Raw genomic sequence first — 68,609 nt, forward strand, 5'->3', positions numbered from 1 at the left:
ATCCTGATGAATATACAAAAAGAAGAATCCAAAAAGAAGGAAAGTCACATTGAAGAAAATGTTCCTAGACCTTCTCCTCGATCAAACTGTTCGATGAACATCAATCCACTGAAGGAAACAAAACTTATCATATATGGAGGATATTCCAAACAAGTAGCATCTAATAAGAGTAACTGCTCTGAGAAGGAAAGTTCTACAGTAAGAAGGGCGTCTCTGAAGTTATCTCTAACGTACTATGGTTCATACAAAATACTGGAAAGAATCGGTCCAGTAGTGTATCGTTTGGAATTGCCAGAGAAAACTAAAATTCATCTTGTTTTTCATGTTTCTGTTCGAAGAAGGCACTTATCCTCAATATTACGATTGATGATGAAATACCAATTGTCGAAGATGAGGGAGACCCGGTGTTAACTGTGATCGAGAACATCCTTGAGGGCAAGGATGTTGTCAAGGGAGGAGGAATGATAGAGAAAGATATTCTCTATAATTAATATTAGGAGTTTCTATATTTTGGAAGATAATCTATAGTTATTTAATATTAGGAGTTTCTACATTTTAGCGTTCATAAGTAATTTAAGAGTTTCTATATTTTAGAGTTTCTAAGTAATTTAGGTGTTTCTATATTTTAGAGTTTCTAAGTAATTTAAGAGTTTTTATATTTCTATATTTCTAAATATTGAGTCCTAGTTGAAGTCTAATTAGGAAACCTAGTTAGAGTCTAATTTGTCTGGTTGTAGCCTATATATATGGTTGAGTTCATAATAGTTAGGATATGAATATGAATATGAATATTGAAGTTATTAATAAAGTTTTATATTAGTATTACGGTATTCTTTGGCTGGCCTATAGAAGGACTTAGGTTCTTATCATAGTCAAATGCTAGTCCTGGCTAGCCAAATGCTAGTCCCGGCTAGCCAGATGCTGATTGAGAGAATGAGAGTAGTAGCTACTTTGGCCTTGTCTTATTTACTATATATTTTGAGTGTTTTCCCTTCATTCTGACGAGCAGGTGAAAGACGTTCTCTTTGAACCAGTGCGGAAAACTCAAGATGCGATATTCTTTGTTAAGACTGCTAATGACATGTGGATGCCATGTGGACCGAAGCAACGAGGAGTTGTTCAGACAACTAGCAAGAGCTTGCTGCAAAAGGACTTGATGCACAGGTATAGCCTTGGAAGTATTAATCGAACCAAACTTCTGAAGAAAATAAAGCTATGACTTAAAGTAACAATTCAAATCACACAACTCAACAGTAATACTAAGGAAATTAACATTCATCAAAAAAAATTCTTGTCTTTTCAACATATTCTGGACTCTATTTATAGACTCTACTATGACTACCCACTTCCTATCAAGACTCAACCACTACACCACCATTACATACACTACCCACTAATACATCCATTACTGCCACCAATACCCCCACTACTAACACTTACTGAAGTCTAGAAAATAATTAGTTAAGATAACAACATAATCAACTACTTGCTAAAAACCTGGAAACCACTAATAAGATGCACTAATTTTTGACATTCCCCCTTAGTGCATTCTTACGATCAATTATACCAAGAATAGTTCTGAACTCTTCAAACTTAGCTCTTGGAAGTGCTTTAGTAAAGACATCTGCCACTTGATCTTCACTTCGAATATTATGGAGTTTAATTTCTCCATCAAGTACTTTCTCACGGACAAAATGATATTGAATCTCAATGTGTTTGCTGCGAGCATGAAATATAGGATTGGCTGCTAGCTTCACTGCACTTTGATTGTCACATTTAATAGATACGGAATAATCCATCTTCGAGTTAATATCTTCCATCAATCGCTTCAGCCATATACATTCTTGTGTAGCCATAGTTGCCGCTATATATTCAGCTTCAGTACTAGAAAGTGCAACAGTACGCTGCTTTTTGCTGCACCATGAAATTGCGGCGGACCTGTATAGAAACAATAACCAGTAGTTGAACGTCTGTCGTTCACATCACCAGCCCAATCTGCATCAACAAATCCACTTAAGTAGAATTTGGTACAATTTTTGTACATTAGCCCGAACTCCAGAGTTCCTTTCACATAACGTAAAATTCTCTTTGCTGCATTCCAGTGAGAAACACAAGGTTTCTCCATAAATTGAGAAACGATTCCTACAGAATATGCAATGTCAGGTCTTGTTATAGTTAAATAAATCAGACTACCGACAAGTTGTCGAAATAGTGTAGCATCACTTAGTGGCTTCCCTTCATCTTTCTTTAACTTGAGACATGGCTCCATAGGAGTCATTACTGCATTTGACTCCCCCATACCAAAACGATCCAGCAGATTGCGAGCATAACCCTTTTGAGAAACAAACTAGCCATCTGATCTTTCCACTTCAAGGCCAAGAAAACAACCAAGTTCGCCCAGATTCTTCATTTCAAATCGAATAGATAAATCCTCTCTCAGACGTGTAATTTCAGCAAAATCATCTCCAGTGATTATCATATCATCCACATATAATAAAAGAATTGTACACAATGTGGAATTCATTTTCACAAATAAACTAGAATCTGAATATGAAATTTTGAATCCACAAAAGGTAAGATATTGAGCAATCTTACCGTACCAAGCTCGTGGAGCTTGCTTTAGACCATACAAGGCCTTCTTGAGTCGACAAACATAATGGGGAGATTTCTTTGATATGAAACCTTGGGGTTGCTCCATAAATATTTCACGATCCAACTCACCGTAAAGAAATGCATTCTTTACATCAAACTGCCATAAACTCCACGAATTGCATGCAGCCAAAGAGATTATGGTTCTAACTGTCACCATCTTGGCGACTGGGCTGAAGGTCTCTTCATAATCTAACCCATAATTCTGTGAGAACCCTCGTGCAACCAGGCGTGTTTTGTACCTGTCCACAGTTCCATCTGCCTTCTTCTTCAATTTATAAACCCATCTACATGTCACTAACTCAGCGTCTTTTGGTTTTGGTACGAGCTCCCATGTGTTGTTCTTGTCCAAGGCTGAGATCTCATCTTGCATTGCGTCTTCCCATTCTGAAATTCCTTTTGCCTCATCATAGCATGAGGGCTCGTGACCAACCATAGCTCCTGAAAGAAAACAAAAAGTAATAGTACAAGGGTTTAATTGAACCTCATAATTATTTAAATAACCAGGTTGTTTTCTTTCCCTCATAGATGTCCTTCTCATTGACCTATCTTGGTGTGTTTTTTCAGTAGACTCACTCCCCCTTTCTTCTATGATGGAGCCATCAGTAGCATCAAGTTGTATACTTGTCGAGCTTTCTCCTTTTACAGCTGAAGATTAATTACTATCACCTCCCAATTCAGTAGGAGTGTTTGAAGAGGAGTAATATGTTGATACCTCATCAAACACCACATCTCGTGATGTAACAACCTTCATTGTTTCTGGATCCATACATTTCCAACCTTTCCTGTGTGGGTCATAGCCAACAAAAACACATTTTCTTGCTCTTGGATCTAGTTTAGTTCTATTGCTTTTAGGCACATGGACATAGCAAATAGAACCAAATACACGAAAATAGTTCACATTTGGTTTTCTATTAAATAATACTTCAAATGGAGATTTTTCTTTACCTGGCCAAGGTGGGAGGCGATTTATTACATGACAAGCACATTGTATAGCTTCTGCCCAAAGCTCTCTAGGAAGATATTTATCATGTAACCAAGATAAACTCATTGAGATGAGATGTGCTAACTTCCGTTCAGCTACCCCATTCTGTTGTGAGGTCTTTGGACAAGTCATTTGTCTACGAATACCATCATCTCTGCAATAATTAAGAAATTCTTCGGACATATATTCACCTCCATTGTCGGTTCTTAAGCACTTAACTTTAGACCCAAATTCCTTCTCTGGATTGTTTCTGAACTCCACAAATTTAGAGAATGCCTCATATTTACTCTTCATAAAATACACCCACGTATATCTTGAGCAGTCATCAACAATGATCATTAAGTAGTGAAAACCACGATTACTTGGTGTTTTTGTTGGCCCCATCACATCTGAATGCACTAATTCAAACAACGTAGATGATCGATTAGATGAGTTATTAAAAGGAAGGCGATGAGATTTACCGTATTGACATCCTTGGCAAATTACGTCTTGATATATCTTCTCTAAGTTAGGAACACCATCCAATAATCTTCTGGAAGAAATTTGTTGTAACAGTTGATAACCAATATGGCCTAATCTGGCATGCCATAAAGATGCACCATCATTAAGACTTGTATTTTCAACAAAAGCTTCACTTGCTGTCATGACAAATAATGACTCCTTCTTCTTTCCAGTGAGAAGAATATCAGCAACCAAGGTCTGCAAATTGTCAAGAACTTTCACATCATCTGGACCAAACAGAACATACTTTCCAAACTTAGTTATTTGTGAGACTGACAGGAGGTTCTTCTTCAATCCTGGCACATGATAGACATCAAAGCAGTCACCACACGTATTTTTAGCTATGAACTTCAGTTGGCCTTCATTGACCACTGGATGTATAGAGTTATCTGCTGTAATAATCGCCCGGTCTCCATTATGTTTACGGATAGAAGAAAGCAGTGATTGATTCCCGGTTGCGTGATGTGAGCAGCCAGAATCAATAATCCATTCTTTATCATAATCGATAGATATATTAGCTTCACTTAGGTTTTTATCACTTTGTCTTGCTGCAACCTCAACAGAAAAACATTGTTCCCACTTTGGTTGATCATTTTTTTCATCATGTACAGCATTTGCATTTTCATCCTCGAGCTCTACGCGACAATTTTGTTGGGTATGACCTCGTCTTCCACATCTATAACACTCAATGCAGTGTTCATATTGTACACGACAATTTCGCTTAGTATGACCCACCTTTCCACACCTGTGACACTTGATTAATTTTCTTTTATGATCAGACTCCATCTTTGCACCTGAACTTGACGAAGAATTTGAAACGGCTTTATACTTTGACTGATTTTTGGTGAAAAGTACGTCATCTGTGTCGGGTTTATTTAACATTTGCTTAATCAAGGCTTCCTGATTAGATAACAAGTTCTCCAATTCAATAATAGATGGTTGAGTTACCCAACCTTGAATTGAAGAGATAAAAGGCATGAACTCCGTCCGTAAACCACGAACAAGGTAGCGACGCAGCCGTGCCTCGCTAATAGGTTCCTCCACATCTAGCTCTGAAATTTCTGCACATACATTTTTTATCTTCAAAAAATATTCTGAAATAGATGTACCTCCTTGAGTTAATGCCGCAAGCTCATTTTCTAGGAATTGCAATCTTGTTGTATTCTTTTGAGTAAACAACCTTTGAAGAGTCTCCCACACTTGTTTAGGTGAATCCACATCACGAACATGGTCAATAAGTTCTTTACTTATTGATGTTCTTAGAGCAAAAAGAGCTTTTCCGCACTTTATCTTCCACTTTCGTCGCAACTCGACATTCTCTTGAGTGTCATCAGGAATTAACGAATCGGTACCACAAACAAGATCCCATAAGTCTTGACCTTGTAAATAAGCTTCCATACACAGTCGCTAATACTTGTAGTTATTACCTATAAGTTTCTCCACACATACTTGAGAGATACCATTACCACCATTCATTGCAAAAGCAAAACCAGAAAACAAAGAAAATAACCAAACTTTTCTTGTTGGACTTTTATCAAACAGGTTGTACTCAACTTAAAAACCAGAACTTTTGAATACTAACACTCTCTCCAACCTAGCTCTGTTACCATGAAGAAAATAAAGCTATGACTTGAAGTAACAATTCAAATCACACAACTCAACAGTAATACTAAGGAAATTAACATTCATCAAAAAAATTTCTTGTCTTTTCAACATATTCTGGACTCTATTTATAGACTCTACTATGACTACCCACTTCCTATCAAGACTCAACCACTACACCACCATTACATACACTACCCACTAATACATCCATTACTGCCACCAATACCCCCACTACTAACACTTACTGAAGTCTAGAAAATAATTAGTTAAGATAACAACATAATCAACTACTTGCTAAAAACCTGGAAACCACTAATAAGATGCACTAATTTTTGACAACTTCCTTCAGATGTTGCAGATTGTAAACCCAAAACACGTCCCTAAAGCCTAATTCAAATAACTAATCTTAATCTTACATCAAATCCAGATACTAACCTACCTCGGTTCTAGAGATATTAAAATGCTACTATATGATTCCAACAAATAATTGCACATTATTTAACCATGTAGGCTAGCTTAGTTGTGGGAGAAATACCTAAAGGCCTTGTGCTCGTCCCGATCACCTAAATGCTAAATCCTAGGGAGCCTGTGATCGCCCAAAGCCCGAATAGCCTTTACCTTAAAATTCTTAAGAAATGAGTGCACTTCTCAGTGCTAATTACTAGTTAATTCTTTGTGTGTAGATCCTTCCACCACCAATCATGAGAAGAGATTTTGATAAAGTGCTTGCAAGACAAAGGCCAAGAGTGAGCAAATCTGACATCAATGTGCACGAAAGATTTACTAAAGAGTTTGGAGAGGAAGGCAGATACAATCGAAATGATACCCGAAGTCGAGACTGGAGCGGTTCCAAGAAGAGATAGTTATGTGTATTCTAGCTATCATTATGGGATTGAATGAAGCATGCATCACACATCTTTGTGGGCAGCTTCTTCAAATGTGACATATACATGTACGAGAAATAGAGAAGTTGTAATTGAATTTCATAATTATCCTTACTTTTTTTTTTTGTTAATAAAATACATTGAATAAACTCAAAGTAGCACACTATTACAATACTTATGAATTAAAAAAGATGGGACAACTCTCCACAACTTAGATGTATTCTTCTTTCTTGCCCATTTAGCTAGCTTGTCTGCATTATCATTTAGCTGTCTATTTGTGTAGTTGAAATAGACCCTATCCAATCTTCTTGTAGCTTCCTTGATCTTCTTGATATGAATATTAGAGTATCAGTGGATGGTATGCTTCTGATTATTAAGGTGATTGATGAGGTTAATATTATCACTTTCGATAATAATATTCTTATGATTGTTATGTATTGCCCATAGGAGTCCATGTAAAATAGCAACAGCTTCACCTTCTTCACTGTTTCTCGCTTTCTCCGAGGATGCAAAGGCTCCAAGAAATCTGGAATCAGCATTATGAGCAATGAGGCCAATCCCAATTTGCTCAGTAACAGTGTAGGGGTCTGCAGGGGGTTGCCATTTAGCTGCTTTAGAAGAGTTATTTCTATTTTTTTCTACTAACTTTTCTGGAAAGCTCTTAATGTTGGTTATGACAGAGTTGGTCTCCAAAATGGTCTGTTGGAAGCAATTATCACATCTCATTTTCCATATAAACCAAAGAATCGTCGCAAAGTGGGAGCCATTAGAGGTTGTGATTCTCAGAGGAGAGTTCTGCCAAGAGAAGATCCAATCTATTATCGAACTAATGTTTTCTGTGATAACATTAAAGTAGAACCATATGTTCTTCGCCATAGGACAATGTAATAGTGCATGTTCCATAGTTTTCTGGGTAGGACATTTTGTACATAGAAAGTCATTACCTATGTATTTACCAATACGATTTTTAACTGGTAAAGCTTTAGTGCAAATTTTCCAGATGAAAAGTTGTATACGTGGAATGGTGGGGATCGACCAAATGAAGTTCCAGTTATAGGGGGTAGAAGGGGTGGTGAGGATGCTATTTCTCAGATGATTATACATGGACTTAACTGTGAATTTCCCTGACGTTGAGAGTTTCCATCTAACATAATCATTCCCGTTGCTATCTATGGGGATAGTTTTAATTAGTTTCCTCGTAGACATATCAAACGTTTCTGCCAGAATGTTATCATTCCATTCATCATTCGAAATGAGCTGTGAGACCTTGACAAGGCTCGAGTTATTATCATTATGAAGAGGAAGTTGAAGATCTGGGATCCAATTGTCGTTCCAGATATTGACCTCTGTACCTGAGTGAATTTCCCAACACGTCAGATCATGAACTTGATTGTAAACTTTATTGATATTCTTCCAAATCCAGGAGTGGTGATTTTTACTACGGCCAGGAGTATCAGTATGAGGGAAATATTTGGCTTTTAACAATTGCACCCAAGCGGCTTTCGGCTCCGTGCGTAATCTCCAGGCTAGCTTACTGAGGAAAGCGTTATTATCCAGCTCCGGCAAGTGTATACCCAGTCCACCTTCTTTTTTAGGCCTACATATAGATGTCCAGGCCTTAGTACAGATCCCTTTAGACTTACCCCACCAAAATGACTTTTGAACGGTCATAATGCGTTTGCTAACACTTTTCGGGAGTGCGAAGCATTGCATCTGGTATCGAGGTACGGCCGCCGCCACGGAAGAAATGACCACCGTTCGACCTGCCTGAGAAAGGAAAGAGTGATTCCATTTATTAAGTTTATTATTAATCTGCTCAATGAGCTCGTTGAAAACTTTCGTTTTGCTTGCTCCTATGAATAATTGTGCTCCCAAGTATTTCTCTGAAGTAGAAGCATATTTGACTTTCAGGGATTTCGTAATCATCCTTTTGAACTTCGGATGAGAGTTCTTTGAGAAGAAGATATTCGATTTACTATAGTTAATAATTTGACCTGAAGCATCACAGAAGGTTCGGAGAAGGTTTTTTAGATTGTAAATATTATCCAAGGAGTTTTTGCCAAAAATGATGCAATCATCTGCAAATAATAGGTGAGAGATTTCCAGCTCTGAATTGCTAATCGGGTAACCTAGAAAAGAGTTCGTTCCCACTTTGGAGGAGATGAACCTACTGAGACCTTCCATTGCCACTGTGAAGAGAAACGGGGAGAGGGGATCACCTTGTCTAATTCCCCTGGAAGGGAGAAATTTCTGGCTTGGCCTACCATTAATGAGGACTGCCATTGAGGAAGTCGAGATGCAAGAGCTGATCATGCTAATCCAGTGTTTTGCATATCCTAACTTTCTCATAAGCTCTTCTAAGAAATGCCACTCAACTCTGTCGAAGCTTTCGACATATCTAATTTGAGGCCGAAAAAACCTTTATTTCCTTTCATCTTTTTGTACGAGTGGATGATCTCTTGAGCCATGATAATATTGTCAGAAATCTGTCTACCTGGGACATAAGCAGATTGAAAGGGAGATATGATATTAGTAAGCGTGTGTTTGAATCTTTCTGCTAGGATTTTTGTAATTATCTAATAAGTAGTGTTCAATAGGCTAATCGGACGATAGTCTGCCGGCGTTTGAGGAGAAGTAGTTTTAGGAATAAGGCAAATGTTCGTATGATTAGCATTCGGGGGAAGGACTGCTGTATTAAAGAAGTTGGTAACCATGCTGTAGATATCCTGGCCGATTGTGTCCCAATTAGCCTGAAAGAAAAAAGGGGGAAGCCGTCTGGACCTGGAGCTGCTTCTTTCTTTAACCACCTTGTAGCTTCATCCACCTCTGTTTCTTCCGGGATTCTAGTAAGCTCCTGGTTTTGACTATCAGAGATGGAAGGCTGGAAAAGCTCCAGAGTTTGGGTGTTAATATTGGTGTTGCTGGTAGTGCTAATATTCAGAAGGTGAGAAGAGAAAATGTTCTGAATATCATTAAAGTTTTCCTGCCAGTTACCCATATCGTCCTTAATAGCGAGGATACTATTATTACGGTTTCTCTGAATGGCTTGAGAATGGAAGTATTTAGTGTTTTGTCTCCTTACTTGGGAGTTAGATTTCCTCCAAATCAGAAAGCCACAATCTAGGTCTTACTATACCGACTTGTGGTGGGGCGTGGTGTCTTCTTGCTGGGAATGACTGCATCTGGAGAAACAAACAAGACTGTAATCTGTTATGTCCTGCTACAGAGTTGTAAACACTACAATTTGTTCAAAGCGTTTTCTACAAGTATTAACTTCTCTTCATTATCTAGTTTTTGTTGATGAACGTTTTAATCCTTCGCCATCTAGTAAAAAATTTGTGATCCACGTACTAATAGGGAACGGGTTAACTCTAACAGTTCCTAATTTGTGACTAACTAGAAAAAATTTAATAACAAGACAACACAACCCGTCTCTTGAGACTCTCACTCAGCGAGTGTGACCGGTACTGTTTTTTTTTTTTTTTTTTTTTTGTTGAACGACCGGTACCGATGTACAGGCCCATCTTCATCTAAGGGGGCCATTATAGTAATGTTAAAGGTTTTTCTACGCATAAAACCAGGAGCGTTGGAAAATATGCAAGACCCGTCACACTGTTACGTGTTGCAGGCAACTAGCATCTTTTGGGTCTCTCGTACCCAGACACCTACCATCTCTGTCTCTCTCTCTCATAGTTTGGAGTAGTAGCTAGGTCAAACAAAGTCCATCAACAAGACTGACTACAAGAGAGAGGGAGGGAGAGAGAATCATTTATGGACACGAGATGATGATGATGATGATGATGGACGGTGAGATGCTCGAAATTAAAGCTGAGGTAGCGTGAGGGATCAGGTTTACTGAGAAGAGAGGTCCGTACCTCCATATTTATAAAGAGAATGACGTCATGATTTGGACTAACATATAATAATAACACCACCTGTCACTCTCTCTCTTTTAAATGAAGCGGCGGCTTCTTCTCCCTCAGGCGGCTGTTGACCCCACTTTCTCTCTCTTCTCTTAATTCACTTCCTTTTGGATTAATTTAATTTAATTCTAACTTGGTCCTATAAAAATGACTAATTTATGAAATCTGCCTTCCCAACTACTACCATCTTCCACTATGATGCCCTTTTCTATCATTCTATCTGACTCCCATTTATATTTTCTTTCACTCGCTATCCTTGTTTGCAAAGAAAGGCGACCCATGCCTATATCTTCCAAAGTGGTGACTTTGTTTGCAAAGAAAGGCGACCCATCCTATATCTTCCAAAGTGGTGACTTTGAGCGCCGACGCAGTAAAGGGTTTGATATTTGAATGTCGTATTGTAGTTTGGAATCCCTACTACTAGGAATTATTTATAATAAGTTAAAAGGTTCAAATCTTGATACGAGTGCTGCTCCAAAATGATTTTTAACATGTCTTGTACTGGCCCCTGATTTAATTCGGTTTCGGGCCTCTTAATCATTTGGGTCAATCCCTTGTTTGCAAATGCATATCCCTCCTCGTTCTTTGTCTTTTTTTCTTCTCGGCCCAACTGACCATCTACTTCAACATCTTTAAATTTTTATATTTTTTCTCTCTTTTTCTTTTGAAAATTTGTGCCCCCCCTCCCCCCCTTTCTCTTTTTGTCAAAGATAGTGGACAGGTTTTTGTCTCTCCCCTTTGCGTGATATCAAACAAAGGAGGGAGAACACATCCTTTTGCCGTAAAGAGAGACATAGAAAGGGAGAAGTAGACAAAATAGAAAAAATGATGAAGCAGATGATGGTAGTAGGTGGTCAGTGATGTTGGAAGAAGAAAAAGGAAAACTAAAAAAAATCTTATGGCCGAGTCAATCGACTGACAACTGGCAGATGGTCGATCAACCAACAATCTTTCTCCGACGATGAAGAAATAGCGAAAAGTTAAGGAGGTAAATACATTTGAAAATAAGGGTGTAAAATGAACAAAAAAAAGTCATCAGCAAAAATTGACTGCCACAAAAACTCAAAAAAGGGACCGTATAAAAAACATATTATCTTTAGGGACCTATATTAAAAAAAATTGTCATTTTTAGAGGGCCTAAATGGAATTAAGCTATGTCATTTTTTGTACAATTCTTATTCTTCTTCTTGATCTTTGAAGTTTTCACTCTCTTTCCTCTCTCTCTCTCTCCATCACAATATTAACTAGTATTGAGTCCTGTTGTGCTCTTTGTTGGGCTTTAATGGCTACTACTTCTTCACCTAGAAGATTAGGAGGTCATTACAGGGGCGTAAGGAAGAGACCATGGGGAAAATATGCAGCTGAAATAAGGGATCCATGGAAGAAAACTAGGGTTTGGCTAGGTACGTTTAATACTCCAGAAGAGGCAGCCATGGCTTATGACGGTGCAGCTAGGTCTCTCAGAGGTGCTAAAGCTAAAACTAATTTCCCATTACCAGTTTCTAATTATAGTGTTGGTTTTCCTTTGGATCTTAATAACATTCCGGCAACCCACCGTGGTCTTTCTATTGTTGACGGTGGTGGTTGTGGTGGTGGTTGTGGTTGTGGTGGTGGTGGTGGTGCACTAATGGAGAATGGTCAGGTGGCCCAACCGTCGGAGATGAGTGTTGGAAAAAGAGGCTTATTAATTGATTTGAATGAACCACCTGATGCTTCTAACACAGTAGTAACCACACTATCTTTGTGGTTAAGTTAAGAGAAATTAACTGACTAAATATGATTATCTGCCTCTAATCTATCCTTATATCTTTCTTAATTTTAGCTAGATATGCTAATCGTTTCTTAATCGTTTCTTAATCTACAGTTGTATGATTCTAATTAAATAGTTCGACTCTATATCATTTGACACAAGTATGTATTTTTTTTTTTCTTTATTTCACTCGAGTCAATTTGATATTCAAAGCAGATTCAGGGTACCTGTTAAAATTAAATTCGAAGAGGAAAGAATCTAACTATTTAAAAGTGACATCCAAATTGTAGTAAACCATTCACAACTAATTAAGCCGAGTGGTTACTGAATTGATTTTAACTCTGCACGTTTCGACACAAAACGTCACACCCTTAAAAGTATGCGGATTACGAAGATTAAACATTTAAGTCGTAGTGACATAGTCCATATCACTTACCATTTTTCTTTTCTGAATTCCCGAGTCTTATATGCATAATAGGCCAACGATTTAGCCCTTATTTTTTAAATTTTTTCTCCTGACATTACCATTACATGACATTTTGGGCCAAACCAACTATAAAGACTTTCAAGGTCATCCTATGGTGACCTAAAAGCGTGTGAAAATGTACCCTCTTCTTATTGTTGTTTTAATTTAATGAGATAGATCTTGATGAAAAAGCAGTTCTGTCGAGATTCGATCCGCGACCTTTAAGAATAAGAGGAGTCTCACTATTTCATAAATTTTAATTCGGTAAGGTTTATCATTTTATTTTAGCAGTTCTTTCTCTTAATTCTACTTTTCTAAACTCTAAATCTCTAATTTTAACCTGTATGTTTGTACGCGCGGTGAAAAAACCTGATTATTTAAGTTTATTTTTTTCATTCAATGCGAGATAATAAAACTTAAATTTTTTGAGAAATCGACTACGATCTACGTTAGTTATTTCAAGACACTGATACATAAACATTTAAAACTTAACAAACTTTTATTATTTAGTATATCTTTAAGGGTTTTTTGGGCTTACCACCTCAAAACTAATCTGTAATTGAGTTTACCCCCTTTAGTAATTAGGAATTGAGTTTACCTCCTTGAATTTAGTATTTTTAACAAAACTACTAAGGAGATGTGTTGGCAATTTGGCATGGGATGATAAAATCACAAATTACAACAAAATCAATCTTTACTAATCTTATTACCGACCAAATCAAACAATAAAAGTAAGGTGGAATAACTACGAGGAATCATATTGAAGAGTCATTGTTCTTTGTAGTCATTTTTATTTCACGTATGCCAAACACAACCTTTATGTTTTTGACAAAATTAGTAAATCTAAGTGGGTAAATTCAATTACTCATTATTGAGGGGGTAAACTCAATTACCAATTAGTAATGAGAGAGTAATCCCAAAAAATCCTATCTTTAATAACTCAAATTTAATAATCCCACATAGATGTTAGTCAGTATCCAAAAATTCTAAGGGTTAATTCTCTTAGAGCAAGTCCAGGGCCAGCCGGCTGAGGCCATAATTTCAAAATTATGGCCTCAGCCACCCGCTCCAAGCCCAGCCGCTTGGAGCGGAGGCTGGGGCGACTGAAGGCTCCCCAACATGACCGTTGGGGAGTCCCAACGGCCATGTTGGGGTGATCCTAGCCGTTGGATTTTATCCAACGGCTAGGATCTTCTCCCATTTTTTTTTTATGTGAATAATAAATTTGTAATTTTAATTAGTTTTAATTCTTTTTAAAATTCTAGAAAAACTTAAATATTAATAATTAAAATACATCCCACCAAATGTCGGTCCCTGAATAATTTTTCAACCTTAGAAAAAAAAATATTATTTCGAAAATAGTTCAAACACGTGTTTTATATATACATAAAATCACACACGTTTTTCGCACAACGACTAAAAGTCTACACACGCGTTTCCCAAATGAACAAATTTACTGCCCCAAGAGAGGTTGGGACTGCAGCTGAATTTTAAAGGCTGAGCTGAAGCCAAAAGTTTTAAGTGAAAAAGTTGTTTTTTCGACCTAAAACAGGTTGGGATTGGACTTGCTCTTAGGATACAAAGTTAGCCAAACAAAACTCATTCATTAAGAAATCATTTTTGCTACAAGAGGTTTAGAAGGTATGGTCGCCTGGTCGGTGGTGTCCATGCAAGTCACCGAAAGTCAAAAGCAGTTCTGAATTGAATTTACTAAACGACCCCTGAATTTTTTACAAAATAAAAAAACGTACCCACCTCACTGGACGACGACGATGACACACTCGCACGAGTGTTTTCACGAGTCTACCCCGTTTTAAGCTCTAACTCACGTGTGGTGACAACACCTTTAAACCTTTACCAGAATCCAAACCTAAAATGCGCCGCTAAAATACACGGCATCGAACGGGACAACAGTTCAACCGGATGAATACAACAATTCCCGACATTCAAGGTCGGTGCCACCGATGTTCCGGCTTTTGGCGCTTCTATCTTACTTTATTTTCCTCTTTATCTCTTAAAAAAGTAGCGTATCTCGAGGATGTCAAACTATACTTTCTAGTGGGTACCCCTCTAAGTAGTGCCACATTTATCACGGCAACAAATAGTACAATACGTGGCAGTCATCTCACTCACGGCGGAAAAAGCAAAATCTAGATCAGATTTTCAACTACGAAAGTTGGGTCCCACCTTAACGCGGCGGCCGCGGTTCGGACTATTTAATCCCCGTGACCTACTTTATGGCCCCACCTTGTCTCCTTCTCTTACTCAATTACGTCAACATTGAAAAACAAGTAAGAAAGAGAAAGTTAGAGAGAGAAAGTGATAAAGAATCTCTTCCTCTCTCTCTCTAGTTTCCCAAAAACCACTACGGCTTCCTTGTCTGCCGCTCCCACTAACGTACTCCACATAAAAACAAGTAAGAAATTATAAAAAATTAAAATAATGACGTACACGTGGCTGTCTAACTTGATAATGACAACACGCGTATTATTAGCAGCAGGTCCACACGCCCTAATTATCTCCTCGTGATTCGATCCCGTGATGTCGCGGGACGGCGTTGCCGCCTTCACTGATGGCGGTGTGTTATTTTTTAAATAAATAATGACGTACACGTGGTTGTCGGCGAAATCCTTACAAGGATAAAATCACCACCGTATCCGGCTGAGCGTTAGAAATGTAACAAGTTAAACAACCGGTTTCCGGTTAACTGATTCAAAATGCTATGATGATTAAATTAACCAAAGTAAATTACTCAGAAGAGATTAATTGAACAAGATTAAAGATTTGTTATTAGAAATGATGATGATTAAACAACATTTGGAGGTAATCTGATTACCTTCTTGAAGTTGCAAAAAAAAAAACATAAAAAAGAGATAAATTTAAATTTCAACAGTAGTCCTTTTCTATTCAATATTTACAGAGTTATTCCTACTGAGTACTCAAGAAAGATATAAGCTTATAATCGGAGTTCATCATCATCTTTGCCGGCGGAGATAATCTAACAAAAATACCGAGATTTGATTCAAACAACTTCAGGTGGAGGAGGTAAGTTAAGATCAAGATCAAGATGAAGAACTTCTCTAGGTTTAATTATGTCGGTATCAACAACAGTTGATTCATCAGAATCACTCTGTATTTGTTTACCGATCTGATTTTGAAGATGATAAAAATCAGTAGCAGGAGAAACGAATCTAAGTTGTTGCTGTTGTTGTTGTTGTTGTTGATGATGGTGATAATTCATCATCTTAGATCTCATAATAGAATCGAACAACATAATAGATTGATGAGATCCGTTAGGCAAAATACCAGCAGATGAAGTTTGATGTTGATGATGAAAAGGAAATCGAAGAAAAGAGGAACGATCAACAAAACTCGGAGTCGGAACAGAAATACCGACTCGATGAAGAAGATCTAGATCTGAACGAGAGGAAGGATCAGTAATCGGAACAGGTGGTGAAGAAGATGAAGAATCAACAGTACTACTCTGACTAGGGCTTTGTTCATTTCCATTACCATTGTTATTATTATCATTACAAATCTGATCAGAACAAGTAATTGGAAAATTAGTTTTAGCTTTTGATCCACGATATTCTCTAGCGGCTTTATCATAAGCCCTAGCTGCTTCTTCAGCAGTATCAAAAGTACCTAACCAAACACGACTTTTCTTATTCGGATCCCTAATTTCGGCCGCATATCTTCCCCACGGCCTCTTCCTTACACCTCTAAAATGCATCTCCTTCTCCTTACCAACAGCGTCTGTACTATTTTTCGACCCTGATCTTGGAGCCATTTTTTCAAGAGATAGAAACAAAGAAAGAAAGAGTGGGTTTTTGTTTTTAGAGAGAGAAAGTGATGAGGGTTTTGTGATGATGGATGGATGAGAGAAGGGGGAAGGAGGAAAGGGGAATTTATAGATAGATAGATAGAAGAGGGGGGAATAAAGGGGCGCAGTCAGCGAGAGGTTTGACTGTCCTAGGCCGCCGCCCGCGCCCCCAGCGTGGTGATGAAAAAATATTGTTGTCGTCGTTTGAAGGGTACGTGTCGAAATAATGGAGACGAAGGTGTCGTTATTTTGGATTCGGGTATTTTAAAAATAGAGTTGCGTATTTAGTGGGACCTTCTGCTGCGGACACCGGGAAAATTGTGACCATTTCGACACCACATATATGGTGGACCCACACGGACGGCGGAGTCCGACTTCTTTACTTTTGAATAAATCATCGAGGTTAAAGTAGGATATGTTTTTTCCATTGAAAATAGCTAACAATACAAAAAAAATACTCAGTACTCCTACTTCATTATATCGTTGTCAATTGTAAAAGATGGAAAAACTTCTACGAGCTCGTTCCACTAAAAATGCTAGTAATAAGCCCCAGTTTAACCGTCAACATATATCTGGTTAGTCAAGGGTTAGTAGCCCAAGTGGTTCTAAGGTGTTGACATATACTCCAGAAATCTCTGCGGGTTCCAGATTCGAATTCAGATAAGGTGGAATCGTTGGTTATTTGATTTGAGATTATTAGGGTATAAATAAAGTTTAGTTGGACTATAGGCCGGTCGTGTCTAGTTTGAAGTGGGCGGTTATCGAGCTTATCACATCTTTGATGTATCAATGTCAAATGTAAAGACTAACGTAGATCGTAGTCGACTTCCAAAAAAAAAAACATATATCTAGCTAGTGTTTTCTTTTTTACAAATTCTGATGTCAATTTGGATGAGAATATTATTCATTCTACACAAATATAAATGTTATTGTCAATTATAAGGAAATTATTTGAAGTAATATAATTTGGCCCTAGTATTTCTTATTAAAAGATATTGCGAGTGAACCGCAAAAAAAAATGTAGATGCTTACTTATAATAATAGTTTGATAGTGGCATGAGCCTGTGTAAAGAATGGGTGTAAATTTAGATAATGGAACCCTGACATCATCGATATTAACGAAGATATATTACCAACAGATAAATGATATTAGTTGAATATACGTTTGTAAATGTTATTTGATTTTAGAGATTTTTTTCTCGAATAAAAGAAAAAGGAAAATTACACCCAAACCTAGTAAATATGAAGGGAACTACTTTTGCGATAGGAAAAATAATTCAAATAAGTGAATGGATTTCTTTTCGTGTCTCCCAACCCCGCCACTGTTCCTTGTTCACACCGATAATAGCCGTCGTTGTCAACAAGCTATTGTCGACGATTTCTTTTTCAAATATGTTTATTTGCTCATCTTCCGACCACCACCACCACCACATCCACTATAATTTCTCTCATCCTTCCTCTCTTTGTCTCCTCCATCTCTCTCCCTTCTCCGTCTTCACATTCTATATGATACGCTAAATAGGAGGGTTCATCTCCACCCCCAGAACAAATAGAGAGAAAAGAGAGTAGGAGAAAAAAAGGAAAGATAAGTGATGGTGGGCGTAGGGGTGGGAAGAAGACCTAAAGGCATGGTGCCTGCCTGGGTCAGTCCGAGTTCGAGGTGGATCGCAGGTACCCCAAACTCGTCACGGGCATACCCGATTCGTCCGACAAGTTAACAGGCAGGAAATGGTCAAAGGGCCTTGACCGGATAACAACCCACTTTAACCCGATAGACACGACTGAATGGACCTACCGACCCAAGCGGTACCGCTACCTTATGGACCCGACCCGACCAATACCTCTACCCTGTGGACATGACCCTTAGTTTTAGAACAGATCTAATTGTCTATATAGGGCTCCTAACCATTAAATCATAACAAAACCCTAAGATCTCATCGCGCCTCTTCTATAGTTTTTTTTTTGCCATATATACATCATTAACACAAATTCTGGGCCTTTAGTCGAACTCTGGACTTTTCTGATGTTGTATGATTTGTAATTTTATTAATCTAGGATCTTGTAATCAATGACTACCTTAATATTTTTCTGTGAGTTTCACTGAATAAGTACTATAAAATTAAATTTTTATTCATTATTGTATTATTAGGTTGGAGGTCAGTCGGGAAACCGACCGACGAGATATCGGGAGCCCCGTCCGGTCAATCGATCACAATGGCCAATGACCAAAGGAATTTTTTTGTTACAAAATCGAATGCATATCTAGAGCACAAAATCTCCCTTTAAAATTACACTTATGTTGTGTGGATGGAAACCAAATAGAAGAGAGAGTAGTTGCGTGTCTGGTGAGGAGTGTAATAAAAGTGTAATGGTTGTTGTTCCCGGTTGGTAAGACTGGAAAAATATAAAAAGAAAAGAAAAGAGAAAGTTGGTTGAAACTAAAATATGTCGGCAATCTTCTAATTAAACGGCGTAAGAGTTGGATCGAAAGCGGTCGTTCTCACTCACTCACTTGTTGTTGTGGGACCAATCCAATCAATCCTTTACTTACAAATCGGTCACTAGAAAAACAACCCGACACTTTCATTCCGTCAAGCAAATTAAAACCTAACACGCGTATCCATGCATTACGCGTGAATGAAGCCAGAGGGAAACTCCTCCACTTAAAATTTCTTTCATTTTAAGTCCTTTTATTCTGACTAATTTCGCTTTTTGACTTCACATTCTAGCAAATATAAATTCAATTTTTCTTTGTATATAATTGTCTGGTCAGTAAGTTGTAGATCATCCGATTTGAAAATCAAATGCGGCATATTCAGTCCACAGTGGAGATAAGAATTCAACAATTATTGATTTGAGTCAATACGGAAATTTAGTCTCATGGGATAGTCTCAAGTGTATTTATATGAGCAAATCCAAAGACGTCTGTAGTGATGACAGTCGCTAAAATTAAATTATGTTAATAGAGTACCAATTATACAAGGGTAAGGATAAATAGACTTTAGACTCCGTATGATAACTTTAACCTTAGGCCTTAAATACCTTTACCAATGACAATTATAGAGCTTGCTCAATTTATGAAATATCTATATAATATGTATTTATGATGTATCTACGATATTTAATGGATATAATGGTTTCTCGAGTGCCATGTTAAAAGGTTTTTTTCCATTATGGATGTGATGTTCCATCTATAAAAGATTTTCCATTATATATTACTTTAACTTTTTAAAATTATCATGTTTTATTTTCTTGCTCCTACGTTTGACTTTTTATTTATTTATTTATTTATTTATTTATTTATTTATTTATTCTCTTGTTTCTCTGTTCCTGTACTTTTTATTTCTTCTCCATTATATATTTTCTACACCTAATTTACCTAATCAAATTGAAAAGAAAGAATACATAATTACATTGTTCTTCGGTTTATGAATATTCTTTTTAACACACAAAGAAAAACACGAGAAGGGAAGTAGAGAAAGGAGAGATATGTAAAAGAAAAAAAAAAACAAAATAGAAGAATGAACATTTAGAGATAAATAAATAAGACAACAAGGCCAGGACGAAACTAAGATTCTAAATCAGGCCTGGCTAGCCTAAAACTCCTATACAAAGAATTACTTACGTTCACTGATCGCTTAAGTTCACAAGATTTTTTTGCTTAAGTTCACAAGATCTTTTTGCTTTTTTGCCCAAATATTAAACACCCACCATGAGATGGTATTCAAGGAATCAATATGAATCTGGAAAAAAAACTGACTAATTTAGTTGATCACCCATGACTGAAAAACAAAAGAAAGAGATGATGTGGTTTGTCTTTCTCACCGTTGTTTTAGGTTGGATTCAAAGAACCTAAGTTAAATGGATCATAGTTTGTTGAGTTTGAATGTTTAAAAAGAAGAAACCTGAAGTAAGATAAAAGGAAGGAAGAAATCTTACGGTTAGAATAAAAGAAAAGACGAGAAGTTGTGCTTTTCGTCCGTTACTTTGAGAATAGAGGCTAGAAATTGTCAGATCAAACCCTAGAATCGTTCACATAAAAACCCGTAGATTTCCTTTCTTCCCAAAATTTCATTCCCTTTCTTCCCATCTTTTGGTCGAGAGTTCAGAATTCCTAAACCAAAAAAGAACATATGGAATACTTAAAATACCCATAGAGTTAATAAGAATTTACAAAAACTATCCTCGGCTTATTCCAATAATACTCGTGCAATTAACAAGAATTCACAAAAACTATCTCTGCCTTATTCCGAAAATACCCGTATAATTAACAAAAATTTACAAAAGCTATTCCTAGCTACAACAATGGTAGTCTCCAAGTAGCTTTGCCTTTGAACAGGGCGACTTAGAATGGCCTAACTATTAATAATCACGGAATTATTACTAAAAAGGACTAGACTTAGTTCGAATTGAGAAAAAATACAAGGGGCTAAAAAAAGTTGGTTACATAATAACAAGTCGAGAACTGCAGAGGGGCAAGAAAAATAAATACATACATAGTGTCTCTTAAGAAAAACCATATCTCACACCACCCCACGTGACCCAAACAAACGCCTGTACGAATAAGCATATACAAGTATGTTATCTCTTTCCCGAAAATATTACATAGTACTACAAGAAATGTATAATTTAAGCTTGACTTACGGACTGTGTACTCGAGATCTTCAGCACACTTCATTTCAAAAACCCTGATGAGTAATAAATAAGTGTTTTTCTGTAATTAAGCTCGACAACGTATTTTTTAATTTAAAATATTTAAGAACATTATCTTTAAAATAATGTCCAAATTCTTATATTCATATAAAATTGTTTCCTTCCACCAATAGATGTTTCTATAGTCGTGCCCATTAACAACATAAAGAAAACAAATGGTTGAGATAAAGAGAAGTGGGATATGGAGGAGGGGATAGGTACAATCATCAAGTTATCTAGATATGCTTATTTTGAAGGTAGAATTTTTACTTAGCAATGAAATCTAGTTTAGTTCGTATTTTGTAGAGAATGGTTAGTTCATATGTTAGTGTAATGCTATTTTGTCCCAATTTTAGAATTGACCGCATGCTACATGGTGCAATGGACGGCTCCAATTGTTTCAGCCAATTCCGCCCTCCACAAAGGGGGACCAAATGGAGTCGGCAACATCACTCGATTTGTGGTCGATTTCAAACATGGGCGGACCCTTGTGAGGGCAAGAAGGGGCAGTTGCCTCGGGTGATTTTTGTAATTTTTCAAACAAGATTGGGGTAGTTTTGTCTTTTACTTGAATTCTTTTTTAGATTTCTGTTTTGACTTTTTCAAAGAGGGTTTAGGGGTTCTCAAAACCCATCCGATAGAAAGCTTTAACAGAGAGGTTTGGAGGGAGAGAAGATTGGGAGGAATGGAGGATATTCAAGGCTTTGATTCATCTTATCTTTCACAATGGTCCTTAAAATTTCAATTTGTTTTCCTTGATTCAATCATGGGAAGTTTTATAAGGCCTCCCCAATTTTGTTAAAAGGCCTCCCCATGAACCATTTTACTTGCTAAATTATCACTGAGGGGAGGTCTTTTAACAAAAATGAGGGGGCCCTATAAAATTTCCCTTCAATCATTCCCGTAATGATAAAATGAAATTATTTGTTTCTCTTTGTAGATTGTTTGAGGATTTTATTGTTTTCTCTTTCAATTGTTATAGATTAGTTTAATCTTTGATGAAGTGAACTTATGCAAAATACTAGATTTATAACTGTTATAGTTTATAGTTTCTTTCTCTAATTTATTTTAGGGTTTTTTTTTTCTCTTTAAGTTTTTCAATGATGAAATTTGACAAAGAAAAGTTATACAAAAATCTATAATCATAACTTTTTCTCTCAATATTATTTTAGGATTTTGTTGTTTCTTTCTAAAAAAAAATATTTTATTTTGATATTTGAATAAAACTTAAATAGTTCATATTACTTATTAGTAGAATTTGACTCAAAACTAAATTTCTTTTAAATTAGTCTCAAACTCTTAAATGAAAATTAGGTATTTAGTCAAATTTCGCCTCCCCTGGTTCAAAATCCTGGTTCCGCCTCTGATTTCAAAGTTCCGATCGAATAACATTTTTATTTTTCCACTTATAGCGAAACAAAATTTACGATCTTCATAGAACCAGTACGACAAAACTTGGTCCATTCATGTGTATTTTTCCTATTGTATTGTTGCAAATGCTACATTGACTGGCGTTGCCTAAGAAGACAAATTATTGTCGAGGAAGGTGAAACTGGAACCTCACATATTATTTGTTGCAGAGGCTTGGCTAGGAATTTGAGAGTCTGGTGCGAAATTTTAATAAGAGACTTTTATATCGCAATAGGAAAGTAAAATAAAACTTTTTTAATGGTCCGCGAAATAACAAGAATATGTCATCCAAAGTCATACAACTAACCTTTTAACTATTCAGAAGTCTCCCCTCGGGGCATACAAAATAATACTGCAATAAGAAAGATTTAAAATATTATAGCCCAAACGAGGTCTGATTGCCCGCGGGAAAAAAATGGTTGCCTAAAGGATCGATTATGTGACCTTTTAACAAAATACAAGCCAAATGAACTAACATGAATACACATATGGAACTGCCTTTCCCATTACGAGTAGTTGTTTATTCAGGTTGACTTTTGGGAGAGGGAAGATCAGTGCGACCGCACCGGTCCACACCCATGTTACAGTTACATTGACACTCACACTATGCAAATATATTGACCAGACTTTTCAACAAAATAGACATTGACCAGGCGTATTATATACGTACTAGTTGTCTGATACCATATTAAGATTTTGTCATAAACTTTGTGCAATACGTATACTTCATTGAGAGTTTTAAAAAAAGGATAAGTTCATGTCACCACCATCCCCATCACCCCCACATAAATATATATATTTTTTTTAAGGAACCCCACATAAATATATGTATATGACTATTTTTTTTTTTATCTAAAATATAATTTCTTCTTCAAATCCAATCGAATCTCCTATTGAATTATATTGACTATTTTTGTCATCACTTTATTGTGTTCATTCTTTTAAATTTTCACCTTTAAAAAAAAAAAAAAATTCTTTTAAATTTTCAGATAATTCAAGCTTTCCACTTGTCCAATCAAAACGATTTTAAACTAATAATCTCACGCGGAGAACAAGTCAAAATCAATTCTTCTCACTTTTCTTAATTTCAGACAAATGGTTCAATTTAGAAATCAACAAGAAGAAGCAGTTGAAAATGAAGAAGAAGAAAAAGACTTTGATTTTCAAAGTCTTCTTCTTCTTCTTCATCATCTTAACCAACCCTACCCTTTTCTTAAAACTCAGCCAATCCTCCATGAAAACCCAATTTTAGTCTACCCAAACCAAAATGATGAATTCTAAGCAACTAATGATGAATCCCCAAACTGCAGCAGAGAAAGCTGTTTCTGTAATTGGGTTTGGTTATGATCTTACTAAAGATATTCGATTTTCTTACTGTAAATCGGGTATTTCTGGTTCTAGTTTGATTGAGTTGAATCAATCAACTCGAGAACTTGTATTTCCTGGTGGGGTTGTTGTTCCTAATGTATCGAGTTCAATCAAGTGTGATAAGGGTGAGCGAACTCGGTTTGGATCGGAAGTTGTTTCCTTCCCTCAGGTGATTTTGCTTTCTTGTTTTTATAGTCATAATAATTCATCAATTTCTTGATTCTAATAGGTATACCGTATACCCTATTTTAGGGTTTATGAGATATATAAGCTTTTATACTACTATTACTGTTTTAGGGTTTATGTGACAAAACTAGTCATGGCTCATGGGTATGATAAGATAGGGTGTTTGAGTTAGGGCATACCTAGTTGTAAGTTGGTAAACTTCCTAGGGGTTTAATCTTACTAAACCCTAAACTGTTAACACTAAACCCATTAGGTCATATTTGGCGCGTAGAAATGGGATGCGGTTTACATGCGATTTCTAAACTTCACATTAGGGGATGCTATTCCTGATAATCGCCATCCATTCCTGCTTGCCAAACATAACCTTCGTCTCCTTCAGAGGTGATGAATACCTCCTAACTCGAATAAGAAAAAAACAGAGGCTACTCTAATGGATAGACTGATCACTAACCCGAGGGACATAGTTGAAAATTTGAAGAAAATTATTCAACGTACTCCGACTTTTTATGAGAAGTGAAAACCATTAGTAGGCTAGGCCATGTATGGTGCAATTCTGAAAAAGCGAATGATCATGAATTTCGAATTACAACCCAAAACCAATACTAATGAAATTACAAAATATAAGTAACTGTCGGCTGAAGTCTTACGAGTATGCTCGTATAACAATAGCTCAAAAACAGTGAGACGATTAACTCCGATTTTCTTCTTTTAACATTTATTGTTAGATGTCAGAGAAGTTCAATCAGGAGCTCTCTTTGTCTGGCAAAATTCCACCTGGTTCATTCAACGCAATGTTTGGTTACAAAGGATGTTGGCAGAAAGACGCAGGTTCGACGAAATGTCTAGCCTATGATGGTTGGTTCATAACTCTATACAATGTTGAGTTAGAAAGATCACAACTAGCACTTTCTGAACATGTTATTAAAGATCTTCCATCTTCATGGGATCCTGCTTCTGTGGCCGAGTAAGTTTCTTTATCTGACCGAACCTTGTAATATTTACCCGCGAGCTCTTCTTTGTATAGGCTGAAGAGTCTTAAATTCACATTGTGCTATCGGTAGGTTTATCGAAAAATATGGTACTCATATAGTTGTGGGAGTAAAGGTGGGAGGTAAAGATGTAATTCATATAAAGCAACTCCACAAGTCAAATCTTCAGCCAGCGGAAGTGCAGGAAATGTTAAAGAAGTTAGCTGACAAGAGATTTTCAGAAGATGCTAATGGAAGGTTTATGTTGAACCCTAGAGATTTGCCAAAAAAGATCAAGGTTAGTGTAAATCAAGTTAACCTAGACCATACAGAAGTAAACACGAATTTCTAAATCCTCAAATGGGTATTCCCCTCTTTTACATTTCAGGATGAGCAGATCATGACATGGCAATATGGTGCACCATTTGCAAAATCGATAAGGCCGGTTGTTTTACACTCCAAGGAGGTAAATTTCTTCGAATTTCTCATGCAAGGAGTACCGAATATTTCTAAATCTTATCTTCCTTTTGTCCAGGATATAGTAAGCATTCATGTCCGAAGGGGCGGCATTGATAATGGTCAAAGTCATGAGCAGTGGCTTCCAACTATTTCACAGTCCCCTGATGTTATATCGATGTCCTTAGTACCTATCACATCTTTATTGGGTGGTGTTCGTGGCGGTGGGTTTTTGAGTCATGCTGTGAACCTCTACCTTCGCTGTGAGTAATCTTGGTGACCTTCTCTACTCCATATGAATATGAATGTTAGAGTTACATATAACACGAGAGTAGTTCACATGGACAAAGGAAAGTCTCTTGACCAAGAATGTAATATTCAGCTTAGTCTCCCACTAGTTTCAAGTTGGATGTCTTACAAACTAAATATGTTATTAGAGCTAGGTCAAGATCCGTACGTGATAGGCCCAAGCGTCAAACTTGCTCAATCTCTCTCAACAAAAGCATACGTGCTAAGCTCAAAGAATGTCGAACATGAGGAGCCGTGCAAGAAGAGTCTCATATGAAAAAGAGGAAGTCACAAAACCTAGAATACAGTATCGAATGCCTCTCTACTGGTTGCTAATTGGTTATCCACGACCTTAATATGTATTATCTTCTATATAAGAGATCCCTATGCCAGAGGAAATAATATCTGACAACGGAAGATTGCATATAAACGAACGATGTACATTCTATCTTGTGTTTTCCTCAATGAATGAGTTGACTTTATGGTGTATATACGCGCGTTTATGCGTTTTCCTCCTTGATAATTCAGATAAGCCTCCATTGGAAGAGCTTCATCAGTTTTTGGAGTTCCAGTTATCAAGGCAATGGGCTCCAATTTATGGTGATCTACCTCTCTGCCGTCGGCGCAAGAAACGTGCCTCTCCTTCTCTCCAATTCACTTTCATGGGCCCAAAACTGTATATTAACACAGACCAGGTCAGAAAATAGATTATTTTCGGCACATTAAAATACATCGATAAAATGGTGAGAGTTGTTATTCATAACCTGGACTTGAACTTGTATGTTTTTTTGTATTCTACTTGTGCAGGTTGATTCTGGAAATCGACCTGTAACTGGAATTCGCCTGTTCTTAGAAGGTAAAAAGAGTGATCACTTGGCAATCCACCTCCAACACTTATCTACTCTTCCCAATATTCTCCAGCTATCCCATGAATGCAGCTATGAGACCCAAAAATACCTTAACTCCGAGCGTGAGTACTACGAACCTGTCAAAAGGAGCTTATTCTCACATGTGTGCACGGCCCCAGTCGAATATAGTGCAACCCAGATCGACGAATCTGCTTCAATTGTGACAAAGGCTTGGTTAGAGGTAAAAGACATCGGTATTAGGAAGATCTTGTTTCTAAGACTCGGATTCTCTATGGTGACATCTGCTAGGATACGAAGATCAGAGTGGGATGGTCCTATGAGCATATCAAAGAAGTCAGGCTCCATGTCGATGTTCTTAAGCTCAGTGTTTACTACAAACCAGATGATGATGGAGAAACAACCTAAAGTTGAACTAAATTCTGCAATTTATCCTAGTGGGCCACCAGGCCCGGCGAAGATGCCAAAGACATGTAAGCTTGTGGATACCAAAGAAATGGTGAGAGGCCCAGAGGATTCCCCAGGATATTGGGTTGTCACAGGAGCGAAACTGTGTGTAGTTGGTGGAAAGATTGCTCTCAAAGTCAAGTATTCATTGTTAGCTATACTATTAGACCCTGATTCTTGTTGATATTGAACAGTAAATCAAGGTCTATTTAGAAATAGCCATCAAAGAAAGAGCGATTTATACCATCAATTTGTAACTAATTTTATCGCCTAGATATTGTGTTCGTTTGTTTTGTATAAAGTTGATTTACGGACGCGCAGATTGCATTTTCTTTTTTGAGTGATGTTGGGTTGAATATGCTTCCAACGTCGATCTATGAGAAATGAGTAGGGGAAGTGTTTGCTTTCAAGCTCACTCAACCATCCAAATGAATTTTGAAAATACTCTGTTTTGGAATCTCTGTCTTACTTGTGTCACCTGATTCCAAGTAGTCCAACCCAATTTTCATAATGATCTTTATTATAATCTTTTTGGGTTCTTTTTGCAGAATTTCTCCAATATCTTTGTAGGTCCATTAAGGTCTAGATAGCAACTTGTGGGGAGTAAATTTTAGCAAATTAGATTCTTACACACAAATTTAATACTCAAAGATGAAAGCTAGTAGGATCACCCCCCATCACCTCTCCCCCACTTGGTGAGTTCCAAGTAGTTCTACACTTGCGTGTTAGAAACACAAAGAAAAATGATCCTTTTTTTGTTTGTTGCAATAAGAAGAATGAACTTATTAACAAGAAATATCATATCACAAAAAAAGAGATTACCAATTGATAAGAAAAATTGACTTGCATGTCCACCTCATAAATATAGTGCTACAACATGATTTATGTAAGGAGATACTATTTTACAAGGTCTCTTAACAAAAAAAAAAAAAATACTATTTTACAAGGTGTGGATATTTTGGGAAAACATATATAAAAAAGAAATCGGGGAAAGTAAGTCTTTGGGGGCGGGAAAATCAAAATTTTCTCCAAATATTTACTCCTCTTTGGACGCTGTCGGAATTATTTTCTTTCCCTTTATCTCACCACCACCTCCCATCTTTATCTTTTCTTCTCTGTAACTCTCTCCCCCAGCTTCGCCAAAGGGGAACGCCATTTCGCCGAAACCTCTTGATTCAGACGAAATTTTGTCTGAAAAATATACGAGAATTTTGTTGTGAAGATTCTTCGCCAGAACACGTAGAGAGAGGGAGGAGATAGAGAACAAAGAGGGAGAGAAATGATAGTGGTGGTAGTCAAAATTAGTGGTAAGAGATGGGGAAACGAATAGAAGTTAAAGTTTGGCCAGCGCTTTGGGGAAATCAAAATAGTTTCCGGGGTGGAAACTTTTAAAGGGAAGATGTGAAATTTTGGAGATTATTCGGGGAAATAAATTTTAAGGGGAACAAAACATTTCTTCTTCCTCTTCTTCATCTTCATCATCTTCAACTCCGACCACCAACTCCGACCACCATTTTCGACCACCACCTCCGGCCACAACCACCACCACCATTTTCTCTTTTGTTTCTTCCTCCTCTCCTCACTCTCTCCCTCTCTCTCTTATAGTTAGTCTCTCTCAATCTCACAGTCTCTCTCTCCCTGTCCTTCTCTCTCTCCCTGTCCTTCTCTCTCTCCCTGTCCTTTTCTCTCTCCCTCTTTCTCTCTCTCCCTCTTTCTCTCTCTTACAATCTCTCTCTCTCTCATACACAGTTCCGACGAAGGAAAGTTTTTTACTTCGCAGGAACAAGACCTCGAGGAGGGTTTCGCCTAACCCTCCTCGAGGGTTTCGTGGTCGACCAGCCACAAACTTTTCGTGGACAATCGACCCACGAATTCTGAAACTACAAGAGAGAGATTAGGGAGAATGAGAGTGAGACGGAGTATTAGGGTTTGGTGATTGGAGAAACCGAGATACAATGAGAGAGATAACGAGATATAGTGAGAGAGAGAAGGATGCAAATGATGATGGTGGCCGGATTTTGGTGATGATAGTGGTGGCCGGATTCCGGCGACCCTTGTCGGAAGGGAGAAGAAATGGTCAACAAATCTGTTTTCTCCCTCAGAAACTATTTTGATTTCCCCAAGGCAGCTCGCCTAAAGTTTTGTTGTCCCATAAGATTTTACACAACCCAACATTTTCTTTTAAAATTCTGTATCAATTTTTTTTTGTATTTTCCCGAAATACCCCCAATTGAAAAAGCAGAATTAGACCACTAAAATAGATTTTAGTGTAGCAATATTCAATACCCTAGCTTTTTCAGTTATTTTGAGGGAGACACAAGTCTGATGGGGTGTAGTGTCAATGGTCTATGTTTGGACATGTACAACTCATTAGAACTGAGAAACTGAAAAAGATGTCACATTACTCTCTTTAACTCATTATCTTCCTCCTCTCAAATCCACACCTTACATTTACAAAATCTAGCTATCTGCAACAAATAACAAGTTAATTAAAGATGGAGAATGGAAGAGGAGGAATTAAGAAGAAATGGGGTTTTGGTGAGAACAAACAGATTAATTCAGCTTCAGAAATCACTATTAGAGGGGTTTTGAATACAATAATGGAGGCTCTAAATGCTCAAGATGACAGACCTGTTATCCCTCTTGGTCATGGTGATCCCTCTGCTTTTCCCTGTTTTCAAACAACTAAGGTTGCTCAAACTGCCATTATTGATTCTCTTTCTTCTTCAAAGTTTAATGGTTATGCTCCTACTTCTGGTATTCTTCCAGCAAGAAGGTATGAAAACAAAATCCCAAAGAAAATTAAATTCGTATTTTTCCGACTTAAGTAAGGTGTTTGTTTTTGTCTAACTCTTGACGTCTAAGGGGTGATTTCGGTTGATTATGAGTATACACAGTCTGGCGAGTCAGATTCAGACCATGAACAGAACACCACTTAAGACTCTGGGTACCTGAATTTAGGTGTTTGTTTATGTCTGACTCTCTACCCTGAAGGGATGATTATGATACATATTCAGTCATTTCAGGTTCAGATTTTGAGAAAAACCAAACACCACCTAAGACTAAGGGTATCTGAATTTAGTTAGTATAAGGTGTAGTAAACTCTTTCTAATGGGGTACTTCTTTTTCTAAGAAAAATGACTCTTCGCCGACACGTATTCCGGCCGGGGTACGTGTCCGAATAGTTCCTCTCTAAATCCTTTTCAGACACATACTGGTCGGGATTCTGCCAGGATATGTGCCCGACAGAGCATCACAAAGTTTTTTTTGATGTATTCCGGCCGGGGTACGTGTCCGAACAGTTCCTCTCTAAATCCTTTTCAGACACATACTGGTCGGGATTTTGCCAGGATATGTGCCCGACAGAGCATCACAAAGTTTTTTTTGATGTATTCCGGCCGGGGTACGTGTCCGAACAGTTCCTCTCTAAATCCTTTTCAGACACATAATGGTTGGGATTCTGCCAGGATATGTGCCCGGCAGAGCATCACAAAGTTTTTTTTAATCTTGATCAAATCTTATATACTTGGTATGAGTATAATCGTATATTCTGTCTGTCTCTAAACAGGGCAATAGCAGAGTATCTGTCTAGAGACCTGCCATACAAACTATCACCAGATGATGTATTTGTGACAGTTGGTTGCGCACAAGCAATAGAGACAGCAGTAACAGTACTTGCTCATCCTGGTGCCAATATCTTGCTTCCAAGACCAGGATACCCATACTATGAAGCCTATTCTGCTTTTAGAAATCTTGAATTTAGGCATTTTGATCTTTTGCCAGACAAGGGTTGGGAGGTTAATCTTGATGCTGTTCAAGCTCTTGCTGATGAGAATACTGTTGCTATTGTTATCGTCAACCCTGGAAACCCTTGTGGGTCTGTTTATTCATTTGAACATTTAAAGAAGGTGAACAATCAGAAGCATTCTAACTCATTGTGTGGTTATAAATAGATACTAACATAAAATCCTGTTGTAAAACAATCCCATATCGGTGGGAGACGAAGTGCGGTGCCCTTCCCAGTGATGCCTTTCTAAAGTAAGGGACCGTATTATGAGGAGCCTGAACCATTGGGTATGTGACGGGTGGGCCTAGTTCTGACCATGATAAGTTTACGGAGATCGAACTCAAAACTAATTGACAATGAATAAAGAGATTCTAGATATTATATTCTTAATAACGGAACTTCTTTTTGTCTCTGTGGGGCTATTCTGACAATTTCAATTGTACTGCTTTCAGATAGCTGAGATGTCGCAAAAGCTTGGAATTCTAGTGATCGCAGATGAAGTTTATGGTCATTTGGTTTATGGGAGTAAACCATTTGTACCCATGGGAGTATTTGGGTCAATAGTTCCTGTTTTAACACTTGGATCAATATCAAAGAGATGGATAGTTCCTGGTTGGAGATGTGGTTGGCTTGTTACAAATGATCCAAATGGGATTCTCAAAGAAACCAAGGTTCCCATTTTCATATCCTAGCCCTTGTTTCTAAGTAATATTAAGTTCCTTCCTTTGGCTCTTACATACTAATTGATCTTGCTATTTATAATCACAGGTTGTCGACTCCATTATAGGCTATGTCAATATCAGTCCTGACTCTCCAACCTTCATTCAGGTCCGTATCTTGGGGTAAACAACGTTAAACCGGTCGTTTGATAACACATATAATTACCGTTGTGTAGAAACTATATACTGTAAGAAAAAGGTAAAAGTAAGAAAAAGAAACATGGTGAGGATCTGTCAGTCGCTAACTATTACCAACAAACCGTAATAGGTTAGGTGTAGTTGTATTTGGCTCGACGCATACTTGGTCACTAAAAAAATGGTTATGATAGATAAAAATGGTAGCTATACGAAAATAGTTACAAATTATAGCAAAAAGTAATAGAAAACTATAGCCGGAACGGTGGGGATATTTCATCTTTTTTTTTTCTTACACGAGATTAATGATGTTTCAGGGTGCAATTCCGGACATACTTGAGAAAACTAACGAGGATTTCTTCGACAAGACTGTTAAAATGTTAAGAGAAACTGCAGATATTATCTACAATGAATTAAAGGACATACCTTGCATTACTTGTCCGATTAAACCCGAGGGATCCATGTTTGCAATGGTAAGTAAACAAAAACGCATTTCATTTTTACAATAATGTTTGTTTGCAAAATTGTTTTTGCTTATATTTTTTTATATAGGTAAAGTTGGATCAAACTCTTATGCCTGATATAGATGATGATACTGATTTCTGCATGAAATTGGCAAGAGAAGAATCTCTCATTATTCTTCCTGGTGAGATTTCAACAATATGCAACTTTACAAGATTAAGCTTGACTCGCCCGAGTCAGATTGTATATCTGAAAAGTTCTATATTTTGTTCTTGTCTTGTAGGAACTACTGTCGGGATGAAAAACTGGCTGCGTATTACATTTGCTATCGGACCAGAGTCTCTACGTGATGGTATGGGTAGGTTAAAAGCTTTCTGTCAAAGACACTGTCAATAAGAGAACGAAGACTCATCATTTGTACGTCAATAAATCCGCTTCACTAAAGTGATAACAATTGTTATCTTCGATTTCATTATCCGTCTGTTGCTTAATACTTAATTCAGACATGAATGTGTAATGAAATTACAGTTTATATGCTATCTAGCTCACCCAACCATCCAAATGAAATAGTGAAAATACTCTGTTTTGGAATCTTTGCCTTACTTTTATCATTTGATTCTAAATTGTCATATCCAAATGAAATAGGGAAGCTAGTAGGATCACCCCCTTGCCCTAGGGATCCTCCACTTGGTGAATTCCAATTAGGACTTGAATATTTGCTGAGCTAGAAGACAAAGAAAAAGTATCAAGAGATATTAAATCACAAAAAAAAAATCTCATTTAAAATTTTTAATCATATAAAATTCCTACCTAATAGAGAATTAAAAAACACATTGACTAGACCAAACCTATCAGAAACTACCTTCTTGCTCTCTCATTCTACTAATTTCTCCTACCCAAACCCTAAAATTTTCCAAAACAAGTTTATTAATTAAGATGGAGAATGGAAGAGGAGAAATTAAGAAGAAATGGGGGTTTGGTGAGAACAAAAGGATTACTTCAACTTCAGAAATCACCATTAGAGAGGTTTTGAATACATTAATAGGGGCTCTAGATGCTCAAGATGATAGACCTATTATCCCTCTTGGTAATGGTGATCCCTCTTCTTTCCCCTGTTTTCAAACAACTAAGGTTGCTCAAACTGCCATTATTGATTCTCTTTCTTCTTCAAAGTTTAATGGATACCCTCCTACTATTGGTATTCTTCCAGCAAGAAGGTATGAAAACAAAATCCTAATGAAAATTAAATTCTGTTTCAGTATAGTAAAGTTTTTGACTGTTTGTTTTTGTCTAACTCATGACGTCTAATCTAAATGGGTGATTTGGGTTGATTATGGGTACATAGTATGACGAGTCAGATTCAAATCCCGAGAAAAAAAAACAAGCACCACCTTAAGACTCTTGAGCATGTGTTTGTTTTTGTTTGACTTTCTACTCTGAAGGGTCGATAATAGGTACATATTCAACTAGTTAGTCAGACGAGCCAGAATGAGACCCTAAGAAAAAAAGAAGCACCACCTAAGACTCTTGAGTATGAGTTTGTTTTTGTCTGACTCTCTACTCTCAAGGTTTGTTAATAGGTACATATTCAACAAGTCAAATTCAGATAACGAGAAAAAACAAGTGCCACCTAAGACTATGGGTATCTGAATTTAGGTAGTTTAAGGTGTAGATTGATAGATGATGAATGGAAAAAAACTTCTCTAAAATTTTGCTTTTTTAGTAAACTCTTTCTATTTGGGTACTTTTTTCTAATGGCATACTTGATCAAATCTTACTTACTTGTTATGAGTATGATCATGTACTCTCTCTCTCTCTCTCTCTCTCTCTCTCTCTCTAAACAGGGCAATAGCAGAGTATCTGTCTAGAGACCTACCATACAAACTATCACCAGATGATGTATTTGTGACACTTGGTTGCGCACAAGCAATAGAGACAGCAGTAACAGTACTTGCTCGTCCTGGTGCTAATATCTTGCTTCCAAGACCAGGATTCCCAAACTATGAAGCCTTTGCTACTTCTAGAAATCTTGAATTTAGGCATTTTGATCTTTTACCAGACAAGGGTTGGGAGGTCAATCTCGATGCTGTTCAAGCTCTCGCTGATGAGAAGACTGTTGCTATTGTTATCATCAACCCTGGAAACCCTTGTGGGTCTGTTTATTCGTATGAACATTTAAAAAAGGTGACCAATCAAAAGCTTTCTAACTTATTGTTGTTATAAATAGATATGAACATACAATGCTGTTGTAAAATAATCTCACGTCGGTTGGAGAACAAAGTGTGGTGTCCCTTATAAAGGATCAAACACCATTTTCCTATGAAATCTTGAAGTGCCAAAGCGACCGTGTGATGAGGAGCCTTGGAGACAAGTCCGCACAATCCTATAATAAGTTATAGGGTATGGGTCATGCATTTTTTTCTTTTAAGAATGTATGAGTTGTACCATTGAGTCTACGACGCGTGGGCCTGGTTATGACCTTAAGTTTACGGAGATCGAACTCAAAACTAATTGCCAAGGAGTAAAGAGATTTTAGATATTATATTATGAATAATGAGATTTTTTTTCCTTCTATGTGGGACTATTCTGACAATTTCAATTGTACTGCTTTCAGATAGCTGAGATGTCGCAAAAGCTTGGAATTCTAGTTATTGCAGATGAAGTTTATGGTCATTTGGTTTATGGGAGTAAACCATTTGTACCCATGGGTGTTTTTGGGTCAATAGTTCCTGTTTTAACACTTGGATCAATATCAAAGAGATGGATAGTTCCTGGTTGGAGATGTGGTTGGCTTGTTACAAATGATCCCAATGGTATTCTCAAAGAAACCAAGGTTCCCATTTTCATATCCTATCCCTTGTTTCCAACATTGAGTTTCTTCCTTTGGCTCTTATATAATAATTGCTTGCTATTTATAATCTCAGGTTGTTGACTCCATTATAGGCTATGTAAATATCAGTGCTAACTCTCCAACCTTCATTCAGGTCTGTATCTTGGGGTAAACAACTCTAAATCAGTCGTTTGATAACACATAACACTATCGTTGCAGACACGGTAGACTGAAAGAAAAACGGAAAAATAAAAGAAGAAATGGGTTGATTGTAATAGTATAAAATGATAGAAAAGTTATGACAAAGACAAAGAAACACTAGAAAACCCTAAACGTAACGGCGGGGATGTTTCATTATTTTTCTGACACATGATTAATGATATTTCAGGGTGCAATTCCGAATATACTTGAGAAAACAAACGATGATTTCTTCCATAAGATTGTTAATATGTTGAGAGAAACTGCAGATATCATCTATAATGAATTAAAGGAAATACCTTGCATTACTTGTCCGGTTAAACCCGAAGGATCCATGTTTGCCATGGTAAGTAAACAAGAACGATTTCATGTTCACGATACCGTTTGTTAGCGAAGTTGTTTTTGCTAAAGTTTGTTTGTTTAGGTAAAGTTCGATCAAACTCTTATGCCTGGTATAGATGATGATACTGATTTCTGCATGAAATTGGCGAGAGAAGAATCTGTCATTATTCTTCCTGGTGAGATTTCTACAATATGCAACTTTACAAGATTAAGCTTGACTTGCCCGAGTCAGATTGTCTATCTGAAAAGTTCTATATGTTGTTCTGTCTTGTAGGAATCACGGTGGGAATGAAAAACTGGATGCGTATTGCATTTGCTGCTGAACCAGAGTCTCTTCGCGATGGAATGGGTAGGTTAAAAGCCTTCTGCAAGAGGCATTGCCAATTAAGAGAATGAAGACTCATCATTTGAACGTCAATAAATCTGCTTCACTTAATTGATAACGATCGTTATCTTCGATTCCATCATCGGTGGTTTTCTCCGATCTGCATTGTTCGAATTCAAATGTCTGTTACTCAAAACTTAATTCAGACATGAATTTGTAAAAGAAATACTCTACAATTAATATGCTATCTAGCTCATTCAACAATCCAAATGAAATAGTGAAATTCTCTGTTTTGGAATCTTTGCCTTATTTGTGTTATTTGATTCCAAATTGTCATTTTCGGTTTGAATGATCTTGATTATAATTTCTTTTGGTTTTTTGCATAATCTCTCCCATATCTTTTTAGGTCCATTAAGGTCTAGATAGCAACTTGTGGGGAATAACTTTTAGCAAATTAGATTCTTCCTCCACACAAATTTAATACCCAAACAGGAAGGCTAGTAGGATCACCCCCTTGCCCTAGGGATCCACCACTTGGTGAATTCCAATTAGGACTTGAATATTTACTGAGCTAGAAGACAGAGAAAAAGTATCAAGAGATATTAATTCACAAAAAAAGGAGACCTCATTTCAAACTCCTACCTCATATAGCACTAAATTTTTCATTCATTTAATACTCCTACCTCATATAGCTCTAAATTTTTTAATCATTTAAAATTCCTACATAATATTAAAAAAGTGCTATATTTTTTAATCATTTAAAATTCCTACCTAATACATAATTAAAAAACACATTGACTAGACCAGTTAGAACCCTAAGACTATGTTTGTTATGCGGGAATCACGTGGGAATAAAATGTGATTCCTGAGAATTATAATTCTGATTACTTTTGGTTCGCAGAAATGCAGGAGAAATCCTATTCCTTCGAGAATAGGAGTCCTCCTAAATGGGGTAACAAAACATTAGAATGTTTGGTATTAAAATCGTCCTCCACATAATATCACAACTAAAAAAATTAAAAGCCTAGGGTTATCCACCACCATAACAACTCTCTCTCGCTCGCTCGAACGTAACACTCTCTAGTTTTTTCCTTTTCTCTAGTTTTTACATCTCTTGTTCTGTTTTCATTCCGATCGATTTTATAAGTTTGAAACGAAAAGTTCTCAGCCAAGACCTTCATTTATTTCAAATAAATTTTTAAATACTAGTATTTAAATTGGTGTATTGCGTTACTTTTCATATCACAAATTTGAACCGATAATTTTGATCAAAATATATAACAAAGTTGACATTTTGTTTAAATAGTTTAAGTAAAATGATATAATAGGTTTTACAAAAATACACATTCAGATTCCTATACGGACCAAACACCAAGTTAAGAATCTAATTCCTATTCCTGATCAAACCAAACATCAAATTGAATAATCTGATTCTCATGGGAATGTGATTCCCAGTTCCCGCACGCCAAACACAACCTAAATCTATCTCATTCATATATTACATGTAATTCATTTAAAATTTCTACCTAATCCAGAATTAAAGAACACATTGACTAGACCAGTTAGAACCCTATATGTAAACCTAACTAATCTCATTTATTTATTACATGTAATTCATTATCTTCCTCCTTTCAAATCCACACCCTATATTATTTTGTAAACCTATAAGAAACTACCTTCTTGCTCTCATTCTACTAATTTCTCCTACCCAAACCCTCAAAATTTTCCAAAACAAGTTTATTAATTAAGATGGAGAATGGAAGAGGAGGAATTAAGAATAAATGGAGATTTGGTGAGAACAAACGGATTACTTCAACTTCAGATATCACCATTAGAGAGGTTTTGAATACATTAATAGGGGTTCTAGATGCTCAAGATGATAGACCTGTTATCCCTCTTGGTAATGGTGACCCCTCTGTTTTCCCCTGTTTTCAAACAACTAAGGTTGCTCAAACTGCCATTATTGATTCTCTTTCTTCTTCAAAGTTTAATGGATACCCTCCTACTATTGGTATTCTTCCAGCAAGAAGGTATAAAAAACAAATCCGAATGAAAATTAAATTCTTTTTCCGTACAGTACTGTGTTTGACTGTTTGTCTTTGTCTAACTCGTGACGTCTAATCTGAAGAAGTGATTTGGGTTGATTATGGGTACATAGTATGACGAGTCAGATTCGAATCCCGAGAAAAAAAAACAAGCACCACCTTAAGACTCTTGAGCACGAGTTTGTTTTCGTCTGACTCTCTACTCCGAGGGCGAGGGGTTGATAATAGGTACATATTCAACAAGTCAAATTCAGATAACGAGAAAAAACAAGTGCCGCCACCTAAGACTATAGCTATCTGAATTTAGGTACTATAAGGTGTAGATTGATAGATGATGAATGAAAAACTTCTCTAAAATTTTGCTTTTTTAGTAAACTTTCTATTTGGTGTACTTTATTTTCGAATGGCGTACTTGATCAAATCCTATTTACTTGTTATGAGTAATAATCATATATTCTGTCTCTCTATCTAAACAGGGCAATAGCAGAGTATCTGTCTAGAGACTTACCATACAAACTATCACCAGATGATGTATTTGTGACAGTTGGTTGCAACCTAGCGATAGAGGCAGCATTAACAGTACTTGCTCGTCCTGGTGCTAATATTTTGCTTCCAAGACCAGGATACCCACACTATGAAGCCTTTGCTACTTCTAGAAATCTTGAATTTAGGCATTTTGATCTTTTACCAGACAAGGGTTGGGAGGTTAATCTTGATGCTGTTGAAGCTGTCGCTGATGAGAATACTGTTGCTATTGTTATAATAAACCCTGGAAACCCTTGCGGGTCTGTCTATTCATATGAACATTTGAAGAAGGTGATCAATTAAAAGCTTCCTAACTGACTTGCGGTTATAAATAGATACTAACATACAAATTTGTTGTAAAACAATCCCACTTCCGTAGAAGACAAAGTGTTGGGCCTGTAATGTGAGGGCCCAATCATCATCACCATATTAAGTTTACGGAGATCATACTCAAAACTAATTGGCAAGGAGTAGAGAGATTCTAGATATTATATTCTGAATAATGAGACTTTTTTTTTTTCTTTTATGTGGGACTAACAGTTTCAATTGTACTGCTTCAGATAGCTGAGATGTCACAAAAGCTTGGAATTCTAGTAATTGCAGATGAAGTTTATGGTCATTTGGTTTATGGGAGTAAACCATTTGTACCCATGGGAGTATTTGGGTCAATAGTTCCTGTTTTAACACTTGGATCAATATCAAAGAGATGGATAGTTCCTGGTTGGAGATGTGGGTGGCTTGTTACAAATGATCCAAATGGTATTCTCAAAGAAACCAAGGTTCCCATTTTCATATCCTAGCCCTTGTTTCTAAGTAAATATTAAGTTCCTTTCTTTGGCTCTTATATACTAATTGATCTTGCTACTAGTAATCTCAGGTTGTTGATTCCATTATAGGCTATATCAATATCAATGCTGACTCTCCAACCTTCATTCAGGTCTGTATCTCTGGGTAAACAACTTCCATTGTCGTTTGATAACACATAACATTATTGTTGTAGAAATGATATACTGTACGAAAAAGGTAAAAATAAAAAGCGAAACGATCTGAGCATTACTCAATTGCTGACTATTACCAACATAGACTTCGACCGATTAGGTTAGGTCTTAGACAAGGTATAACAAAGAAATAATAGAAAACCCTAACTGTAACGGTGGGGACCTTTCATTTTTTTCTTTTCTTTTACACATGATTAATGATGTTTCAGGGTGCAATTCCGGATATACTTGAGAAGACAAACGATGATTTCTTCGATAAGATTGTCAGTATGTTGAGAGAAACGGCAGATATTGTCTATAATGAATTAAAGGAAATACCTTGCATTACTTGTCCGGTTAAACCTGAAGGATCAATGTTTGCCATGGTGAGTAAACAGAAACGATTTTACGTTCACGATACTGTTTGTTAGCGAAGTTGTTTTTGCTTAAGTTTGTTTGTTTAGGTAAAGTTTGATCAAACTCTTATGCGCGATATAAATGATGATACGGAATTCTGCATGAAATTGGCAAGAGAAGAATCTGTTATTATTCTACCTGGTGAGATTTCTACAATATGCAACTTTGTAAGACTAAGCTAGAGTTGCCCGAGTCAGATTGTCTATCTGAAAAGTTCTATATGGTGTTCTGTCTTGTAGGAATCACGGTGGGAATGAAAAACTGGATGCGTATTGCATTTGCTGCGGAACCGGAGTCTCTTCGCGATGGAATGGGTAGGTTAAAAGCCTTCTGCAAGAGGCATTGCCAATTAAGAGAATGAAGACTCATCATTCGATCGTGTCAATAAATCTTCTTCGATTTCATTATCCAAAGTTTCTCCTATTTGCATTGTGCTAATTCAAATGTCTGTTATTCAAAACTTAATTCAGACATGAACTTGTAATGAAATTACAACTTATATGCTATCTGCCCTGGTTTTTCTGCAAATTTGGATTTATTTCAAAAGCATATGTTATTATCATTATTATTGTTAGCTACAACAAACAAGAAAGCAACATTGAGTTTTTCTCAGCAAACCTAAAGTACACATTGAGATAGCCAATCTTTGAAACTTCCCACCAGATCATCTAACTTCTGATAAAATGCATCTCTCGCGGAGAAAGCAGGAATTGCTTCTGATACAATCTATGAGGATTCAAGGTTGCTGGCTCAAAGAGATATACCCATACAAGGGAAGCACATATTGGGCTTTTCCACCATATATGCATCTAGCTATTGGTAGAACAAAAACCCAAGAACCGCCTTATTTGTTCACCTTTCAACTAGTTTGTGCTAAATAGAGTTGAGAGGAGCAAATCTTGTACGAACCCAGCTCTTGCTGTTGCTTGTTTTATCTTCTCTTCCCGTTCTTCATAACTTAATGAGGAGTCTAAACTGCAATTCGATAAGTAACTTAAAATTAGACGCAGCTAAAATCCTGGGGAGCAAGGCTTAAACTTGACGCATTAGCCGACTAAGTATGGCTTTTATGATTGAAATTTGAAAAACCCCAGGAATAACTAAATACGAGTGAGATGTCTAAGTTTGTTTAGTTTTAAAAGAACCGATGAGATTAAAGAACCAGAAAATAATTTGAATTGATTATGAAAAGAAAAAAAATGATTATAAATAGTTGAAAAACTCGTACCTTGATTTCCAATTAGGTATAGGTGTTACATTCTTTGGAGAAGCATCCTCCACATTGGGGATCACAGACTTTGAAATTTCTTCAGCCTCAGATGCAGAGTAGTTCATGACAAGTGATGAAAGGAACGAATCAGTAACTGCATTAGATGAATCAGCACTGCTTGACCTACTATATCCACCACCTGCCAAAAGCACCTGTAAATGGGCTTCACGGAGATCCCGACCCAAAAGTGACAATGCCTGACTGTTGGGAATACCAACTCTACGTAATCTTCGACGTCTCTGCATGTAGTCTTTAGTTAAAGGAAACATCAAGAAGAATTCAGGTCCAATTAATTATGACAGGAAGCAACAGCGTTATTATAGATGTTCACTTAATTTCATTTCACAAATTCGATACATGAAAAGGATATCTTTAATAGGTCGCCATGTTGCATCCGTATATGATTCAGCATATTCTTTGTAACCTTAACAGAACAAATAGGGCACACCTGAAATCAGAAGATGAGACAAATGTAAGAAGTTTTTTCTTATATATACATGTATATATATATGTATATGTATATCCATATATATGTATATCTATGTATATTTGTCCTCCAAAAGAAAAGGTAAGAAGTTCCACATTGACAAAGAGTAGTCTTGCGACAAAAACTATAACATCAAGGAGCTCTCGGTTCATTGTCTGTTGGTTCTAAGTTGGATATCCACAAACTTAATATGGTACTAGAGATAGGCCCATGCGTGATAGGTCCAACAATCACACTTGCTCCCCAACAAAAAAAATGCATATTAGGCTCAAAGAGAGCTACAAGTGATAGAACATGAGAAAAGCACATGAACAAAGGGTGGTCTCGTTGCCGAGAACATTTTTATTTGAGAATATAATATGACCTCTCTGCTAAGTCCCAATTGGTGCAAAACTCATTAGTTAGAGAAACATATTGGTAAAAACCGTGAGAAAAAAATTATTTACCAAGCTAGCTACCAAGCCTTCATAATATACAACAAAAGGTAGAAATAGATCCACGATATGTGTCACGTCAAACCCACATTTGCCAAGACGCGGTTACCCGGAAGACTCCCCGTCTTTCACAGAATTGTTACGGAACAAGGAAAGTTTGTGGTTTATCACTTCCAAGTTTCAAACTTGCAATATCTTCATCGATAGTCAAGGTCTTACGAAAAATAAAACAATATTATATGCTCTTTCGAAAAAATTCCCCGTACTACCTGTAAGCATATCCCTCTATAACTTTCCTCAATACGAAGAAACAATTTGACTTGTAAAAAGAATAGAAACTGCTACGGATTATGAATGACAATTATCCTTGTTATTCTCGCGACACGAACTAAGGCACTAAGTTTGCTCCTTTACCCTTTTTAGTAAATCATAATTCATTCATGCATTCCTCATTTTTCCACTAACCGGGCGTCTTAAGGGAACTACTTGCATATGTATGTTTAAGTAGTAACCTTATATTTGGCATCACAAATAAAAGAATCATGAGAAAAAATAACATTAGAAGGAAATTACTTGATCTTGAAACATATAATGGTATTGTTCCAACTACAATAAATAAACTAATCAAACATTTTCCAACATACCCATTAGATCAAATTGTCATTTTTCCTCATTATGAATAAAAAAAAAAAGAACAAACAAATAAGATCAGTTATATGCTTAGATGATCAAAATCATAAATTTTTTAGGTCAAACAAAATGATTACTTACGGTGACTTTGGATTCAAATGGATGTTCATCTTCAAGATGAGAGCAAAGAGAGGTGATATCATAATCCTCAAAGCAATAAGGGCATGGAAAATCAGGACGAGTCTCTTCTTCAACTAAGAAATCATCGATATTCAACCGATCTGAAAGAAGAAAAAAAAAACCAAATGTGAAAAAGATTAAAAATTTGATAGGTAGGTAGAGAGAGAAAAAGAGGGGAACTGACCAAAACCTAATTGAGAGGTTTGATTTTGCTGCAAAGCGTATTGTCGTTTGGCGGCAGCAAGTCGAGATGTCCAGTGATTGGAATCCATGGAAGATTAGGAGATGAAGAAGAAGAAGATGATGATTTTGTCTGTGTGGGTTTTGAATCTGTTTTTTTTTTCTCACCTCCTTTTCTTCTTCTTCGTCGTCTTCTTCTCTCTTTGAAGATTAAACCTGATTCTCGTTTTTATCTAGTTTAGTTTGACTTCCCTTTTAAGATATTTTATTTTATTATTTGGTTGGAAGGAGTTAATTAATGGAAGTTTAAGTTAGAGAGAGAGAGAGAGATAGAGAGAGAAAATGAGAGATGAGACATAAGGAGAGAGAGAGAGAGAGAAGAAACCAAGAAGGGTATGGTATGGAGGAGGTCAGACTTCAGACGGTTGTCTGGTTAGAGCATCTCCAATGCAACACACAATCTTAGAAACTCCGAGTGCCACGTATGATTTTTAGAGTTTTTTTTTAAAAATCATCTCCAATGCAACACTCTATTTGGATCTCAAAGATGACGTGTCGAGGGTGGAATAGAGATATCTCAAGAGGACACTCTATTTCTAGAGTGTCCTCTTGAGATATCTCTAATTGTCCAACTCATCAATATTTAATTTTCAACCAATAGAAATCAAGTCTTCAATATTTTCTAAAATAACTAATTATTTATTTACAAAAATAACTATGCCACATAAGTAAATAAGATAAATTTAAAGTTTTGCATTGGAGATAAAAAAAAATTGAGGATCTCTATTAACGCCACGTAGGAGTGAGAATCTCAATTGGAACTTGACACATATGATGAATAAAGTTTTTTTTGAGTTTTGCATTGGAGATGCTCTTATGTGGCTATCGCTATTGGAGGTTGACGTGGTGCTTAGTTGACAGATAATAGTTTCAGACACTTTTTTGGAGCATATCTAGTGGGAGATTCAATAAAAACTTCTACTTCAAAAATTTCACTACGAGTAGTTAAAAGTGTTGACATAAACTCATAAATTTTGGAGGTTTGAGGCTTAATTCCTAAAGGTGGAACCTATAATTTATTGAACTTGGATTGTTAAAGGTTTGTAACTAGATGGGTTTTAGACAGTTTGTTTCGTTGGGCTTTACGCTAGTAGTTTAGTTGGACTTTAGGTCCGATTGTTTCAAAGTTTAATTCGACAGTTAGCGTGATTATCACGTCTTTAATGTATCAAATGTCATTGTCTCACTTCCCAAAATGAAAACTCTAAAACTCAATTGAGATTTGCTTCTTTTAAAACGGTGAGATAGAGATATGTAAATTTATAAAATAAATCTATTTGATACACATATCACTCTTATATTTAAGCCGCGACTTTGGGGAATAAAGACTTTTCTTAAAACTAGTCAAATAAGATTGACTTTTTATGTTTCTTTTTATTGCTAAGGGGCTTCTAATTTTAGAAGATGCTATAAAAAAGACTCCTCCATCTCATCACCTCTCTCTGCCACTTCATCTTCTCGACACCTCATCATCTTCTCCGGCGAAAGTCGCCGGCCGACTAATTTTCCGGCCGGCGACCTTCAAACATAAATTTTTTTTTTTATCTTTTTTCCTCTTTCTCTCTCTAATTTTTTTTTTCAAAGTCCCTCTTCTCTCTCTCTCCAGATCTAGAGAGAAGAGGGATTTTGAAAAAAAAAAATTTAGAGAGGGAAAGAGGAAAAAGATATAAACTTTTTTTTTATGTTTGAAGGTCGTCGGCCGGAAAATTGATCGGTCGGCGACCTTCGCCGGAGAAGATGATGAGGTGGCGAGGAGGTTAGGTGGCAGAGAGAGGTGATGAGATGGAGGAGAACTTTCAAAAAAATGTATTTTGTATTCCCCGGAGAACTTTAAAAAAAATCTGGATTCCCTCGAGAAATTATTCTCCGGAGAATTTTCTTTATTCCCCAAAGTCGCGGCCTATATTTATTAAGAGAAAAGTAATTACGATTGAAGGTATCCTGCAAGCGCTATGAGCATGACGCAGCGAAAAAACTGATAAAAGCCTTAGAACTCCGTCTAAAGATTATTGAACCGAAATTGATAACAAGAATACTAAAATACTGAATTTTATTGATTGAATGAATTGAATAAAACAACTCATAGATCCCCCTTTATATGGACTTAGGGTTTCCTTAACCTAATCAAACTCAAATAACAATTTCTAATAAATAAAGGCCAGCGCTTTGGGGAAAGCTAAATAGTTTCCGGGGTGTGAAGACTTGGTCAAAAATTGGTCAATTTTGTTTGACAATTTTATTTAGGGGGAAAGCAAAATACTTCTCCACCTCAGCTCTTTCTCTCTCTCCACCTCACCTCTATCTTCTCCGATTAGGTCGCCGGCTGGAAAATTTTCCGGCCGGCGACCATAAAAAAAAAAAAAAAATTTCACTCTCTCTCTCTCTAGAAACTTCGGCGAAGGGGGTACCTTCGCCGGAATTCCGGTCTGTTCGATCACCCTAAAACAAAGAGAGATAATTATGTTTCGAAACCAAACCCTCACGGTTAAACTCCCAATATGTTTAGAAACCAAACCCTTATTTGCTCCACTATTTGCACTAACCCTAGTTATGGCAATCTGGAATTTCCAACCTTATTACGACAATAATTAATCTTCAATTAGATGTGAGTGGATACCTAACAATAATTCATCTTCAATTAGATCAAAAGTCATTAAAATGCTTCCAGATTCTTATTATGGAGAATCACCAAGAAAGTTTGAAAAGATTGAAGAAAAACCAGGTTCTTATAATGAATTTCAAACCACCATATGAGTATTTATATTGTGGGTCATCTTTATATGGGAATTTAAGTGCATCTAGAATTAGAGAATGGATTACTTATCATGCTTCGTTATTTGGACCTAAATCTCATTTTGTATTTCATTATGCTAGTGGAGTTGGATCTGATGTTAAATCTGTTCTTGATCCATGAGGTCTGCTAACAGGCCATTAAAGGTCTGTTCGCAGACCAGATCTGGTGAACCAGATTCACCAGATCTAGAGAGAGAGAGAGGAGAGAGATATTTAAAAAAAAAAAAAAGTTTTTTGAGAGGGAGACAGATTAAGAAAAATAATTCTTTTTTTTTTTTTTTTTTTTTATGTTGAAGGTTTTCCGGCCGGCGAACTGGTCGGAGAAGACAGATAGAGAGGTGAGGTGGGGAGAGAGAGAGGTGAGGTGGAGAGAGAGTGAGGTGAGGTGGAGTGTTTTTTTTTATTTCCCCTTAAAATTTGTTTCCCCGGAAAATTTCTAAAATTCTACATATTCCCTTTAAAATTTCACACCCCAGAAACTATTTAGCTTTTCCCAAAGCGTTGGCCTAAATAAAATGCTACTTTCCTAAACCTAATCAAATTCTAATAACAACTTCTAAATAAATAAAATACTAGAATCTAAAACCTAAAAGGTTTCCTAAAAATATAAAACTGCTAAAAATAATAATTCTCTACGAACAAAAATATTATACTACTAAAATAACTAGATTTTAAGATATTCAAGATACTTGGATATTCTAGCCTCGAGTTTACTGATTGATTGGAAGGTTGTCTTGAATGGTACACCCATGAGAAAACTTTGTCGTGAATTGTGCATGAGAGTCACCAAACTATCAGATTGGACGGGGGGACTTTATTAAGTCACATAAAATTTTCTGACTATAATTGTGATGTGATTCAAACTCCTTTTTTACTCCAAAAATAAACGTGTATAGATCACGCGCGAGTATAGTGGTTGAAAATTACGAACTTCGATGAAGACATTTCAATAAAATTACTTATCAATCCATGTGAAACCATTTGAGATTCGCAAAATTCTGAGAACGGATCTTCGTATGAAGGAAATTTAATTAGACTAAAGTCTAAATTGTGAAGCTTCTCACCTTCTTTTGAATCAACTTCCTTTGGCTCAATTTTCTGAACCACTTCAATTTCCTGAACAACGTTCTTTCTCTCAATTTCCTGAACAACTTCCTTTAACTCAATTTTCTTAAGAACTCTATTTGACTCAATTTCTTGAACAACTTCTTTTATCTCAATTTCCTGAACCAATTCTTCAGAAACAATTTCCTAATTGTGTATATTGATATTAGAAGACTTATCCTTGAACACGATAACGTCGGATTTTGCTTCATGAATAATATTGTTTGAATCGGCTATGGTGACAATTCGTGGTGGTTCAACATTCTCTAATGGTGTTTCTTTTATCCTTTTTGTATTAAAGCTAGCGAGGTTGTTCTTCTCTCTGAAATCCAAAGTTCCTATTTTCCCGCTCACTAGCTTCAACTTTTAAGGCCAAGTTGTATGCGTCTTGAATAGTCCATAAATTAACAAATCTCACCTTTTCTTTCAAACTACATCTCAAGCTAAATTTTAACCCGTTCAGAAATCGATCTATTAAAACATTATCAGGTTCAGTAAAGTTTTCTAAACTGTTTCTTTGAGCCAACTTCGAGAACTCCTCATAATATTCACCCACTAAACGCAATCCTTGTCTACAGTTCTGGTATATCCTCAACAACTGTTGTTGATAATCAGGAGGTAAGAACCTCTCCCTCAAGTGTTCTTTCATAGACGGCCAATTCTGGATTGGAGCCTTTCCTTGCCCCTTCCTTTGACGTTGTAATTCATCCCACCAAACCGCAACAGTTCCTTTGAGTCTACAAGCGATAATGTTTACCATCTGTTCGCCAGGAACAGTATAAGACATCCACTTGTCGCTCCACCTCATGTAGCCAATCAAGGAACTCTTCGATCGGCAAATAGCCACTGAAGATTGGAATTTCTGCCTTGATTTTGTATTCATCATAATCTCTGCGCGGGTAATGTTGGTTAGGATAATAGTTACCATCACGTTCTTGGTTGCCAGCATATTGTTGAAGTATTTGTGCTCTGCCTTCGTTTCCATTAACAGCTTGGTTGTGGGTGAATCCCTCAGCACGTTCTCTGTTAATAGGTTGCCTAGGGTTTCTGTTGACATTCAGGTTGTTAATCATCTCCATCATCTGATTTAGTTGATGACTCAAACCGTCAACTTTTACCCACAAAGCATCGTTACCTCGTTCACCGTCGAGGTCTGCGCTTCTAGCTTCGTCTTCTGCCATTAAGCCAGGAGAAACCTTGCTCTTGATGCCAACTGACGCAGCGGAAAAATTGATAAAAGCCTTAGAACTCCGTCTAAAGATTATTGAACCGAAATTGGTAACAAGAATACTAAAATAGTGAATTTTATTGATTGAATGAATTGAATAAAACAACTCATAGATCCCCCTTTATATAGACTTAGGGTTTCCTTAACCTAATCAAACTCAAATAACAATTTCTAATAAATAAAATACTACTTTCCTAAACCTAATCAAATTCTAATAACAACTTCTAAATAAATAAAATATTAGAATCTAAAACCTAAAAGGTTTCCTAAAAATATAAAACTGCTAAAAATAATAATTCTCAACGAACAAAAATATTATACTACTAAAATAACTAGATTTTAAGATATCCAAGATACTTGGAATATGTCATGAAAATCTCCCTGCATCAGAGCATCTCGAATGTAAAATTAGAGAAAAAAATTTATTTATCTTATGTTCGAGTCTAAATTGAATTTTCTGTATGGCACTATAAGATCTTCTACTTAATAGTCATGTCCAGTGCTATATTCTAGAAACTTAAAATTACTTACTTAACTGTCATTTTTTAGATGAGTAGCTTTTTTTTAAAAATTTTTTTCTAATATTGAGCAATGACCCATTGCCCAATAAATCATTTTTAAGAGTACTTATGACGAATTTTGTTGCAAATTATTTTCAAATGTTTTCGATCAAATCGGCTTGAAAACTCAAATGTTTTTGACATTTTGGAGTAGAAAATGTCCGGCGAGGTCTTACATGTCCATGGTACCCAAACCTAACTCGACTGACACTGGTAGACATAAATATTACTAGTAGAAATCAATATTGTCCATAGATTATTTGGTTTTTTTTGTCGAGAGATGGATTATTTGATTTAGGATTCAATGAAGAGAATCCTAACCAATCCATCCGGTGTTTGAAATATTTCTTTTTAAACGAAACCCTATTATTTACTAATCTATTCCCGTGTATCTTTTGATACACCACATATAACCTCAGGAATGGGTAGTAAACATAATTATTGAGGTATTCTATTGTATCTTTTCATGCCGCAAACATGACTTCACGAAATAGTATTCCTTTGTAATGTATTTTTTTTTCCTTCATGCTCAATACGACATAAAGTAATGGAACAAAATGATGCTAGAGAACAAAAAAATTAGGTACATTCCGAACAAAACTTATTTATGATTTGCAATTATTCAGAATTCAATAGATTAGAATTAGGCCGCGACTTTGGAGAATAAAGGAAATTCTCCGGGGAATAAAGACTTTTCTTAAAACTAGTCAAATAAGATTGACTTTTATTGTTTTTTTTATTGCTAAGGGGCTTTTAATTTTAGAAGATGCTATAAAAAAAGGCTCCTCCATCTCATCACCTCTCTCTACCACCTCATCATCTTCTCCGGCGAAGGTCGCCGACCGGAACAGTTAGGAAAGGAAAAAAAATTGGTGAGAGAGGAGATAGAAAAAAAAAGTTTAATTTTTTTTTTTAATGTTTGAAGGTCGCCGACCGACGATCTTCGCCGGAGAAGATGATGAGGTGGCGAGAAGATGAAGTGGCAGAGAGAACATATGAGATGGATGAGAACTTTCAAAAAAAATGTATTCTGTATTCCCTATAAAAATTTATTCTCCGGAGAACTTTCAAAAAAATCTGGATTCCTTCGAGAATTTATTCTCCGGAGAATTTTTTTTATTCTCCAAAGCAGCGGCTTAGAATTATCCAAAACACAAAAACAAAAGAATCACGCGAGATTTCTCCCTAAAGTCTATATGATCTTTGTGGTTTCCCTACCATTTTTTCCTAAAAAATAGCCCCACGAAAGGAACGGTCTTATAGTGCGGGGAAGTGGAACGGATGCGTTGACTCTAAACACAGAGGGAAGAAGAATCGTGGAGACTTTCACTTTAAATACTGACCCATCCGTTTTCAGTCGGAGAATTTATTCATTTATTCTAGGGTTTCTTTAGTTTGTGCTTTTCATCTTCTTCTGGGGTTTTTTGCTTCTTCATTTTACGATTCTGTGAATTCTAATCAGCAATGGCAACAACGGCCACACCAACAACAACAACACAGCAAACCGGCGGGAAAAGGAAGCCAGTATTTGTGAAGGTCGATCAGTTGAAACCTGGAACTTCCGGTCATAACCTCACTGTTAAGGTCGTTAATTCCAAAGCTGTGCCGCAGAAAGGTCGGATTGGAATTCAGAATACCCGCTCTAGTAATCGTATTTCTGAATGCCTTATCGGAGATGAGACTGGTACTATTCTTTTCACTGCTCGAAACGAGCAAGGTATAAAACCCTAATCTCTGTCTCTCATCTTACGTTCCATTTTAATCTGTAAATTCGTGATCATGATTTAGGTTTTATCTATGGAAATGGTGTTTTTCTGTTTTGGGTATCAAGCAAAAAATGACTTCGCCCATTATTGCGTTTGGTTTAAGAATTTTGATTTCCTAGAACCCTTTATGGGGTTTTGTGAATTTGAAATGTGAAACCCTAGCTTCTTTACTGTTGTCTCTTACTAAAATGATTTAGAGTCACCAAGATATAATAACTTGTTTAAAGTTTGTATGCTTACTATACTTTGATGTTCAAACATCTTCTCTTAGATCTTAAATGTGGATTGTGGTCTTCCTACATATATCTCTCTAGGTTAGGGTACCCAAATTTGGATTTTGTATCAACAACCCTTGACTGGAAAGATTACGAAGTTGGGTTCCGCCCTCTAGGTCTTGTGCTCGAGACACGAATTCATACCCCCTTTTAAGCATGCTAACCTTTTGATAAAATGGATTTTGTTTTTTGTATCGGACTTCATTTCACACATTTGGTTGTAATTGTATCTGCAATGTAGTGCAATCTACCCCAAATAGATTCGACATATTCTTACCCCAAATAGCTATGGCAGATGCTTGTCAAACTCTAGTTGGAAGCTGACACCGTAGTCGAATAGAAGTTGGTGCGCAATCCTATCTGCCCATAAGAAGTTGCCTTTGCACTATCGTGAAAACATTTTCGCTACATAAGCAGCAAGTTCCTATATGCTTTTAAAACACTCCACTTGAGAAACAATTTTTTTCTCACTCCCTCTCTTTCTATTCGATGTTGTAACCTAGAAATTTAGCGTTGTGTTTTAGTTAAGTTATAATTATAATATATGTATTATCTTTATGGCAGTTGATTTGGTGAAGCCAGGAGCTACTGTTATTTTGAGGAATGCAAAGATTGACATGTTTAAGGGCTCGATGAGGCTTGCAGTTGACAAATGGGGCCGTGTTGAGGTTACAGAACCTGCAAAATTCACAGCGAATGAAGATAACAATCTCTCTTTGGTCGAGTACGAGCTAGTAGACGTTGTGGAAGGATGACTTGTTCACATCTCAATGCCTTGGATTCTTGCCCACCTTTTTTTGTTTTTCCATGGTAACTTGATATCTTGGAGTCGGTATATAGGTATATTGCTGGAAGTAACTAGTATAACTATTTAAAAACAAGGTTGGGTTTTAAGTGCCATTTTGGGTCTGTTGGGAAGTAAAGAAGTGAATCAGTGAATCAGTGATACATTTTTATTGGTATAGTACTCTGATTGATCTGGGTAAGCATATTCATCTCATGTTAATAATAGTAAGAACCTATTTTGTTATGGTATTTTAACTTTGCCGAGCTCTGGTTTGAAATTCCGTTTGCCAATTTTGATAGTATTTTGTTCATCTGCTGTTTGATTTGCTTGACTGTCTGAAGGTGAAGTTATTTTCCATTTCCACAAAATGAGCAGATTTTGCCAACATGACGAAAAGGATCCATTAACTCTTTTAGGGTTAACACTTGAGCTGTCTATTCAAGGATTTTGTTCGGTTTGAACTTCGCGAAAAAAAAAAATTGAACAAGAAGGTCAAGCGTAAAAAGATATTGAGATGTCTTAACCAAGAACAACACAAAAGTAGATTTTCAGCTCAATTTCGTCAAGTATAATTAGGCTGCTTTGCATGACCAGTCCAAAACAACCAAACTTAATAAAAGACTCAAGGGAAAGTACAGGAAGTACGATCTTCGCTCTCCTATCGTCATCTCAGGAGTTCTTTGTGCTATTTATGGGAAAAAAGAGAAGAGTCCTTGCCCTCAAAATTTGAGCTCCCAACATCTAGATCGTATGGGAAAAGATGGGGTCATCACAGTCCTACAAACAAAAGGTGCAAGTCACAAACAGAGGAAGAATGCCATATTATTTCAAAAATCAGAATGTTCTCTTGTCGTGTCAGACTAGAATTAACCATAAGAGTTTAGTTTATCAATTTGATCACTCTTGAATCTTAGTAAAAGTTATCCAATTTCTCTTACATCTAAGGAACTTAAGCAAATGAACAAGAACAACCATATAATAAGAACAATGACAAGTTCATCTACATTAAATGAAACCTAACAAAACTAGTAATTTAGCTCGTTCTCAGATTATTTCGTCAAACTTGTGTACTAACTTTTGCTTGTAGCGATGGGTCATTCGTCATACATCATCAACGGAAGCTGTTAAATGCAACAAATCAGTAATTGTTCAAATACATCTCAAGTCTGATCCAAAAATTATTTCACCAATAATCCAATTTGTTGTTCTAAAATCCATATCTATTGTAAAAGTTTATAGAGGAAAACAAAAAACGTCGTGCCATAAAAGTTCTAGGTACGAAAACTCATAAACAGAATTGAATGTCTTCCAGTTCACTCAACACTTCTAACTCGTGTACTGTTACTTTGATACGGTGGAGGACTTTCAAATATAAAATTTGCTTTAAGTGGGACTATCATCACGATTCACAAATCATCAATGCAAGCTGAAAAACATACGCAAAATACAAAGCTTGATTCAAATGAAACATTAATATATTCAACTCTTATATTTCATATCATCATGTTCAAAATCACCACACGACAAATTAACAAGACAATGTGCAACTTGAAGACACATACAAAACGTACTACCAAAAAGTGCTAATTAGATAACTTGGATCTAATGAGATAATCATAATGTTTAACACATTTAAGGTCTAAGATGTTCAAATTCTTAATTACTCACTAACCAAGCGGAGAGCTTTTATAAAATCCAAAATTAGCTATCACTATTTTGCTTTGTAAGTTGTCTCATATTCCTTACGGTGTTAAGAAAAACATACAAATGACGAAAAATAGTCCATGTTTTCAAATTCTCAAAAGTATTACGAAATTAAACTTCTTCAGAGGTCTACCACCTCAAAAGACAAAAACTTGAGACTCTACCCGTAAGTCAGTAACAATGTCGATTTAAGTTTATACACATTGCAAGGTTCTAAACTTCATCTCAAATACACAAGATATGTTAACAATAAGTATATCGAAGGGAGACATGGAGATCAAAGGAATCGTGCATGTGCATGACTATGGTGATATCCTTGCTCTAAAATGTCTAATCACCTTTCGGGTTCCTAGTGTAGTACTCGAAATGCAGTCATCTACTCTACCTAATCATCAAATCCTATAGAAAAGGGGACTTACCAAAGAATGTAACTGAACAATCTGTCTTAGGAAAATAACGCATAGAGACAGTTAAGAAAAACCCTAATAAATACAGATAATATGAAGCATCTCGGATCATAAACGTCAACAACCCTTGGCTGGAGCAGTCACAAACTTGGTTTCTACCCTCCGTGTCTCAGGTTGAGTCTTCACGGGTTTCATACTCTCTTAAAATTATGCGGACCAATACAAACAAACAACTCGGATTGTTAAAACTTGGAAGACATTTTGACTGAAGATTCTCACTTAATCATCTAAACTTTTTAAACACTGACATTGATGAAAAACTCAATACTAGTTCAATCATGACAAACTACTTCAAAAAGCTTGTAACTTGTTGTGTTTTAGGGCAAACTTAAACATGGGTATGTAAGATTGAGGGTCAGTTTCATAATCAAAATCAAGATTGAAGATCAATAACTAATCAATCAATATACTGAAGTACTTATAATAAGTTCTTATTACCTTCAAGAAGCCAAGCGAATTGGCGAGTAACTCCAAGCTTTGAAATCAATAAAGCAGAAGAATTAGCTGAGTGAAATGGCATTAATGAATCCACGCAACAACTTAACTCAACTGGAGACCTTCAAAATCAAGAACGAAAATTGAATTTCAAACAGACAATAATAACTCAAGATTGGGGATTTCTTCAAGTAATGGGGAAAATCAATACCTAAAAGTTCGCTGAGAAAGGGGTTTTTGCTTGGAGAAGCCAAAAGCAGAAGGAGAAGACTTGGATTTGGCTTCATGAGAAAATCTCGCCGCTGCACTTCGGATGGAGGAGGCGGAGCGGATGACGGACCTGACGCCTGCGCCGGAGATGGTCATGGTTTCAGTTCAGATTTGGTCGATAATGGAGGACCTTTTTGGGGTTTCGAGTAGAGGGCAAAAGAGACTAAGAGAGGGAGAAGTTTTGACTATCGGGTTTCCAAACGAAACTGGAATTAAGTTCCCCTGAAATTTGTCTATGGGAATTTGGAATTCCTTCACACTCAGTAAATCTATCAACCAAACACGAATTGCTCTCCTAAGGGCTAAGAGGATGACCTAGAGATTTAAGAGAAATGGAATTTCTTATTTTATTGTCTAGCCGAAATTTGAGTATTGTTTTCGGCATACTCATTAATCAATACGAAAATTATGTGCCGATGAAATGTATTTAAGACATGTACATATATTCTAGACAACTTTCCAGTAGTGTAATTAAGCGCTTCAGGTGAGTGTTATCTAAAAAGTCTTACGAGGTGACTGGCAACATGATGGGTTAACTAAAGTCGAAATGGCAAAACTAGTCGGCTAGGTTAGGGGTGTATTTGGGTCCAATACCCAAAAGGAGCAGGTCGTGGACGTTAGTGGGTTACTGGGTTAAGACTCATTTCTGAACGTGCAAGAACATCTTGAGTCAGAGCGGGTTAAGGTCTTGGGCAAGAACATCTTAGTAATGACTAAAATTGAAAATGTTAAAGCCCTTTAGACGTAACACTTGCCGCAAACTAGTTCACGAGAAAATATTGCCTCAGACTAATCTATTTCTCAAGTTCTAATGTTTCCAAACAAAACTTTATGAAAGCAACTTATGTTCTTAATATGAGCATAATATGCACCCCACCAAAGTAGGAAATCTTAGAAAGGGAGACCATGAACATATGTAATATTTAGGGACAAGTATGGTCAAAAGAAACTTGATAGTCGAAAGTGGCGAGATTGGTGGAAAGTTGAGGTGGAGGGGAAAAGTATAGGTGAAAACGAATTATCACTCTCTTCTATTCTACTTATTCTTTACTCTCTCTCCTTCTCTTATCCTCACTACCCTTTTTTCTTGTTTTCCAACATCATAATGACTCCCATTCATATTTTCCTTGGATTCTTTATATTTCTCATTAAAGTTTTTCATTATCTTTTTGTTAGTATCACTTAATTGAAAATAACTACTTTTTATAAGTCAATATCCAAGACTTCCTTTTCAACTAATGGTGGTCGAACAAAAAAAAAGTAAAAAAGAATAGGTCATATGTCGAATATATTGTTTTGTTAAAGTAACTTCGAACCTATAGAATATTTGAATGAGAAATTTGTACACTCTATGGTGCAAAATACGTCTTTTTAGCCGTAACTGTTAAAGACCCGTGAAATGGGCCCTTTGTCTGCATCTGGGGCTTTGAAAGAATATTTGATATATCACCGGTGTGACAAGAATTCGGGCTCAGATGTTACTTGGTTTATTTAGGAATTTATCTTCTAGGTCCAAGTGAAATTCGTACCCGAATGTTTATACTCTAAACCCTCAATGACAGTATAAAATGCTGCATCAAACAAGACTAGAATTACAGGGTAACAAAAATACTGAAACTTGGGTAGAAAATCAAGAATGATCTTCTAGCTCTAAGAATCAAAATTCTTTCTAATAGTACTAGTATTAATATTAGATTGTCAATTAGTACTTAAAAGTGAATCAACTAGCTAGCTAAAGCAGTCTCAAAAATAAAAGTAGAAGAAAAGCAAAGCAAGCTTTAATTATACACATTTTTTTATGATACTCCTTTTTTTTATCCCCATTACTCAGGACATAAAGATCAATATAAAAACACCCAAATCAAGCATTTGATACTTAATTATTCGAAAAGATTAAGCGTAAAATTGAAACAATATATGATCAAAATGCAAGTAAATAAGCAACATCACTAGCAAACAATATTAGACATCTTCATCACATGACCATGAAATATAAAAATACTAGATACATATTATCATCATCATAATTTATATGGCTGAAATCTCAATGCCAATTCTATCCTTGTGTATATGTAAATTTACTAATACTTATGATGCTCCTTTTAGGGGATATATTCTCCTTGGATACCCTCATCTTGGTTCATATCATTGGTGTTCATTCCTTGATTCATGTAATTGTTGTTTTGGTTAAATGAATTACCATTGTTACCATATTTGTAACCACCATTGTTGAGTTCTTGCTCATTGTTATTCGTCGTTGAGTATGAAGGTTTTGTACCATAACCTTGGTTTTGTTCTGTTGCAGTTTGCCCGTATAATCCGCTGTTACGGTTATAATACTCGTTGTGATTAGCACCATAGTAATAGTACCTGCCATTTTCTAGGTATCTTGTGTCACTCATTCCTTGTTGCTCTTTTTGCTGGTAAAGCTTGTTGTTGTTGTTGTAGTTATCGGAAAACCTTGTGTCACTCATTCCTTGTTTCTCTCTCTGTTGGTAAAATTCGTTGTTGTTGTTGTTGTTATCGGTATATCTCGTGTCACTCATTCCTTGTCTATGTTGGTTCCAGTTGTTGTTGACGTTGTTCGGACTATTATCACTAAACCTAGTGTCACTCATTCCTTGTTGCTCTTTGTGCTGGTAAAATTCGTTGTTGTTGTTGTTGTTGTTGTTGTTGTTATCGCTATATCTTGTGTCACTCATTCCTTGACTATGTTGGTTCCCATTGTAGTTGTTGTTTTGATTGTTATCAGCAGCAAACCTTGTGTCACTCAAACTGTATTGTTTAGTCCCATACTGGTTGTTATTGTTAAAATTATGGTAGCCTTCTTGGGTATCAGTTGTAGGAGTAGTATCAAACTCATCGTTCGAGGTGTTCTCTGGGAGCTCTGAGTAAGTCATATGCTCAAGTTCTTCTTCATTGTTGTTGTTGTTGTTGGTGTTGGTGTTAGTGGTAGTAGATGGAGGGAATTGACCAGAGCCATGACCATAAAGGCCATAACCATTATGATTCTCTTGCTTTGTGAATTCTTGCTCATTCTGAGGTGAAACTTGAACATTCTTGGTGTTCTTGTTGTTGGTATTGTTCTCCTTCTCCTTATTGTTGTTGTTGTTGTTGTTGCTACTGATATTGGTGTTGGTATTGGTGTCGGTGTCGGAACGGGTGACTTTACTAAAGAAATGACTATCTCTGGCTTGAATTTGGAGAGAAGACATGAGAAATAGAAGGAAGACTAGAGAGAGAATTAGGCTAGAAGAAGCCATGAGAGTGAGTGAGTATGATAAAACTAAGAAGAATTATCAAATGGGTATGAAAGAAAGGGGTATTGAGTTTTTGTGGAGAAGAAATGTGATGAATCCAAGTCTTTAAATAGAGTAATAGACTATACTTACTAAATTTATGTTTTCTCTCACTAAAGTAAGAAACATGCAATGAGAGCAACTAATGAGTATGGGTCCCTTCATAAAATTACTATAACTTTTTTTTTTGATGAAAGTTTCGTTTAAATTATTATAACTTACTAGAGGGAAATTGAATAAGAAGTTTCTCTAGGTGGTCTATCAAAACCTCTTCATTATAGTCATTTTTATTCCACCTACTAGGTATCTAAGTGGATAACTTAATCTTAATAAGGGACTAAACTCTTCACCAACCCATATTAATGGTTGTCTTTTACTTATTCCCACCTATGTGTATATTTCGACTCTGACAAGTTCAGACTGATCTAATCCGTCACAACATCACACCATTACATTCTTAATCTAAAAGACATAAATGCACTAAATATATCGATATCTATACAATTACAATATCTAGATCTAGTTTGTCCTTCTCAGAATCATTGTCTTCTAATAAAAAAAAGTATATATTTATTTTAATTTTTTGAGTAGCTGTCCACATAGTACTCATGCCCATCACTATAAATTTATAATTCCTCAAGTGAGAAAAAGGCTGATTTTATTCCTTACTTTCTCATAGTGATGGAAGTGTGAAAATTTTAATTGATATTTTTATAAGTGTTTACAGGGATGAGTGTCAGGTTTGTTCATGAATTTTAGCACCACCACCTCACATTATCATGAAAAACTATAGAGTACAGTCTGATACTCTGGTAATCCTCTAATTTATAAGATCAAGTGCCATTGGGTTAACTAATCTTCAATATAATGCTCAGAGTAATTGAAATATTTCTATGATATAGATGTTCGCATCAACATTTCATCGAGATAATGAGTAATTGTTAATCGTGAATTAACATTCAATTGTGCTACACGACTCAAGTATTTTGCTCGAGATTTGGCCTGAGTGATGACATGGTATGCCAATTTTCTACTCTGGACATGTCATGTCATTCTCGAGCCATATTCTAAGCACAAATGTTGAATATTTTCCAATGGTAAGTTAGGAATTTGGCTGTATAGTAAAACATGGAAAATGACGCTATTTGGTTAGTATGTTTTGCCCAATCATGTTCGGAAAGATGGCGTGACATACTCATTTTCTACTCTGGACATGCCACATCATCACTAGGGGTATGATCTGGCAAGAATTTTGAGAGAAGTAGCATTTCACAAAATAGAAAGTGTGTAGGGACCTAAAATTTTGGCGTTGATTGTGGAGAGTTTAATTTGGATTTGTGGGGCATGTAAATAATGGCATTTAGTGCACGCCCCCATGTGCTCTCTCGCTCTCTCAAGCTTTCTCTCTCTATGCTCTATAGCTCTCTTTGGAGTTTGCAAAGCTAGTTCAAGTGAAAAAAAATTGAGCTCTCTATCCTTGTAGTTTAGCTAGAAAGCTCATCTTCGACCTCATATGGCTGCATCTTCATTAGGAGTCCAATTCTATAAAATAACCGGAAAAAAGGAAACTATAAGTAGGAGGTTGTGCCAACATGCTCTAGCTTCTTCCGTGGTTAAACACTTATTTTATTCGAATAATCCTACTTGTATATTATAGCGAGATGTTAATACGTGACATATTTTAGTGTTCCTGGAGTAATCCAAACTATCCAACTAATTTCTGTACATAGTTTGAACTAGATAGTGGTTGGAAACTGATATTGGTTATTCTCGTTGTCTGGATTTCTTAAACAAAAATTCTCTAATTTTTACATAATTATCTGATTGAAATAGTCGTTTCTTTCTTCTCATTTTCAATAAAGAGAAGGATTAGTTATCAAAAGATATACAAAAAAGTTATCAAAAAATAAATAACGAGAAGGATTGATATAATGATAATGGCAATGACTTTAAGTTAACACTACAAAATTTTCAAACTCTTTTAGTGGGTTTTCATAGGTTGGTTGAAATTCAAGATGGTTTATGTTGTATGGGTTGGGTATGTTGTTGACCTTTAAAAGGGGCAAGTCCTTTTTATCTTCCTTTCCAACTAAATTGATGCAGATAGGATTTTCTTCTTCTTCCATTACCATTTATTGGGCTCTAATCTATAAATTAAAGTCTTTGATCTTGACCTTTCAAGTGTAAACTCACTTCTGCACTTTACAATGTTGTAATATTTAATTATGTCATGTACTAACTCTCAAAATAGTTTGATGTGATCATATTTTATCAATATGATGTAACAACATTGACCTTCCTATTGGTCCCTCTTTGATGTATCATGTAATAACACAAAACCAACAATATTTTTTCTAATGGATGAACATTTTGTGATATAAGTTTGAGGAATGTGATTCTGCGGTTTTGCCCACTAAAACCACAAAATGCTTTAGTTAATTCATTTTATCGAATAACCGAGCTGTTTACACCCCAAAAAATTATCTTTAACTTGAGACTTGAGTTGGACTCAATCGTTCTGTTGAGACCCTCCAAACGATTCACACAAAGTCAGAACACTAAGTGGGACTCAAGACCATCTTTTTCCTCGTAACGAGAATTTCAAAAAGAGAAAAAGTAGAGAAAAACACGAGTCAATTTCCACCTAATCTATGGTTGCTCAAACTAATTAATAGTTGGTTGACCACTATAGAATGAAAAATTTTCTTTCATCTTTTCCACTTCAATTTAATGGAAAGATAGTTTGTGGCGTGATGGGCGGAGAATGTGTTTTGTATACTATGTAGTCCAACCTGAATAATTGCAATCAAAGTCTTCTTCTTCTTTTGCCAGCCCAGAAATTAGAAAGCTCCCCAATTTCCTTCCTTGATTAGAGTAACCAAAAATTCATATCATCACTTCAAACTTGATAATTCATGGTTACTTCTATCTCAAGATGTTTTTTGAGTAAAATGAGGGCAAGAATTAGGAAAGAAGGGGGTCATATTTGAGTTTTTGTTTTCACTTTAAATTGTTTGAGAATAAGGAGGTGAGTTTCGAACATATTTATGAAACACAAAGATACGTATTCTACAATTCTATACAAATCTATAATATTTGTCGCGCTCATAAGTTGTTAACGAATCTCCAACTTTATGTAATGGAATAGCAATCAAACAATGTAAACAAACTTATTCCCAAAAGGATTATCAACACAACCATATCAATTTGGTGGACCACATAGAAAACTTGGCTTGAAAGAAACAATGGAGAGGTTTTATGATGAGAAAGAGGCGGATATTGAGTACCATTAACATCAAAATTCATTAACATCCTTGTTATCAGTATTCTTGTAGGTCTGGCTCCTTAGACAAGTTTTACCTAATGTAACTTACTTGGTGGATTTGTACGTGACTAGTTATATAACATAGCTACTATATGCTCTTATACTCATAATAACGTCTCAGATATATACTAATTTTATGCATATTGGTACATTTTTATTTATCTGGACGGATACTTTAAAAGCAATTGTCAGATGACAATATTCAGATGCACTATAATCATATTACTAAAAGATCTTAGTGCAAATTTCCGAAAGAGAGGTGCTAGATTTTCCAATAGAATAGCCTATAAAAATGTCCATCATTTGTGTGTATCAAGTCTTAGTATTAGCCCTCAACAAAAAAAAAGTCTTAGTATTAGGATTTATATAAGAGAACAACAAGGGTATGACCGGTGTCCGCAGGGCACAGACAGTTCTATAAAAACAAATTGATATCGTAGTCATAGTTTAGGCGGGTTTCATCAAAGAACCACAGTCATTAATCAAGCAAGCCATGGATTGATTCCCAACCATCACTAATTCCATAATAATTAAAAGATTATTTACAAGATGTCTCAATATTACAAAACAATAGCAACAAGAACAAACAAAAACCCAATTAAGAATTGAAATGAATTACTATTAGTATTGATAATCATCAAGAGAAAAGGGTTTCAATTTCAAAAGTGACAACAACATAATATTTGGGACTAAAAAAGGGATTAAAGGATTAATGTTATTACCAAGTTTTTTCCTTCTTAATCTCTTCCTAAAATACTCTTTTCTCTCTTCTTCTCCCCACTTTAATGGTGCTTCTACCCCTTTAGCAAATATCAATGGTGGAGGTTGTTGAAATGGGCATTTAGAACGCCATGAAGTTTCAGGAAAACCCAATCTAGATACCCTTTTCAAGTAAAGAGAAAAACTCCATTTGAGAAGTAGAGAGGGAAAATTGTTGGTCTCTTTGTTGCAGAGAAAAGGTGGGTAGTCCCAATTGAGGTAGCATGGGATGTGGGTAGAGATGAATAGCTGAGAATGAAGAGATGGGGTGTTTGTGGGGTGTGTTAGAAGGTGAGTTAGGGCATGAAATCTCTGTTCCCATCTTGTTTCTTCCATTATTTTATCTCTCTTCCACTTTCTGGATTTCTTTCAGAATCAGTGGTTCAGGTAGTGGATAGACCATTTTGGGTGTAAAAGAAAGACTAGCAAAGGTGCCTATAGAAATAGCCTAGCAGTTGTCTTAAGGCGCCACTTATCTAGCCCTTTCCATTAATGTACCTCACCAGAGCTTTCGCTATGAGCTTAGAGCGCCTCCAGTGGGCGTCTGCTTAGGCCCAAAATTTGAATTTTTGGCTTCAGCCGGCGCCTCCAGTGGGAGTCGCTCGAGGTTGAACCCCAACCTATGCCTTCAGTGGCAGTAACATGATGGTTGGGGACTTCCCAACGGTCATGTGAGCTCCTTTGCTGGCCGTTGAATGTGCTCCGTCATATATTTTTTTTTAAACTATTTAGTTTTTGTTTTTTTCAAAATACTATTATTTTTCTAAAATCTAGTAAGTTTTTCGCTTCTTTTATTAAATCTAATTAATTTTTGTTTTAAAAAAATTATTTCGATAATAGTTCACACACGTGTTTCACATGTACAAAAGATCGCACGAACACAAGAAATTCACACACGCATTTCCCGCATGCACAAATTTTAGGCCTAGTCACATGCTGACACTTGGAGATGATTTTTGAGGCTGAACTGAGGCTTAAAATTTTGGGTTGACAAAATGATTTTTTTCTGTCTAAGACAAGTTGTTGTTGAACTTGCTCTTAGTAATTCTCATTGTGCCTTAAATGACAAACATTCAACTCATAATTAATTGGAAATGGGTATGAAACATAGAGGACTGTTGCAGACACTGTTTTAGCCTATGAAGTAAAAAGTATTAACATTATGTTTAGTCTTGTCAAATATAGTGGCCACTTGAGTTAATAAGCAACAATGGAGTAGGCAAAAATCTTAAGAAAAGAACTTATGGTGTGTTTGGATGGCGGAATCATGATTCATGAGTCCTTGGGATTCATGATTCCACGGATTCATGAATCCTAGTAATATTTTTTGGCTTGTTTGGCAACTAAGAATTCTATGATTTATTATTATTTGAGTATTTTTAAAAGTCTTTAGAAAAAATATGATTTTTGAAAAAAAAATAATGATCTTGAAAAAAAATAATGATTTTGTGGAAGGAAATATTTTTTTGTTGATTTTAAATTTGAAATATAGGTTCATTAATTCAAAATCCTAGCAAATCCTAGGGGGTAAGGTGGGATTTTGGTCCAATACAATTTTTGGAATTAGGAATCCTTAGGATTCAAGAGTCCTAGGATTCTTGGTAGCCAAACAGACCAAGGATTCATGATTCCTACCAAATTCAACTTTTGATAGGAATCTTACTTAGGAATCCTGCAACCAAACATACCATTAAGATACATCAGACAATGAAGTACAATGAGAGACTTCAAATAGTGAGTCCATAACCAATTGAACATATATTGGAATAACGTCTTGGAATAATTTATAGCGGAAACAACTCTGAGAATGAAAACAATCAGACGTTGCACATGTCTTGACATAACAAAACTGATATTGGTACGTATTAGGGTTTCTTAGTATTCATAGTCCTCAATATTTTTTCTATATTTGCATTTTTAGTCATGTAAATAATTACTATGTAAAAGCTATGAATACATTGTACATCAATCAATACAAATAACTTTACATGGTACGAGAGCAACATAAAATGTACTTTTTCTCTTTCGAATCAGAAAGATTAAGCTGAGAATTCAATGTAGACGGTTGGATGCGACTGGATTTCCTTCATTTTCTTGGACAAACTATTTGTTTTTTTAGTAGAAAATGTACTTCATTTGAATAATTGAAAGAGAGAGGGGGCCGGGGCCGGGGCCGGTCCAAGAGAGTAGAAGATTGATGCCGTGTGGAAGAGGGCACCTAAGAAGGTCATAGTCTTGGATTATAGGGTAAATCCATTGCCGAGTTGTTATTGGTCCCCTCCCTCCCTGAGTCTCTGTCTCCGTCCACCCTAAGAGAAAGAGAGAGAGAGAGAGAGAGATTTCATGCACATGGCTCTTCAACTAAACGGGTTACGCCCCCTCTCAAATCTAAGAGGTCCTCTATTATATTTAGGGTTTGGGAAGTGCTAAATGCACAAAAAAATATGACAAAATTTTTGATTTTGTGATTTACTTTTATTACCGTGCAAGACATTTTCTTTTTGAAATTTAACTACGATCTAGATTGTTCTTTTACGTGAGTGACTCAGTAAGTCAAGCATTTTGACAAAATTCTTTGCACACTAGCATTTCCCTTAGTATTTATATTTTGAGGCCTTTAGGACAGATGACAGTTACAGATTTATTCTTATATCAACGTCATATGATGTACGACATAATCTACCTTTCAAAAAAGAAAAAAGAGTATGGTGTACGTGTGTGTTGGAGAAACTCCCCACCAACAATCAGTTGTACTTGTATATTTGTTAAATATAATCTAAGACGATATCCTTTTGGAGGCGGTGACACAACCCCAGGTCCACAACTACCTGAGTAACCTTACTCGTTAACCAGTAACCTAACAAAATTATAATCATAGGCAAGATTTTTGGATGAGCTAGCTTTAGAGATCGAACCAAAAAAAAAACTCATCAAATCACCCATTACAATGTTCCTCCATAGTTGTGTTAATATATACTATTCTTGCATGGATATGCATGCATATGATATTAATAATATGATTTAAACCAGCAAAAAGAACAAAAGAAAATACATAAAATCCTTTACAATATCTAAAATGAGAATAACATATATCTAGGACATGTCGTCAAATTAGGGTTTTGGCTAGACCGATCATCGTTTTGCCTGATTGATCATGATCAATTAAGCAATTGAAGAAGTAGTAGTACTAGTGTTAGTATTACTAGTATTTTTTGTGGTTGGTGGTATATTGGGAATTCCTTGAAGTTGAAGTTCCACCATTACACTGTCATGAGATGGAGGTCTTAGTCCAAGAGGAAGTGGGAGCCATGGCTTTGATAAAACATCTCCAATAGCTGAGTCTAGCCTCTCCTTTGTCTGTTCATATATACATGATTAACCAATTAATGACACAAAATTAATGATATGTCTATGCTAAATGTAATGATGTTTTCTTCCTTCAATGTAAACCTAAAATAAGTAGAACTTAAGCTATGTCAGATCGACAATTAGATTCATGTGAGACAATTCAGATTCAGTCAACTCGATCCCACGAGTTAGCTAGATTCATGCTATGAAAAATAAAAGAAAAACCTCCAAACTAGGGTAAATTAAGTCATTTATGTCATTCTAACTTAGCAGGATAAATGAGAAAATGACAAAATAATTTCACGAGCTGTGCTTAGCTTTTTGACGTTCCTCAACCGATTAAAAGTACTTCACAAATGAATGTTCTTATGGATTGAGGTCATGGGATCCACAACACAGACACATAATGTTGTTTCATGGCGAGTTCTCGTTTCACGTGAAAAACAATGTCAGCTTATCTTACTGTACAATCTATCTATCTATATACAGTATAAAGTTACACATATTGATAACTTATAGTGAATTATTAGCTAAGTGAATTATTAGTATAAGATTAAGAAGCAAGTAGAAAAAAAGAGAGTATACTTACAGGTTGGAGGAGGTGATCAAGAGGAAGAGGGTGGTGGAGATCTGAAGGTGCACCACGTGGACGGATGCCGCCACCACCTACTCTGTAAGTGGCATGGTGATGTGGTGGAATGCATGGGACTACTGTTGTCGACGATGGCATTCTCTGCGACATTTTAATAATGGTGTATTAGTCACAAAATGTTTTTCTCTCACAGAGTTGTACTCGTAGTTTTAATTAGAGTCACCATTTTAATAATGGTGTACTATTGCACCCCGTCGTGTCTCCATCTTTTATCAACTATTTTTTTTTAATTTTGGCGATTGTAGCGCTTTACATTTCCCTTATTAGTCACTAATGCAGTTTATTATTGAGTACTTAATTGGCTAGGTTAGTGAGCAACATCTTGTGCCCTACTTATAGTAGGAGTAGCTAGTAAACATATATAAGATGCCAAGAGCTAACTAGATAGTCTAGATGGCTAGATTGACTGTTGACACAAGCAAAAGATTCAGAAATATTATTACATACAAACATAACACTCCAAAACCCTAAAATCAAGGTCAATCAAATCCTACCCAAACTGGTCTACTGATTTTCATTACCAGTCAGAGGTTAAAGAACCAAAAAAAAAGTAAAAAAAAACCCTTAAATTGACTAGATTTAGTTACCATTTTTGCTACTGATTGAGGTGGGAAGGATGGAGTACTCCCTGGTCTAATAGCATTTTGTACCTACACCAACAACAAAAATGTCCACCTCAATTAGTCATTCGATCTAAAAAAATAGACAGACACTCGATCTAAAAAAATAGACAGACACACGTATAGAGAAAGTAAATGTCACTTTAATTTGATGGTAACTTTTATGTGTGTCCTAGTGAGAATTCAAAATTCGAATCCGTATCTTACTGTTTCCAAAAAAAAAAAAAATTACGGAGGAATGAGAGTAATTACTTGTGGATGATGGCTAGAAGGTACGTGCCAAGATGACGAAGGATTTGATGGAGGAGGAAGTGGTGGTGACCACCCATGAGGCGGTGCCAGTGAAGATGGTGAATGATGAAGGAGATGTTTTGGCCAAAGTTGAGGCACGGTAGATGAATGATCAACCGATGGATGCCCCCACACGTGTAACGGCCTATATTGTGGGTGCATCAAATTAGCTGGTGTAGGAGGAGGAAACCCTATTGTTGGCGCAATCCAAGGGTTAAGATGATCAAGTCTCTTATTATTTCCTTTTGAAATTGCAGCTCCACCGTAGATTTGTCGTCTTTGACTCCAACTTGCTGCCTCAGCCTCCCTCACTAATAAATGTTTCTGATGCGACCTATATTTCTATACCCCAAACAATGAGAAATTAGCACTAATGAAATTTTAAACCTGATTGTTTAGATTTGGAAAGTCTTAGTTAAAACCCTAAATTTATATTGTAAGGAGAGAAAGTAATAAAAATGTAGGAGTAGCAATAATATGTACTTGAAGGTGGCTAGCAATATTGTGTCTGGTGAGACAATTGATGCCCATAATCTCCAAAATCTTTGAAGGGACTGCCTTATCCATCCCTAGCTGCTCCACTGCCTGCACAAATCGCCTATGCAGCTCTGGTGTCCAGTCCACCTATGACACAATATGAACATTTCTCATTACTAACCCAATTAAGTTGGAGAGAGAAAAACATCTAAATCTTCGGGGCCTGAGATACGAGTACATCCAGTCTCTCGACAATTCATAGACGAGACAAAAATACGGTAGTCGATCTCCTCTATAAATCAGACTTAACGTGCTCAAACTCAATCTCAAACACAGAGTGTCAGAATCTTATCAGAGCCGAAGACCGTTCGTCTCCAGAGGCGAGGATGTGATTTTCCACATCGTATGGGAAAGCGTGTATGAAATCTATACTACGGGTGTGAGCTCATACTTAGTAACGCTCGTGTAGCCTTCCCACATGACAAAGTCATATACCCTTTAGAGTTAGATCTGGTAAAATAATGGACAATATTGATAACTGCTAAGACTTGGATCGTCCCACTTTCATTGTTCTCTAGAACCATACGGGCTTCTAAGTTTTTGGTAAACTACTGTACAAATTAGTGTCATAATATTTTAGATTGAATTAGATGAATGAGGGTCATGACTTTCATGAACTCATATTGCATGCCATGAAAGATGTGATATCCTTAAATAACTAGAGAGAGAGACTGTGTAACATGCATGAAGTACTTTAGAGAGAGAGAGAGAGAGAGTGAAACAGAAAGGAGGTTGACCAAAGCTTACCTTCACTTTCCTCTTCCCTTGTGATGAAATTTTCTTATGAGAAATCACAGATTTCCTACTTCTAGTACTTATTGATTCCTTATTATTTTGCAATAATGTCTGATTATTATCATTCTTAATTGATTCATAATCTTCATCATCTCTCTTACTCACAGTTTCATCTTCTCTACTCAAACACGAGTCCGAACCGGATCCCGAGCCTAACCCTGAACCTCTATCTTCCTCCTCCTGGTTTGACCTACTCCCATTGATATTTTTCTCATTAGGGTTTGATAAAGATGACAAGTTCAACTGATCATCAGATAATTCTTCACCACCACTAACTGAAAACTCTGCTAGAATTTCTGGGTCAATCTCCAAATTTGGTAATAC

At 36.2% G+C, this 68,609-nt stretch overlaps 11 protein-coding genes across 14 annotated transcripts in view; 5 read left to right on the forward strand and 6 right to left on the reverse strand.

Moving 5' to 3' along the window:
* Positions 1-15,529: 15,529 nt before the first annotated feature.
* Positions 15,530-16,837, reverse strand: LOC147550771 (ethylene-responsive transcription factor 4-like). The gene has a single exon (XM_086671522.1). The coding sequence runs from the start codon at positions 16,551-16,553 to the stop codon at positions 15,786-15,788; it is 768 nt and encodes a 255-aa protein (XP_086527648.1). The 5' UTR covers positions 16,554-16,837; the 3' UTR covers positions 15,530-15,785.
* A 6,730-nt stretch (positions 16,838-23,567) lies between these two features.
* NSL1 (MAC/Perforin domain-containing protein) lies at positions 23,568-27,581 on the forward strand. 2 transcript variants are annotated; one of them, XM_086669540.1, is made up of 7 exons: positions 23,568-24,225; positions 24,968-25,206; positions 25,304-25,508; positions 25,599-25,676; positions 25,746-25,929; positions 26,483-26,649; positions 26,762-27,581. In XM_086669540.1, the coding sequence occupies exons 1-7, from the start codon at positions 23,956-23,958 to the stop codon at positions 27,449-27,451; spliced, it is 1,833 nt and encodes a 610-aa protein (XP_086525666.1). In that variant the 5' UTR covers positions 23,568-23,955; the 3' UTR covers positions 27,452-27,581. The 2 variants fall into 2 exon arrangements, with proteins under 2 accessions (XP_086525666.1, XP_086525667.1); XM_086669541.1 differs by having other exon boundaries at positions 23,803-24,250; positions 24,286-25,206.
* Positions 27,582-29,533: 1,952 nt separating this feature from the next.
* Positions 29,534-32,961, forward strand: LOC147550773 (putative aminotransferase TAT2). The gene is made up of 7 exons (XM_086665780.1): positions 29,534-30,043; positions 30,836-31,175; positions 31,507-31,725; positions 31,823-31,882; positions 32,226-32,381; positions 32,461-32,554; positions 32,654-32,961. The coding sequence occupies exons 1-7, from the start codon at positions 29,763-29,765 to the stop codon at positions 32,764-32,766; spliced, it is 1,263 nt and encodes a 420-aa protein (XP_086521906.1). The 5' UTR covers positions 29,534-29,762; the 3' UTR covers positions 32,767-32,961.
* Positions 32,962-33,215: 254 nt separating this feature from the next.
* LOC147550774 (putative aminotransferase TAT2) lies at positions 33,216-36,363 on the forward strand. The gene is made up of 7 exons (XM_086665779.1): positions 33,216-33,587; positions 34,215-34,554; positions 34,985-35,203; positions 35,295-35,354; positions 35,589-35,744; positions 35,823-35,916; positions 36,015-36,363. The coding sequence occupies exons 1-7, from the start codon at positions 33,307-33,309 to the stop codon at positions 36,134-36,136; spliced, it is 1,272 nt and encodes a 423-aa protein (XP_086521905.1). The 5' UTR covers positions 33,216-33,306; the 3' UTR covers positions 36,137-36,363.
* A 1,304-nt stretch (positions 36,364-37,667) lies between these two features.
* LOC147550775 (putative aminotransferase TAT2) lies at positions 37,668-40,557 on the forward strand. The gene is made up of 7 exons (XM_086665778.1): positions 37,668-38,095; positions 38,587-38,926; positions 39,196-39,414; positions 39,513-39,572; positions 39,843-39,998; positions 40,077-40,170; positions 40,269-40,557. The coding sequence occupies exons 1-7, from the start codon at positions 37,815-37,817 to the stop codon at positions 40,388-40,390; spliced, it is 1,272 nt and encodes a 423-aa protein (XP_086521904.1). The 5' UTR covers positions 37,668-37,814; the 3' UTR covers positions 40,391-40,557.
* On the reverse strand, positions 40,546-43,641 carry LOC147550776 (protein DEHYDRATION-INDUCED 19-like). The gene is made up of 5 exons (XM_086665781.1): positions 43,215-43,641; positions 42,992-43,131; positions 41,670-41,747; positions 41,258-41,544; positions 40,546-41,004 (listed from the first exon to the last, which is right to left on the reverse strand). Exons 1-5 carry the CDS (start codon positions 43,300-43,302, stop codon positions 40,893-40,895), a joined length of 705 nt encoding a protein of 234 aa, XP_086521907.1. The 5' UTR covers positions 43,303-43,641; the 3' UTR covers positions 40,546-40,892.
* A 6,501-nt stretch (positions 43,642-50,142) lies between these two features.
* On the forward strand, positions 50,143-52,060 carry LOC147550777 (uncharacterized protein At4g28440-like). Its single transcript, XM_086665783.1, has 2 exons — positions 50,143-50,672; positions 51,561-52,060. Exons 1-2 carry the CDS (start codon positions 50,420-50,422, stop codon positions 51,749-51,751), a joined length of 444 nt encoding a protein of 147 aa, XP_086521909.1. The 5' UTR covers positions 50,143-50,419; the 3' UTR covers positions 51,752-52,060.
* Positions 52,061-52,275: 215 nt separating this feature from the next.
* Positions 52,276-54,978, reverse strand: LOC147550778 (protein NUCLEAR FUSION DEFECTIVE 6, mitochondrial-like). 3 transcript variants are annotated; one of them, XR_015236852.1, is made up of 3 exons: positions 54,601-54,956; positions 54,393-54,511; positions 52,276-52,560 (listed from the first exon to the last, which is right to left on the reverse strand). XR_015236852.1 is itself a non-coding variant. In XM_086665785.1 (3 exons), the coding sequence occupies exons 1-3, from the start codon at positions 54,753-54,755 to the stop codon at positions 53,190-53,192; spliced, it is 294 nt and encodes a 97-aa protein (XP_086521911.1). In that variant the 5' UTR covers positions 54,756-54,978; the 3' UTR covers positions 52,590-53,189. The 3 variants fall into 3 exon arrangements, 2 of the variants coding, with proteins under 2 accessions (XP_086521911.1, XP_086521910.1); XM_086665785.1 differs by lacking the exon at positions 52,276-52,560 and adding an exon at positions 52,590-53,209 and having other exon boundaries at positions 54,601-54,978; XM_086665784.1 differs by lacking the exon at positions 52,276-52,560 and adding an exon at positions 52,590-52,904.
* A 1,599-nt stretch (positions 54,979-56,577) lies between these two features.
* LOC147550779 (uncharacterized) lies at positions 56,578-58,025 on the reverse strand. Its single transcript, XM_086671481.1, has one exon. The coding sequence runs from the start codon at positions 57,920-57,922 to the stop codon at positions 56,762-56,764; it is 1,161 nt and encodes a 386-aa protein (XP_086527607.1). The 5' UTR covers positions 57,923-58,025; the 3' UTR covers positions 56,578-56,761.
* Positions 58,026-61,781: 3,756 nt separating this feature from the next.
* LOC147550780 (uncharacterized) lies at positions 61,782-62,416 on the reverse strand. Its single transcript, XM_086669582.1, has one exon. It carries the CDS (start codon positions 62,376-62,378, stop codon positions 61,905-61,907), a length of 474 nt encoding a protein of 157 aa, XP_086525708.1. The 5' UTR covers positions 62,379-62,416; the 3' UTR covers positions 61,782-61,904.
* A 2,527-nt stretch (positions 62,417-64,943) lies between these two features.
* Positions 64,944-68,609, reverse strand: part of LOC147550781 (transcription activator GLK1-like) — a 4,140-nt gene continuing 474 nt past the window's right edge. The window contains exons 1-6 of the mRNA XM_086670247.1: positions 68,238-68,609; positions 67,437-67,577; positions 66,915-67,295; positions 66,630-66,692; positions 65,980-66,123; positions 64,944-65,399 (exon numbers count right to left, since the gene is read on the reverse strand). The exon at positions 68,238-68,609 is cut by the window's right edge and continues 474 nt beyond it. Coding sequence (XP_086526373.1) covers positions 65,205-65,399; positions 65,980-66,123; positions 66,630-66,692; positions 66,915-67,295; positions 67,437-67,577; positions 68,238-68,609 — 1,296 coding nt within the window. The 3' untranslated portion in view covers positions 64,944-65,204. The remainder of the gene's footprint in view (positions 65,400-65,979; positions 66,124-66,629; positions 66,693-66,914; positions 67,296-67,436; positions 67,578-68,237) is intronic.

The sequence above is a fragment of the Eschscholzia californica genome, unplaced genomic scaffold (genome assembly GCF_041429995.1).
Source record: "Eschscholzia californica isolate CP2 unplaced genomic scaffold, dmEscCali1.0.p SCAF_3, whole genome shotgun sequence".
NCBI classification, from domain to species: domain Eukaryota; kingdom Viridiplantae; phylum Streptophyta; class Magnoliopsida; order Ranunculales; family Papaveraceae; genus Eschscholzia; species Eschscholzia californica.

Coding starts and splice junctions, on each gene's coding strand:
- LOC147550771 (XM_086671522.1), bottom strand. CDS start 16,553: ATGGCTCCAAGATCAGGGTCGAAAAATAGTACAGACGCTGTTGGTAAG.
- NSL1 (XM_086669540.1), top strand. CDS start 23,956: ATGATGAATTCTAAGCAACTAATGATGAATCCCCAAACTGCAGCAGAG. Junction 24,226..24,967: donor AAGTTGTTTCCTTCCCTCAG/GTGATTTTGCTT, acceptor ATTTATTGTTAG/ATGTCAGAGAAGTTCAATCA. Junction 25,930..26,482: donor TGTGAACCTCTACCTTCGCT/GTGAGTAATCTT, acceptor TTGATAATTCAG/ATAAGCCTCCATTGGAAGAG.
- LOC147550773 (XM_086665780.1), top strand. CDS start 29,763: ATGGAGAATGGAAGAGGAGGAATTAAGAAGAAATGGGGTTTTGGTGAG. Junction 31,726..31,822: donor GGATTCTCAAAGAAACCAAG/GTTCCCATTTTC, acceptor TTATAATCACAG/GTTGTCGACTCCATTATAGG. Junction 32,555..32,653: donor ATCTCTCATTATTCTTCCTG/GTGAGATTTCAA, acceptor CTTGTCTTGTAG/GAACTACTGTCGGGATGAAA.
- LOC147550774 (XM_086665779.1), top strand. CDS start 33,307: ATGGAGAATGGAAGAGGAGAAATTAAGAAGAAATGGGGGTTTGGTGAG. Junction 34,555..34,984: donor CGTATGAACATTTAAAAAAG/GTGACCAATCAA, acceptor TACTGCTTTCAG/ATAGCTGAGATGTCGCAAAA. Junction 35,204..35,294: donor GTATTCTCAAAGAAACCAAG/GTTCCCATTTTC, acceptor TTATAATCTCAG/GTTGTTGACTCCATTATAGG.
- LOC147550775 (XM_086665778.1), top strand. CDS start 37,815: ATGGAGAATGGAAGAGGAGGAATTAAGAATAAATGGAGATTTGGTGAG. Junction 38,096..38,586: donor GGTATTCTTCCAGCAAGAAG/GTATAAAAAACA, acceptor CTATCTAAACAG/GGCAATAGCAGAGTATCTGT. Junction 40,171..40,268: donor ATCTGTTATTATTCTACCTG/GTGAGATTTCTA, acceptor TCTGTCTTGTAG/GAATCACGGTGGGAATGAAA.
- LOC147550776 (XM_086665781.1), bottom strand. CDS start 43,302: ATGGATTCCAATCACTGGACATCTCGACTTGCTGCCGCCAAACGACAA. Junction 43,132..43,214: donor AACCTCTCAATTAGGTTTTG/GTCAGTTCCCCT, acceptor TTCTTCTTTCAG/ATCGGTTGAATATCGATGAT. Junction 41,748..42,991: donor CATTTGAATCCAAAGTCACC/GTAAGTAATCAT, acceptor TTCTGATTTCAG/GTGTGCCCTATTTGTTCTGT.
- LOC147550777 (XM_086665783.1), top strand. CDS start 50,420: ATGGCAACAACGGCCACACCAACAACAACAACACAGCAAACCGGCGGG. Junction 50,673..51,560: donor CACTGCTCGAAACGAGCAAG/GTATAAAACCCT, acceptor TCTTTATGGCAG/TTGATTTGGTGAAGCCAGGA.
- LOC147550778 (XM_086665785.1), bottom strand. CDS start 54,755: ATGACCATCTCCGGCGCAGGCGTCAGGTCCGTCATCCGCTCCGCCTCC. Junction 54,512..54,600: donor CTTTCTCAGCGAACTTTTAG/GTATTGATTTTC, acceptor TTGATTTTGAAG/GTCTCCAGTTGAGTTAAGTT. Junction 53,210..54,392: donor ATTCGCTTGGCTTCTTGAAG/GTAATAAGAACT, acceptor TATGTTTTTCAG/CTTGCATTGATGATTTGTGA.
- LOC147550779 (XM_086671481.1), bottom strand. CDS start 57,922: ATGGCTTCTTCTAGCCTAATTCTCTCTCTAGTCTTCCTTCTATTTCTC.
- LOC147550780 (XM_086669582.1), bottom strand. CDS start 62,378: ATGGAAGAAACAAGATGGGAACAGAGATTTCATGCCCTAACTCACCTT.